This window comes from Cricetulus griseus, chromosome 7 (genome assembly GCF_003668045.3).
Source record: "Cricetulus griseus strain 17A/GY chromosome 7, alternate assembly CriGri-PICRH-1.0, whole genome shotgun sequence".
NCBI classification, from domain to species: Eukaryota; Metazoa; Chordata; class Mammalia; order Rodentia; family Cricetidae; genus Cricetulus; species Cricetulus griseus.
Genome location: NC_048600.1, coordinates 45376287 through 45441298, shown reverse-complemented (window position 1 = coordinate 45441298; position 65012 = coordinate 45376287). Strand labels below are relative to the sequence as shown.

Here is a 65012-nt window from a genome sequence, read left to right as displayed (position 1 = left end):
GCTTGTTTCGGGATGGCCGCCCTAGGTTCCATGTAACCACCACACCATTGGTGGCTGCTGTGGCCAGCAGATTCTCATCCATCTGGTGCCAGACCACATCAGCACAGCTCAGGTTGAGTGAAGGCTTCCGGCCCACACGCAGATTCAGCTTCTCTACAAACTGCTCTTCTTCAATGGCGTAAATCTTGAAAATGCTCCGGCCTGCCACAACAACCTGGGCGGCATCACGGCACACACTGATGGCATTAGCCGGTGCATCCAGGTGGCAGTGCATGGTACGGCCTGTCAGTGCGCTGCCACTCAGGGCTGTGGTAACTCGGGACATCTTTTCCATGGCTACACAGGGATCAGGGGCAAGAGGTCAGTGAAATATGCTGGTCTGGTCAGTCATGGTGTCCTAACAGTTCAGGTTTGTCCTCTCGAACATTCGGCCTGAGATGGTCCATCAGCCAATCACCATTACAGGAAGATTTAAATTCCCTGGAGTTGTCTAAAAGGCTCCATAGTTAACCTGAGGCTAGTTAGTCCCGTATCTGACCTCCCCAGATTCCATGTAGTTAATCATCCATTAACGAGATCCTGGATGCTACTAGACCCTTAGTAGGTCGATCCCAGTGAGGAGAAAAGTGGCTGCTGCCTTCACAGTTAGCCCCGTGCCTCCAAGGATTGCGGGGCTTCCAAGAGGAACGAACAAACGAGAGGAAAGGGTAGAGGAACTGGAGGGGTCCGGAGGGCTGAGTTTAAAGACCTTGGGAGGCAGAGGAGAGGCCACAGCACTAAGTACAGGTTTCTGGTTGCACCGGGCAGCGGAAACTGCAGGACCAGAACCAGGTGCTGGGAAAGCTTCTGCCTCGGGCGCACGCCAGACATTTACCGAAAGCACAGAGTTCCTCGGCTACCGTACCGGAAAAGACTCACCTTTTCCCCGCCCATTACCGGAAGTAGTCCTTTTTTTAGTCTTGCCTCACCGGAAATGGGCACAAACTCTTATCCCATACCATAAAGGTTCCGTGTTTGCGTGCCGCGCTTTGGCCAAGCGAATTAACGGAAACTGGGGTCATTGGGCTCCCTGGTTCTTCCTTGGTGATATATCTGCGTTTGTTTGGTTAGGGTTTTCTGTTTTTGTTTTGTGATGCCGGAGATCGAGCCCGGACAGGGCCTAATGCATACAAGACAGATTCTCTGTCAACTGGGCTATTTTGCCGGTCCCAGTTTGTTTTAATCTCAATATCTTAATACCAGAACTTAAACGTCTCCTCCAGTCTTGCAGCAGGTCATTTTTTCCTTACTCTGGCTTGCATTTTTAAAATTAATTTTTATTTAAATGAAAAAGAATCTTATTTTACATACCAATCCCAGGTCCCTCTCCCTTCCGTCCTTCCATTCTCCCCCGTCCCCTATCCCATCTCCCACCCCCACCTCCCCGCAGCAAGTTATTTTCTAAGTAGATTCTGAGTTCCTCCACTCTGCCTCAGTGCCATATTCTACTCCCACACACACACTTTCCCGACGGAACTCAGGTGCCGCTTCCTGACCGGTCCTGGGTACATCATTTCCTGCTTTGAACCCCCGCACAAGAGACCTGGTAACTTTTCTACTCAAGGTCTTTACTACACTGTTAATAAATCCCAGACCCCTGGCCCTGACGGTCCTGGTGCATCAGCAGCTGTTTCTTGGCTTCCCTTTTCTCAGCATGCTTCCTTCCCACTGAGCAGTTTCCTTCCTCTTCCGGTTTTGTAAGCTATGTAACTATGCCTTCTACCTATGCTTGCTACCCTTGCAGAATGTGTCTCCTTTCCAGCCTTCAGCACTTAGCTCAAATGCCTGCCATCTTAAGACCATCCCTCCTGCCCGAATCTAATGTGGCCTCCTTTTTCTATTGCAAATTTTTGTTTTGTTGCTGTTTTGTTTTTTTCCCCCCTGAGACCATGTTTCTCTATGTAACAGCCTGGATCTCAATCTGCAGACCTGACTAGCCTCAAACCCACAGATATCCACCTGCCTCTGCCTTCTGAGTGCTGGGATTAAAGGCGTGGGTCACCACTGCCGGGTTCTATTGTGGATTTTATGTCTATTTACACCTGTTTTGGTATTTTCAGGGCCTGACAGCTAGTTCTATCAGTGGCTAGGTTTAGTCCCAGTTGCCCCTTTCTTTTGGGGTGGGCTCAGTAGTCTTGGCCTTCTGGCACATGGTGATCTTTTATTTGTTTAGTGTGTGTGTGTGTGTGTGTGTGTGTGTGTGTGTGTGTGTGGTGGGTTTTTTGTTTGTTTTTGTTTTTCAAGACAGGGCTTCGTGTAACAGCCTTGGCTGTCCTGGAACTCACTTTGTAGTCCAGACTGGCCTCAAACTCACAGGTCGGACTGCCTCTGCCTCCCAAGTACTGTCTCTGTGTGAGTTTTTATGTGCACCATTGTGCATTCTAGATCTATGGGATCCAGACATCTTTTTTTCTTCCTTTTGGTTTTTCAAGACAGGGTTTCTCTGTGGCTTTGGAGGCTCTTGTAGACCAGGCTGGTCTCGAACTCATAGATATCTGCCTGCCTCTGCCTCTCAAGTGCTGGGACTAAAGGTATGCGCCACCAATGCCCAGCATGAGTTACAAGCATCTTAAAGCCATCTGATGTGGGTGCTGGGAACTGAACCTAGGTCTTCTGCAAGAATAGTAAATGCTATTTAGTTAACCATGTCAGTGCCATTGTAATCTTTTAGAAAATCACAATCCCTCATTTAGTGACCCTGTGCAACAGACAAGGCTTATTTCTGCTCTTCTTAAAGGATGGTAGACTAAAGCCTAGATCCTTTTGAAGGAATATACATATCGACATCAGCCTCTTTGCTCCCTTTTGTGCATCCAGGGCATGAAAAAAAAAAAACTCTTGGTCAGTTGCTAAGCCTCTACATGTTTATGGAAGGAATGAGTAACTTTGATGAGTTGAGAGAGGCAGAAGAACCCAGAAACCTGGGTCATCGAGGGCAGATTTAGTCCTTACAACTTGGTCTAGTGACAATAAAACAACCCAGACTCGTGTTTTTACAACTTTTTTAATATATATTTTTATAAACAGGTCACGTGATAAAATAGCACAAGAAACACTTACCAAATATAAGGTTATATCTTCCGCATATACAGGAGAATGAGGTCGTTATGTACAATAAGAAAATGACTTTAGGGGTTGGTTGATTTTGTTTGTGTTCCTCTCTCCCCTTAAATTTTCCTCCTACAGTCATTGGAAATATCACAGCTTCAGTTGCATTAATACTTTGGGCAAATGGACAACTTCTCCCTCCCTGTTGGGGGACTGCGGGAAGAAGGGCTGAAGAATCTGGCTCCTGACCACTTCAGCCTGGAGCCTCCCTGGCCAACACTTCAGGGGCAGGGAACTCTTTGGGCTGTTGAACTCTTTTTTGTCAACAGCGTCTCTCTCTCTCTCTCTCTCTCTCTCTCTCTCTCTCTCTCTCTCTCTCTCTCTCTCTCTCTTCCTCTCTCTCTCCCTCTGGCTCTCTGGGAATTAATTACTCTCTTCCAACCAGATAGGGATGTCCCAAGATTGATTGTGGGTGCTGTGTCTCCTGGGTCTCAAGGTTGGGAGGGAAGGGGTTCCCAGTCCCTTCCTCAGCACTGACACACATATGCCAGGATCCCCTAGGACTTCCAAATGTCTTGGGACCTGACAAAACATGGTCACAGCCCATTTGGACAGGCAAATTTGGAAGTTGGGAAAGGCCAAGGAGGACTAGAAAGGAGCCCTCCTTCCTTGGGGTGTGAAGGGTGTGCTGGCCCCTGGAAGATCAGAATTACTGATCAGTGCTGACCCTGACCCTTGGCCAGGCCCTCTGCAGATTCCACCTGAGGAGACCTATCCAGGGTGAAGCATAGTGCTGAGAGGCCTGAGCTCAGCTGGGGTAGAGGCTGAAGTGGGTGGGCTGCTCCCAAGGCCTGACAGCCTTTCGGGTGGCTCCAGATTGGGGTCTGTCAGGTGCCTATTCCACCTTTGCACTTGGGTGGATGGGCACCAGTTAGGGTTATGTTGATTATTCCAAGGTCTGCATTCTCCTAAAGCTGTCCCAGCCTGGCCAGGGCCCAAGGATCTGAGGGCCAGGGGGAAAGAAGGAGATGGGGGCACAGAGGACAAGAACTGACCCATATGGCCACAAGGAAGAAGGGAAGCCACTGGGTCAGGTGGGCATGGGGTAGTTGGGCTCCTCAGGGGGCCATGGCTTTGGCAGTGGCCTGTAACGCCTTATACCCCTTGGAGGGCACCAGGCGAGGTGCAGTGGAAGATGTGGGAGGCCCTTGGGGCTCTTCCAGGCCCCTGAGTCCTTGGGGGCCAATCCCTCCATCCCCTTGGGCCCTGCCCGGGATGGGGGACAGCGGGGGAGGCAGAGAGCAGAATGAAATGGGGAAGGCAGTGAGGGCTTCTGCACTCAAAGCATCCCCAAAGGACCTAGCCCCTCCTCAGAAGGCGGGCGAGAGATGGCGGCGGCTGTGGCATGGTGGAGGGCGGACGTGCAGTGCGGGCACGAGGGGCATGCACAAAGTCCCCGAGTGTGCGTGCGTGCGTGGGGCTGGCCCCTCTGCCTCTTGCCCCAGCGGGGATGGAGCAGTGGAGCAGAGGAGCAAAGGAGGCACGGGGCGGGGTTTCCCTCAGCTTGCCCCGCCTCCAGCGCAGGGCTGAGGAGTGGTGCTCCGGCAGGGATGGAAGAGGGGCTACTGCCCAGGGCTTGGTTCCCGCGTCCGGTGGGGAAGCCTGCGCTATTCAATGACGAGGCAACGCGGCAGATGCTGCGAGAAGTACTTGAAGAGCTCCGGTGTGGCTCCAGGGCAGTTGGTCAGCTCCAGCTCCTCCAGCTCTTGCAGCTGCACGAGGCCCGATAGCCCCGTGGTAGTCAGGAGCGGGCAGCCTGCAAGCGCGAGGAGGCATCGGGACTGCCGCTCAGCAGCTCAGCTCTGCCCGGCAGAAGGGCTGGACTGGGTTGGGCAGGAGGGCAAGGCTGGAGAGGGCAGTGGCCTGCTGGGAGTGGGTACTACAATAGGCCAATGAGGCGGGACCTGTACTGGGCGTGGGAGGGTGGGAATCTGACAGGATGGGCCGGATCTGCACCAGGGAGTGAACTACAGGACCGGTAGGATTGCCTAGAGCTCGCCCTTCCTCCCACCTGCAGCCTAGGACGTGATTTGCCGAAGTCTGAAGTGACTCTATGTGCGTAAGGGACCCCAGGAGAGTCACACTGAGTAGGCGCCACAGCCAACGAGGCACGCAGGGGTCTCACCTGCTAGAGACAAGAGGCGCAAACTCCTCATGGCTAACAGGTGCTTCAACCCGAAGTCCTGCACCTGGGAGGAAATGAGAGGCGGTCGTGTTAACTATTTTCACTTGCCTGGGACCTGGAGCCACTAGAAGGGCAAAAAATGGGGGTTGAAAGCACCCACGAGGGCCTTAGGGAATCCGAAGATTCTGCTTCGTTTGGCTGCCAGGCCAAACTAAGGGATCTGAATGGGGCCCACTGAAGTTCAAGAATTGTTTGGACTGGCGCTACCCAACCCCACCCTCCGTGCCACCCACGGCATTCTAAATTCCAGATCCCTGGGGGCATGGAGGTACCTGGCAGCACCATCGCAGGTAGAGGCTGCGGAGGGACGACATGGTGGACAAATAGCTGAGGCCAGTGTCCGTGATGCGTACACACCTGTGGTTGCACCAGAGGGGGGACTGCCCACCTTTAAATCATTTCACCCAGTCCCCACCTGGGTCCCTCCCTCCTTTTCAGAAGCGTTCCTACAGCAAGTCCCTGCCCGCCCACTACTGCCCTACCCTGGTCCCACCACTGCACCTGCCCTCCCGGTGACTTCCCCTTTTGGAATATGGCTTTCCCTCCAGGCTATGCTGAAGTTGGGCACTCTATTCTCTGTGGCCTCCCCCATCCCAGGAGCCCATGGAATGGCACCACCCACTCTGGGTTTCCAGTTCCTGGAGTTCCCACCAGTACCGGCCTGGAGTGTAGGGATGTGTGCACCTGTCCAGCACGAGTTCCTCCAGGCGGTGCAAGTCGCAGGCCACATATTCTAGTGCCATGTCAGTGATCCGGGGGCACCAAGAGAGGTCAAGGCTGCGCAACTTTCTCAGGTTCTCAGCTACAAGCTCCACTCCATCGTCAGTGACCTTAGAGCAGCCTGAGAGGCTGAGTGAGGTGAGGTTGGGCAAACTGTGCACCACATTGACCACCCCATGATTGGTTATCTCCCAGCAAGAGAGCAGGCGCAGTGTGTGGGTGCTGTGGCCCTGGCGTGCTGTGAAGTAGGCCAGTGCAGTGTCAGTCACGTGGTAGGCCTGAAGGCTTAGCTCTGCCAGGTTGGGTAGAAGTTGGGAGATGGCAGCAATGGCATCGTCCGCCACGTTGATGCAGTCACTGACACTCAGTGAAGTGATTCGTGCACTGAGGCTGGACCACAGGCCAGCCTCAGTAAAATCGTTACAGCCTGACAGCTCCAGGCGCACCACTCCCTGCATCTGCTCCAACATCACCTATAGGCAGGTACAGATCAGAGGCCAGACTAAGTCAGCTCCCCCACTCACACCTGGTACCCATCCTGCTGGGGGTAAACACAGTTGCCTAGGCAGAGTGGAAGAAGCTTCTGGGAATCTGGAAGCAGTGGTCTCTTAGGTGTGGACTTGCACAAGCATGCATCAAGCTGAACTTCAAGCAGTGCACTTAATCTGCCTGTTATTCTTTGCCAGTATTCCAAAAGAAAGGCAGGGCATAGGGGACCACGAGCCAGGGCCTGGCCAATGTGGGTGTTTGGAAGAGATGATTTGAATATTAAAATTACAATCCAGGTCCTGGGGGAGGGGGGAAACAGGGCAGAGTGCCCAGATGCTCCTTCAACCCTTGCTCTTAGGAGACTCTCCGCTGTCCACTCCCTCCCCTCCCTCTGACATCCCACTCACCGAGGCCAGCTTCACTAGCAAGCAAGAACCCACATGCAACTGACTACTCTCCTGCCCCAACCTTAAAATTTTAATCATTTTTTATCAAGCCCATATTTTCACTTTGTATTAGGCCCTGACAATGCTATCCTTGCTACTTTTTGTTCTATGTACACCTGAGCATCCCCTTGGCCCCTCATCCTCCCATGTCCATAGGGGTGCTGCTGTCTATGCCTGCCCCTCCAGCTCTGTCCACTTCTAGCCAATTTTCGGACACACCTCTAAGCCAGCGTCAGTGATGGTGGAACGTTTGAGGCTCATGGCCTTGACTCCCTTCTTAGAGAGCGCGTAGTTGTCGATGAACTCACAGATGTCTAAGTCAGAAACACCAACTAGGCAGAAGCCCTCAAAGCCTCTAGCAGCGAAGCCCTGTAGGTTCACAAACTCCTTCTCGCCTCCAGGCAGCACGTTGTACAGCTCCTTAGCATGCAGCACAGGTGTGAGGCCTGCCCAGAACTTGGGCTGGTAGAGCACACGCCGCCAAGCCTTGCACACCTGGGCTAGTATGCACTTCTCACATGCTGAGAAATACCAGAAGAGCCCATTAAGGATCTTCTCATCTGTGGCCAGTGGTGGCCGCTCCACTGGGGGTCCAGGCACTGGGCCTGAGGCTGGTCCACTGGCTGGGGGGCATGGCCCCCCTGCCAGAGCAACCCGGGACAGTGGTGTAGCCAGGCTGGGAGGTGGAAGGGTGGGTGGGGGTGGTGGCTGGCAAGGGCGGTTCTTGGCAGCAGGTGTGCCCTTGGTGATGCTGGCTGCACCCAGGCCGTTGGGCTGGCCAGGCAGCTTCACCAGACCATTTCGAGGCAAGCATGGAGGCTTGGGGTCACCATCGATACCTGGGCTCGACATTTTCCTTGCACGTTCTGTGGGTGAGACAAGAGGAACAAATGAGTCTGCTGTATCTGGAGGAGCTGGAGAACTAGCCCTGTTCTCATCTTTGAGCATCCTCTGCCACAGTACTTCCACGACCACTCAACAGAAAGGATCCTAGCACATGCCTTTTTCTGACTGAACAAGAGGCAGGCTGACCATATTCACAGCTAGCCCAAGTGTCCACATCCTCTCTCATATTCACTGGCTCGGCCTGCACCGCTCACAGGTACTTCTGATGCTTTGATTCCCATTCAAGGTTAGGGAGAGATGGAGTCCTTAATTGCTCCCTCTACCTCTGCTCTCTTGATGCCCACTATTGGGACCTGCCTTGCTCAGCAGGATCGGGAAAATTGAAGAAAAGTGATTGAGCAGTTTCTGACTCCTTCTTCATGGAGTGCCAGCAGTCCACAGAGTCACAGATCATCTCTCAAGAATCTGTGCGCCTATAGTGAGCTCTGGCACTCAGGCATCTTCCCACAGTTGACTGAAGTACCAGTAGAGTAATACCTGAACACATGCTTTTTCATATTTAAACAATTAACATTTTCTGTGTATAAGTGTTTGTATGTATGTGTATATCATGAGTGCTTTGCATCTGTGGAAGTCAGAAGAGGGCATCAGATCTCCTGGAATTGGAGTTACAGGCCCCCAGGTCTTCCATAAAAGCAGCAAGTGCTCTTTACAAGTGAGCCACCTCTCTAGCCCTGCTGGACACATGCTATTTAACCCTCTAACCAACCCAATGAGGATGGTGTTGTGATATCTGTTGTCCAAACAAGGAAGTGGAGGTCAAGTCCAAGTGGACTGCTTGTTTGAAATCATGGCCAGTAGTTAAGTAATAGAGCTAAAGTTTGGATCAGAGCTGGAGGAGGAAGGCCATGGGGAAGGCCAGGGTCAACTGACCATAAAACAGGTCTGAATCACTATTCATCTCAGGTCCTCAGACTCCCTGGACTGCAACTGGGTGGCAGAGGTCACTGTGAATGGAAACCATGGAGGGAAAGGGCAGTGAGACTCTCATAATGTCAGGACCATCTGCTTTGCATTCCAGATATAAATATCATGTCCACCACTGCCCAACATACAGAAACAAGGTGGTTTTTTCCCACGGGTTTCACTTGCAGATCCAAATGCAACACTCTGGAGTCCAAATGGCCCCTACTTTGCTTTCCTTCCTTCCTTCCTTCCTTCCTTCCTTCCTTCCTTCCTTCCGACAGGGTTTCTCTATGTAGCTTTGGAGCCAGTCCTGGAACTCACTCTGTAGACCAGGCTTGTCTCAAACTCACAGAGATCCACCTGTCTCTGCCTCCGTACTACTGGGATTAAAGGCGTGCGCCACCACCTGGCCCCTACTTTGAATGCGTGGTCTTGTCTAGCCACTGGTGATTCCATTTCCTCAACATGAAATCTGGGAGGTAACACTACAGACTCTCCTGTGGGAGGGATTTATAGCGTATGGTAGAGTAAGGATTGAATTTTTTTTCTAAGTCCCAGAGCTGACACAAGGGTAAGGCATGTATAGGTGATCCCAGAACTGAACCGGATCCACATGTGAGTTACCTTCCTGCCCTACAATCTTAGGAAAGTTAGCAAAAGTTTCTCCCAGTTCCTCTGTTATACACTCATACCTGGTCCTCTGTCTTCCTAGAACAAGGTCTTCATGACCAACAACCCAGCTCTGTGTCTAAGGATGGCCATTGGCAGTTCACCCCAGGCCCTCATTACTCTCTCCCTATCATTCCCCTCCTCAATATGCCTCTGGGACCTGGGTAGTGGGCCAGTTTTCCCCTGAGGGAGGTTTTCAGCCTTTGGATGCTCTTTTGTGCTCAAGAACAGGCAATAGCAGTCACACAAAATCCAGCAGTAATGTAGCCAACACTCCCCAAATGCACAATGGGACAATCACATATTTCAGTTTCACAACAGACATCCTTCTGTAGGGGAAACCACTATTGCTACCCCAGTCTTTATACAATGAACCTGAGGCTCTGAGGAGTTACAGCTGCATGCCATGGCAAGAGAAGTCTAAAGTGAGGTTACTCCAGTTCCCTGAGAGCAATACAGGGAAGGGAGCCTGTTGTAGGATGGCAGCATCCATGATGGGAAAGGATGAGGTTTTTCCTTGATTGCTCCAATTCTTGTCCAGCACCACCCACATTTCTGGGAACTGTGCTGAAGATGGAGAGAGCCTCAGCCAGAATACCCGCCGTATCTCCGATTCGCAGTCTATGTATGCCTAGACCGCCCATCTAGCCTCAGCCACTAGGCGTAGACCCAACGCTTTCGGAGCCCCGGGAACAGTACCATGGACAGCGCCCGCGCTCGTTGGGGTCAGCTGGGCTTTCTGCACCACAGTGGAGCGGAGGAGGGATGATCCGTGGCTCCGGCAAACCCAGCTCCACAGGAAGAGACAGGGGGAGAAGCCGCCCGCTTGGCTAGGATCCGGAGGAGGCTGCGGAGGCGGTGCCAGGGGAGAAATAATCCAAGAGCTGTGCCGATTTAGGCTGAAAATGCTCCCAGCCGCGGGTGTGCACGTGGAGCGCCTGAGTTGCTGGGGGCGTGTGGGGGGAGATGCACGTGGATGCCCCGGGCATCTGCAGGGCTCCTTCCTGGCCCTCGCTGCAGCTCTGGAACTCACGTTTGCAGAAGTACACGATCCACTACCTACCTCCCAGACTTAGGTCAAGTAGGTGAAACCAGGCCAGACTAAATCCCCCATCCAGGCCCCTGCCTTTGGTGGAAGGCACATCTCCACAGAGGCAATTCTGCTGCTACCCAGCTTTGTGCTAGGGCGGGGGTTCTCATTGCTTCTCTCACTTGTGGCATAATTAACCAAGCCCAAGAACCCCCTGTACTGTATTTCAAAAATGGAAACAGTTACACCTGGGCCTAAGGAAGGGCTGAGGCTTTCAGGGAAAGCTGAGCTCAGAGTGGAAGACTGGAACTTTCCTACCAGGTAAGCAAGAAGTTATTGACTGGCTCCAGCAAGGATCCCTCTACCTGGCCCTCCTTTTAGCCAGATGGGAACCTAGGGCCTGCTCCGAGGTGTTGTAGAAACAGACTCTCATGTAGCTGAGGTTGGCCTTGTATTTGCAGCAATACCACTGCTACCTCATATACCGGGGTTACAGATATGCACTACCATGTTCAGCTAGAGCTCCTTCTTGATGCTGCAACTCCTCTCTCCACCCAGGGTGGCTCCTGTAGCCTGTTTGGAGTTGCCTGCTAGGAGGTGGAAGGATCAGTGGCAAGGTCATTCAGGCTGCCTCTCCCTTCACAGAGGAGTACCTTAGGAGCTAATACTGGGGAGAGACCTTCTGAAATGATGGCTGATCTGGCACAACACTCAGTCTCAGGCCTGGTATGTTTGGTGCTCAGTTTGGAGTGGAATTCTGGGTCAGCTCTAGGCTGCAGACGAGCTTGAGGTCCCTGAACCCATCCCAGACTAGGAGACAGTGGCAACTCCCTCAGCTACCATGTCTCCATCAGCACAAGCCACATCAAGGTACTCTCATGGAAGAGCTGACTGTGGTCTTCCATCTCTCTAGAGGACTTACTGTGGACATAAGAAATGTGGGCACAACAGAGCTCCTGGGAAAGCTCCAGTATTTGATGGTTTCCAGGTTGACAGTCTACAGATCCTGGTGCTGAGCCACAAGGACTTGCCTCTTTTATGTATCCAGTCATTGGACCCTGAGACCTGAGTAGCTTCACAGTCTAACCTCCAGCCCTGACTCCTTGCCCAACCAGACCTCTGTCCTTTCCTCTTCTCCTATTCCCCACTCATCTGGCCAAATAATGCCCCCTGCTCGTTTCATACATAGGCTTTCTCAGCTGCAGATGAGTGCTGCCTGTCTCAATAGCTAGGATCTCTTGTACTTTGGAAAAGGCACCTTCAGAGTGCCACCCATCACAGTGGTTGTCATCGCTATCTGTCTCTTCCCTTGGCCTAGTAACTCCTTGAGGACAAATGGCATCATGATTGTATAGCTTCTGGGTACTTATGAAGGAATGGACAAGAACTGGTCACCCAAACTTCCAGGGGTATAGCTGCCTGAGCCTTAGAGGGTTGGCTGGTCCGTGAGGCAGGAGCAGCTCAAGAATTCAACCCCAGGTACAACTGTGGTCAGCATTTCTAGAGAAGGAACCAGATTGGTGTTTGACTCCCAGTTCCAGTGAACTTGAGGTGCAGATACTGGGGGAGAGAAGCTCTTGTATCTCTTTTTTGGCTAAGCCCCCTCTGGAGTTTCATGGCTAAAGATTATGGGTGTGTGCCCCCTAAATCTGGCCTGATCCCAAAGAAACAGGAACCACTGAGATGATGGGAAGAAGGCCATGTCCTCCCAGCACCCTAAGCTTCACTACTGTCTGGAGCACCACTGAGGAAAACAAGGCTCAGAGAGGGATCTTCTTGAAGCCAAATACAATTGCAACTTGTCCCAAGACTCCAGGGCTTTCTGATTCCCAAACCCTCAGACCAGGAATACATATGTTGCATTTTACTTCTCTTTCTTCTGCCTCACTGGGTCCTGTGTCTTCCTGCAATCTGGTTAGTGGCCTCTAAACACAGTTCTCATCCAGCAAGGTCTCTACTATAACCCTGAAGTCTTGAAGACTGCCAACTACTCGCCCACCAATGTCCCACTCCTCACAGCTATCACTCTAGGGGCTTTTCCCCTGTCTCTGACATAGTCATTTCTGTGAGCACCAGGTCAGGATGGAAGCCACCTTGGATGCTGGTTCCTGGCCTGTATGGGGCCTGATCAGCTCATGCTTGGAAAAAAATAATCCAAATACTCATATCAAACTCAATCTGTGGTAATAGTCCCGGGGACTGGGGTGACAAGCAGGGTAGCGGGGACAGGGGGCACAGTGCAAGCAACATGTTCTGTGACAGTGCTGTGACTCAGGCACATTCGCATCCTTGCCACATCAAACGCGTCAACAGCAGCACTTTCCTTCCACGCCCTGCTGAAGCAGCCTCTGGGGGTGTACCAGGGATCTCAGGATGGGGAGACCCTTGGCCCAGGAGGTACAAAGATAGGCCTTGAGAAGAGCCCACATTGATGCTCCAGCAGACTGAGGCTCTGCGACCAAGCTATGGGCAAATGGCCATGAGGCAGTGTGGAATAGATGCCCAGCCTTAGCTTATCAAGTCTCTCCTGTTCTGGATAATATAAGACCTCCAAGAAGTAGGCCCAAGGCTCCTTTAGACACCTGCCAAATGCAGCCCAGCTACACTCTCTACGACCAGTTTGGCCATTGGACCACTAGCAGGGAAGGTTCAGGGCCACTCACTGGCCTCCCAGACCTTACTTTGCTGCTATCCCCACCCTTCCCTGTGCCAGTGCTGGAAGGTACATCAGTTACTCCCACAGGTGAGGACAGTTGAGCAGTGCCAGCCAGAAGCCTTTTCTTCTGTTTCTGGAATCCACTTGCCTCAATCTCTCAGGACTTCCTGGGTCTAGATTAGTTATACCCAGAAGCACTTGTTTTAACCTCAACAATGGGAGCGAGGACCCTTTCAGGTGTCAGAAAGTGAGTATTTGGGAAAAGGGGTGAGTGCATATGTATCCAGGACTCAGGGGAAGGGTGGCTGGAGAATGCAGGAAATGGGGCAACTAGATCCTCGGGAATTTCAGTACCACCCATGTTTTCAGCCTTGAATCTCCCAGCCCAGTCCTCAGACCACTTCTAGACAGCCCCCAATCATTCCAGGCTCCCTTCTCAACCCCCACCTTCTGCTCTGAGGCTGCTGTCCAGCATCACATTAAAGTGACAGGCTGGAAGAGAGGGGCACCAGGGAGGCCTGAACAGACCCTGGTCAGTGGGCCATGGTACAAGATGCCAGTGGAAGTCAGCCCTCAAGGAGGGAGCAGGTGAAGTGGCATCTGCCATCTGCTCCTGCGAGGTCAGCTGCTGGCTCAGGCTGGGAGGGGCTAGCAGGAGGGCTGCTAGGCCATATCCAGGCCTCAACAGTGCAGCCTTCTCTCCTGGGATGAAGGGTGGGGAGGATCCCCCACTGACCTAACATCCCAGAAGGACACAGAAGGCCTGTTCAGCAATCTCAGGGTGTCCATACCCCATTTTGAAGCCTTCCAACCTTGGCCAAGGCCCATTCCCTTCTCTAGAACCAAAGACTGCTAGCCCACTCCCTCTGCCTCCCTGTGGGCGGCAGTTCTATACCAGCTCATGTCCAGAAGGTGTCCAAGGCCCTTAGGCCACATAGCCACATGGCTCCTCCCGTTTAATTGTATCAACACCTGTCACATCCTTCCAGTCACAGGCTCATAGAGCTGGAGTCCGGAGAGCCCAGAGCCAAGCCAGAAGGAGTGGGGGCTGACTGCCTGCAATTTCGCGTCCTCGCAGCCACCGTGCTTCCTCTCAAGCGGTTGCATGGTACCGACCCACAGCCTGAGCGCCTTGTCTATGGCGAGCGTGGTGTGATGAGGCCGGCTGTTGGGAGTAGGGACTGTGGAGCGACCCGCTGGGCCAGCGGCCCGATGGTGAGGTGGGGAAGGGGCTGCGATTACGTAAGCCCTGCTCAGGCGGCGGCGGCCGCGGCGCAGTCCCAAGTCCCCACCCCGCCCCCTCCTCATTGTAGCCTCCGCGGAGGCAGTGGCTCGACCTGGACCCTCCCCTCCCCGCAGCCTGGCCGCGCGCGCACACACCTTACCTCGGCCAGGGCTTCTGGCTCATGCCACGCTGTCCGCCGGGCGACCTCGCGTCATGGGGAGCCCAGCACCAGAGCCGCCAAACGCGGAGGCGGACGAGGTGCTGGACTGGCTAGTAGGGCCCGACTGTGCCCGGCGCCCGGCGCTCCGCGCCAGGGCCCTCTCGGCAGAGCCCAGAGCGGAGCTCCCCGGTGGGAGAGGATCTGCCGCCCTGAGCCTCCCACCGGGGAGGCTGAGGCTGTGCCCAGATAAATAAGGCCGCTTTGCAGGGAGCCCGGCGGGCGCCTCCTCCCTCCCCTTGCCCTCCTCCCTGCGCTCCTCCTCCGCGCTCCTCCCCGCGCTCCTCGGCGGCCGCCGCCGGCGCCGCGCGTGCCCCCCGCCCGGCCCTAAGAGCCGCGCCCTCGCGCGCTCCCGGCGTCCGGACCAATCCCGGCTCTCGGGCCAGGCAGAGGTGTCGAGAATCCCGAGCCCCGCCCCGCTCCGCGCAGCGCGCTCCCGGTGCGGTACCGGCGACGGGCACGCGCCAAGCACCCCCACCCGCTCAGCGGCCGGTGCTCGCACAATAACAAACCCCGCAGGCCGCGCGTCCGGGAGGACATTCGAGGGGAAAGCAGAGCGCGCGGCAGAAGAGCAACTTCAAGTGCCCCATCTGCACGAAGCGGTGACAACCCAGAATCCTGCCTGCTGAAGAGAGCTGGTGTCCTTGGCGCGAGCGGTTGGCAGTAGAGTTCCGAATTTTACGCAGATGCGGCCGGTCCTATGGGCTCTTGCTGGGATTGCCACCTGCGAGGGCGAGGAAAGGGAGACATCAGCACGATCGTAACTCCACAACACCCCTTCCGCATGGCAGAGGGCAAGCCTCTGGGATCTCATATCTCTTCCGTTCCTGCTGCTGAAGAATCCCCCTTCGTGGCGACATAGTCCCGCACCTGCAGAAACCTGCAAGCAAATGACTAAAGCGAGTGTCAATGAAAACACAAGACAGTGCAGTGATAGTGGGAAGGGGTTACTTCTGAGAATGTGATACATGATTCGAGACAATCCCCTTCCCTCCCGGGGAGGGGGGGCCGTGAGAGACAGGGGACAGGAATGGTTCAAGAAGGGGTATGCAAAGATCCTAAGGCCTTAAGGAGTTCCACAGGTTCCCCCTGGAATGAAGTGAAGGTCAGGTGATAGCCCATATGGCCCAGGGCAGGTGGTTTGTATGGAGGACCCTGTAGGGGCTGCTGGATAGCCCGGCTTCCCAGAAGGCTAATGGAACCCCAGTCTGGGGTCTCTTGGGAGCAGGGATAACGACGTTGGGAACAGCAGAGCAGCGTCTTGGAGAGGAGGAGCTGTAGGGTAAAGTGGTCTCAAATGAGACCAACTGGCATTGGGAAACATGGCCTTGTGGGACTATGAGAGGGGAAGAAGCCAGAGCCTTGCTGGTGTGTGTGTGTGTGTGTGTGTGTGTGTGTGTGTGTGTGTGTGTACATGGAGGTGAGAAGTTGACATTAGAACCCCCCTCTTCCATTCTTTTTTTTTTTTTTTCTGGTTTTCGAGACAGGGTTTCTCTGTGTGGCTTTGGAGCCTATCCTGGCACTCGCTCTGGAGACCAGGCTGGCCTCGAACTCACAGAGATCTGCCTGCCTCTGCCTCCCAAGTGCTGGGATTAAAGGCGTGGGCCACCAACGCTGGACTCCATTCTTTTAACTTTTGTTGTTGTTGTTGTTGTTGTTAGACAGGGTTTCTCTGTGTAAACCTGGCTGTCCTGGAACTTGCTCTGGAGACCAGGCTGGCCTGGAACTCACAGAAACCCATCTGCCTCTGCCTCCTGAGTGCTGGAACTAAAGATGTGTGCCACCACTGCCCAGCTTTTACCCTGTTTTTTTGAGACAGAATCTCTCACTGAACTTGGGGTTCACCATTTATATCAGCCTGGCTGACCTGCCAGTCCTCAGGATCCTGCTGTTTTCCTTCAATGCTGGGAGTACAAGCAGGCACTTCACCTACAGAGCTTTTCCTAGCCCATCACTCCCCCCTCTCTCTCTTTTTTCTTTCTTGGGGTGTGTGGGAAAGGGCAAGTAGGTTATCTCACTGGCTTGGAACTAACTGACAAGTAAGCTAGGCTGGCTGGTCACTGAGCCTCAAGGATATGCCATGTTGTCCTTTCCAGCACTGAAGTTACAACCACATGTCACAAAATTCAGCTTTTAATTGTCTTTTTAATTAAAAAAATTTTGAACCAGCAACCAAACTCAGGACCTGGTACTTGCAAGACACTTTACCAATTGATTTCTTTTCTTTTCTCTTCCTCTCTCTCTCTCTCTCTCTCTCTCTCTCTCTCTCTCTCTCTCTTTCTTCCTTTTTTATTTTATTTTATTTTTCTTGAGACAGAGTTTCTCTGTGTAGCTTTGGCGCCTGTCCTGGAACTCGCTTTGTAGACCAGGCTGGCCTTGAACTCACAGACATCTGCTTGCCTCTGCCTCCCAAGTACTGGAATTAACAGCTTGCACCACCATCATCCGGCTTACAGATGATTTCTTTCTAAGGCTTTCTTTTTTTTAAAGATTTATTATGTTTACAATGTTCTGCTTGCATGTACACATGCTTACCAGAAGAGGGCACATATCTCATTACAGATGGTAGTGAGCCACCATGTGATTGCTGGGAATTGAACTCAGAAACTCTAGAAGAACAGTCAGTGTTCTTAACCTCCGAGCCATCTCTCCAGCCCAACTTTTTTTTTTTTTTTTTCGATGAAGCACTGGGGTCTTTGACTCCAGCTTGCCATATCCAGGATCAAGACCGGCATCTGTGTGGCTGGAACTGGAGTGTCACTATCTTGCCTGGATAAGGCTCAGACAAGGTGGATTGGTATGGGACAGAGACTAGTGTAGATATTGAACCATCAGAGGGTGTCCTTCACACTTATCTAGCTATTGTCCTTGGACAGGTAGCCAGCCAATGGGTGGTAAGAGGGGACCTTGGGCAGAGGGTACTGTGCTGGGATATGTGTGCCTTGGCCTGGCCTTATGGTGAACACACCCAAGTGTGAAGGGCATGAGGGAGAAGGCCTAGGCATACAGTGGCCCTGGAACAGGTCCCAGAAAGTGGTCCTGTTTTTGAGAAAACAGCAATGAGGACACTTAGAAAATTATTGAGCACTGATCTGAGGGGTGGCCTCTCCTGCCTCCTCACATCAAGGGACCCACCAACTTTCCTATACCTCTGCCATACTCCCCAGATCAGGTACCTGTTTTCTCCTTCATGACATCAATAGCTTCCTCCTCACTGGACTCACACCCTCCTCCCTGCCCCTGTTTCCCTCAGAGTTCCCAGGGGTCAGTTGGTATGCAGTAATGGTCCTTCTGTCCTAGTTGGCTAACTTCTCTACCGTAGTCTGTAAGACCCTGGTTTCTAAGGCTCTGTGCGAGCCAGGAGTGTACTACATCCCTTATCTGCAGTGCCTCTCTCACCTGGCTCCTCACCTGGAGCAGCCTCTTGTCACCTGCCCCTGAATGAATCTATTTAGCTCTCAGGTTTGCCTGTCCTTCCTAGGAGGAGCTTTCACTTCCATGTCCACCCACAACACTGAAAACCTCCTCAGCCCGGGCCTGCTGGCTTTCAGTGGGCTGTTGGCTGACAGAATCCAGAACCCCTAGAGGGTCAAGATGGGGTTCCCTGGGCAGCAAGCAGAGCACAGGGGAAGTGCACAGACACACATGTTGTCCTGGGGACAGGGAAACTGGCTTTTGAAGACCCTTCCATCATTAATACCTGATTGCTTTTGGAGAACAGCTTACATCCTGAGAGAAGTATGTCAGGCAAGGTCCAACTGGCTGTACAGGCGACTTTTCGTCTTTGCAGAATAGGAGGTAGCGTATAGGACCAGTTCAACCACGATGCTCTCTTCCTGGGTTAGTCTCAAGGGACTAGTATGGGAGCATCTATGAACTTGGTTCCTAAGGATACATGTCTCTCAGTGGAGCACCCCTCAAGTGAAGCACCCTCACCTGGAGCACCCTCACCTGGCAGACTTCTCACTTGAAGCACTCTCAGTTGGATCATCTTTTAATTGAAATACAGTTAACTAGAGCAACCCTCATGTGGAGCATGCTCAAGTGAAGCAGCCTCACCCGGAGGACCCCTTGTTTGGAACACCCTTAACTGGAGCATCTTTGAACTAAAACATAGTTAACTGGAGAACCTTTTGCGGGGAGCACTCTCAGTGGGAGCACTCATTACCTGGAACACTTCTCACTTGGAGCACCCCTCTCTGGAGACAGCCCTCATTTAAAACTACTCCCACAATCATCACCCTTATCTTGATGTCAGAGCACAGAGGACTGTCTCCTGTCCAGGCTGCTGGGGTCCAGCTCTACAGTGATGGGGACTCTGCATGCATGGGGCTGCTGGCACATTTGGCTTAGAGGGCTGAGGGACCATCAGGGGACCACTCCCTGGGTCTAGAATGGCAACTGCACAGGCTCCCTAAATCTAATCACAGGAGATCCTCAGGCATGTCCTTATGAAGTTCTAGTGTGGAGAGGGAGACACATGGCTGGGTCTAATCCTTCCCTGAACCCTTTCTTGGAAATGTGGCTGGGATCTAAGGAAGGAGCCCTGAATACTTTTTAGCACATTATTGGTGGTGAGCAACCCCTCAAGGACAAAGTGAGTCATCTTGGGGCTAGATAGGTACTCTCTGTCTCTGGGCCTCTCTACCCTCTTTTCCTACATCTCTCTCCTTTACTTACCCTGTGTTCCTTTCCATTCTTCTTCCTTTCCCCATCTATACCCCTGGGCCCTCCTGTTCCTCCACTCTATCCCAGCCCAGAGTCAGAGGCTCAAGAACACTGGAGAGATGCAGGTGGACAGCTGCCATCTAACTGTCCAGATGACAGGGTGGGGGCACCAAGGTTCTCTGGTGGCCTCTGCTCTGGCCTGGCCCGCCCCCTGTCAAGGCTGAGGATGACTCAGGGCCCAGCTGTCACCTCAGCAGCACGCATCGTCGTCGCCTAGTGATGGCGGTCTCCCAGCAACGGTTGTCTCCTAGCAATGGGATATTTTCCCCTGGCCCTGGCTGGAGCCGGTGGCTATTTTTAGCTCAGCTTCAAATCAATCAGCAGCTGCATTTTGGACTCCTCAGGAGATACAAGGTGTTACAGGGTGGGCTTCTCAACAAAAAATGAAAAAAATAAACAGATAGAAATCTTAATGCCAGACCCTTGAAGTGCTGGGCTGGCAGCTATGATTATGTCCTGGATGAGGTCTCTGTGTTCAAGGGGCTGATGGCTGAATCACCCTGAAGCTGCTAATGTCCAGCTGGGTACAGTAACCAAAGGCAGTGCTCACACTGGGTGCCACTGGTGCATTTTACAGGGTCCCCGGTATCCCCTGCCCATCAGTTGTAGGAACTGTCTCCTTTGTTCACACCCAGCAGCCCCACCCATGCTCAGTCCTGGCTGTAAGGGTCCTGGTGTCACAGGTGTAGTAGCTAGGGACAAAGAAGGGTCTCTGGTCAGCTGCATCTAGTGCCCATCTGGCTCCAAGTGAAATTTGAGATCTGTGAAGAGAGGAGTCTTGGGCAGGCAGGAGACTTGTTATCCTTTTTTGGTTTTCTCACAAGATCAGGGAGAAACCTAAATTCACCCACTGCCATAAGCCTAGGGAGATGACCCTGCTATCTTTCCCATTTATATATTTTGTGGTTGTGTTTGTTCAAAGCTCTATGGTCCTGGGGCCATCATGTCTCTAACCCCTGTCAACCCTCCTACTTGTATCTCTTTCCCAAATCGCCTCATTAGATGGCCTGTTCGTTGTGAGTCAGCGGCATGTCTGCCATCAACTCTCCTGCTGCATGTTGGGGCTGCCTATCCTCTGCTCTCAGGGTCTGGCACACTGTGGGCATGGCATCAATGTCCTGAACCTGCAAAGGCCTGTATTACAGGGGACAGCCATGACTGGAGATGGGCAGCCTGAGTGGTGACACTTGAAATAACAACTGAGGCCTCCCTCTGCTGCTGCCCACCACATCCTATGAAGTGCAGTACAAGGCCCCGGGGAAGCCAGGACAGGAAACAGGTGTCAGGATGGTTTCCAGCTTGGATAATCCTTGTGATGGCTTATCTTGGTTGTCAACTTAATACACTTGGGAAGAGAGAAACTCAATTGAGGAATTTCCTCCATCAGATTGGCCTGTGGGACATGTTTTTGAGGCATTTCCCTACCTCAGAGCACCTCTCTCTCAATCCTCAATCTCTCTCTCTCTCTATATATATATATATTCAATAATAAAATAATAATAATAATAATAATAATAATAATAATAATAATAATAATAAAAGAAAAAGAGGCTTCTTAAGACAGGGTTTCTCTGTGTGTAACCTTGACTGTCCTGGAACTCACTCAATAGAGCAGGCTGGCCTCGAACTCAGAGATTCACCTGAATTGGCATTTTCTTATTTCATTTTTTTAAAGATTTATTATGTGTACAACATTCTACCTGCATGTATGCCCACATGCCAGAAGAGGGCATCAAATCTCATCATAGATGGTTGTGAGCCACTATGTGGTTGCTGGGAACTGAAGTCAAGACCTATGGAAGAGTAGAGCTCTTAGCCTTATAGGAGGACTCAGCCTACTGTGGGAGATGCTATTCTTGGGTAGGTGGACAAGCCAGAGAGAGCAGGCCAATAAGCAGCATTCCTCAATGGTCTCTTCTTCAGTTCCTGCCCTGACTTCCTTCAATAATGGACTGTGATATGGAAGTATAAAAATAAACTTTTTACTCCCCAATTTTGTTTTGATCAGTGTTTTGCCATAGCAACAGAAAGTAACTAGAAAACCCTCTTTGGGTCAAAGGTCTTGAGATTCTGTGGCTGTTGGCTAAAGCCAGGCAAATTAGCAGTTTGGAGCAATCATTCTGGTCTCTAGTCTTCTACAGGAGGCCACAAGCTTCCATGTACCATTTCCCAACTTCTTGAAGTACACCTGTGTTTGATCTGAGTTCCTTTTGTGGTTTTTGTTCTGACTTATGTAGGATTAATAACCCATCCCTTAAGGTAAGGGCACTAAATTTTGAGACACTCAAGGAAACTCCCAACCAGAGCATAAATAGGTTAAGAGTTACCCAGGATTTGGGGTGCCCTCATTTGCTCCCTTTCCTCTGGGTTTCTATCTAAAGCACCTATACCAGGTATGCTGGATCCTGGGGCTAGTCATGGTTTTCTGGGACCTATGCCCATGGACAGCAGTGTTCTGACAGCTAATGATGCTCAAATGTCCTTTCCCTGACAATTGTAGGAGAGGCATCTGCCCTGCTCTTCTCCCAGGGTAATAGAATCATTGTTATGTCGTTTAAAGATGAAGATGGGGAGGGAAAAGTCTAATATAGAGATTCAGGTCAGATGAGAGCTTCTCTCAGGCCAGGTTACCTCTTGGAGTCCCTCTATTGCTAGGCTTCTAGTCATTTCTCCTGGAGAAGGCTAGGGTGGGGAGTTAACTCCCTGAAACTGGCCAGCTCATGTTCCATGTCACCATTAGAGGGCGCCTGCAGACTACTGTCTGCCTCAGAGGCCTGGGCTGAGGAGACCGCCAAATAACCAAAGTGCCCTGCAACCTCTTAGGCCTGGACAGCTGCAGTTGACCCCTGGACATCCAAAGTTGTCCCAGGTGTCCTGTGTCCGTCTGTAAATGCCTTGGCATCTGCTACGATTTCATCATGTTGTGTGACGTCTTTTTTTTTTTTTTTCTTTCGAGACAGGGTTTCTCTGTATAGCTTTGGAGCCTATCCTGGCACTTGCTCTGGAGACCACGAGATCCGCTTGCCTCTGCCTCCCAAGTGCTGGAATTAAAGGAATGCACCACCAACGCCCGGCATGTCTTTTAATTGAAAATATTTTATTTATGATTTATTTTTCATTTATATTTTAACTTTGTGTGTGTGTGTGTGTCCCCGTGTGTGCCCATGTGTGCATGCATGTGAGTACATGTGCCTGTGGAGATAAGAGTCATTTAATCTCCTGAAGCTGGAGTTATATGCTGTTGTGGTCCTCTTGATATGGATGCTGGGAACACATGCCCTGTTTCCTCTGTAAGCTAAGTAACATGTTCTTAACTGCTGAGCCATCTGTCCAGTCTATTTTATTTTATTATTATTCGTTTGTTTTTTCCAGACAGGGTTTCTTTGTGTAGCATTGGAGCCTATCCTGGAACTCACTCAGTAGCCCAGACTGGCCTGGAACTCACAGAGATCCACCTGCTTCTGCCTCCCAAGTGCTGGGATTAAAGGCGTGCACCACCACCACCCGGCTTGTTTTTTCTTTTAAGAGGGTCTCATGTAGCCCACCTAGACTGGCTTTGAACTCACTACGTAGCCAAGGATGACCTTGAACATCTGCTCTCCTTCCTCTACCTCCTGAGTGCTGGGATTACAGGCATGACCCACTACAATCAGTTCAACATTATTTAGAAGATCAAACCCAGGGCTTCATGCCTGACTAGCAGGCACTGAATAACCTAGTCACATTCCGCAGACCTCCCAAAATTCTGTTTCAGTTGATCTTGCAGGATCTGCACTGTGGCATCGACAAGTACTTCCAGAGTTTGTTTCCAGGCTGTGCATCCCCAGGCAGGTATTCAGAGTGCCTCGTTTTTCATATTCATTTAACACTCACAAAGTGTGCAGGTGGGTTTGAAAAAGTATGGTGCAGAAGAAGACCCACCCTGGCCATGCTGCGCCTTGCACTTCTTCCCCAAACCCAAGGCTTGGCTTAGCTCCATGACCCAGAGCCTAGGCTAATCAGGACCCTCTGTACCCTCCCTTGTGGGACGCAGGGACACATGCGTTCTAATCCCTCTTCCCCGGAGTACCAGCAACAGGGAACCAGAATTCAGATGTTGGCTGCAGACGCCATTCCGTCTCTCAGGAAGGGACAGTCCTACTGCCTACTGACGTCCATTGATTGAAGGCCAAGTGAAGTGAGCAGCCTTCCAGATTCCAGTCGACAGCGACAACCCCCCCACCCCCCGCCACCCACCAAAGGTCCCAGGGTACTGGAGATCGCCAAATGGGGAGAGAAGACCGCTACATACTCCAACCCAGTCCTGGACCGCGCTCCCGCCTTCAGCCTGCCCCGCCCCCACGAGGGCGCTGCAATTGGCGGAAAGTTCTGGGGCTTGTGGCAATTGGTCGGAGAGCAAAGGCCCCGCCCCCACCGCCCCGGAGCTCAGAGAGAGCTGCGTTGGGGGGTCGCCGGTTGTGGGGACGCGCCGGGCCGGGCGGCCGCGCCGCGGGCTGCTACCGCTGCGGCCCCGACCTCCCGGGGCAGCAGCCCCAGGTCCCGGCGCGTCCCCGAGCCATGTCGGTAGCCGCGCTTCTCTGCGCGCTGTGCTTCGGCCTCCTGGCCACGTCTTCTCGTGCCGGCTACTCCAAGGACCGCTGCAGCTGGAGGGGCAGGTACGATCCCTAGGAGGGACTATGGGGAGGGCTTTTTTCATCTTGTGTTGGGGAACCAGTGGAAACTGAGGAAGCACAGACCTCAATGTCCTGTTCCACAGAGTGGACGCAGGTGTTGGTGGCTGCGGGAAAGGGGGTGACCCGGCTAGGGGAACAAGGGCCACCGCCTGAGAACCACCGTCCTGTCCCCAGCGGCTTGACCCAGGAGCCCGGCAGCGTGGGGCAGCTGACCCTGTATTGTACTGAGGGCGCTATCGAATGGCTATATCCAGCCGGGGCGCTGCGCCTGACCCTGGGCAGCCCCGATCCGGGCACACAGCCCAGCATCGTCTGTCTGCGCCCCTCGCGGCCCTTCGCCGGTGCCCAGGTCTTCGCTGAACGGATGGGCGGCAACCTAGAGTTGCTACTGGCCGAGGGCCCAGACCTGGCTGGGGGCCGCTGCATACGATGGGGTCCCCGCGAGCGCCGGGCCCTTTTCCTGCAGGCCACACCACACCGCGACATCAGCCGCAGAGTTGCTGCCTTCCGTTTTGAGCTGCATAAGGACCAGCATGCAGAAATGCCTCCCCAGGCCCAAGGTCTTGGTGTGGATGGTGAGTGACTAGACTGGCTGAGGAGGAGGAGGAGGAGGAGGAGGTTGATGCCAGGAAGTGGCTCTCTAACCAGGTCTTGACACCTCACTGCACAAAGGGACCATCTGTAACTTGTTGGAGAGTGGCTTCTAGGTCATAGGGAGGTGGGTTGGGAGTGCTCCTCCTTTCCCTCCTCCTCTTCAGGGTTTTTGGGAAAGAGCAGGAGGGAGCAAATGCAGGAGAGGCCAGCCCTGTGCCTCTGGTTTCTGGAGGGTTGGGGGAAGGGGTGGGCTGGGGCAAAATCAAAGCCTGTGGCCAAAGCTGTCCAGGGCTCCCTGGCCTGGTGGTGACCTCCCTCCCCTCCCCCAGCCCAGCCAACAAAAGTCCAGTGTGCCTCTTCGTCACCATGGAGACGCCTGCCCTGCCTCCCTGCAGGGCACCAGGCCCAGTGCTTTGCTCTTCTGGAACTTGCAGCCTGACCCTGCAGGGGATGGCTCTCTGACTGTTCTGCCCTAGCTGGGGACCCCAGAACCAGAGTCCACCAGAATGTCCTGCCACCCTAGCTGGGCCTGTGAGGCAGCTCTGAGAGGTCACAGAATGTTCTTCGGCGTTGGTATGAGTTTATGAGATGGGTGTGCAAGAATGTGTATGAGGCAGTGAGATGTCCATCGGTAGGCATGTGCCTGCGGGCTGCACCTCGACTGCTGGTGTCTTCAGGCCGTATGATTGTTGGGAGAAGGGTTTAACCACCAGCTCTGAGGCCTTTTCCTGCTGGGAGGAGCTGTGGGCTTGTGCTGAGAGAGCACAGCCTGGCTGATGACTTGCCTTGCATGCTAGGTGCCTGCAGGCCCTGCAGTGATGCTGAGCTCCTTCTGGCTGCATGTACCAGTGACTTTGGTGAGTATTCCTGGTGTGGGACAGCTTAGGGTCTGCCCCACACTCTCACGTGCCCACCACTGGCCACCATGTCTCTTCATAGTGATCCATGGGACCATCCATAGGGTTGCCCACGACATGGAGCTGCAAGAATCAGTCATCACTGTGGTGGCCACCCGTGTCATCCGCCAGACATTGCCACTGTTCCAGGAAGAGGGCTCAGAGGGCCAGGGCCAGGGCCAGGCCTCCATTCGTACCCCGTTGCGCTGTGGTGTGCGTCCTGGCCCAGGCTCTTTCCTTTTCATGGGCTGGAGCCGATTTGGTGAAGCCTGGCTGGGCTGTGCTCCCCGCTTTCAAGAGTTCAGCCGTGTCTATTCAGCTGCCCTTAAAGCCCACCTCAACCCATGTGAGGTGGCACTGGACTGAGAGACCTGGGAGCAAGCCCCCATCGGAGCTTCTTCTGGGAATGGGGTACTGGGAGGGGTGGTAGGAGGGTGGGTGGGAAGGGTGTGGCTCAGACTGCATCCTGGTACCCAGAGTGAGGTGATAGAATACTAAATTACCTGGATCACACCAGCCACTATAGACTTGGTCGTCTGTTGACACACCCAGCTCTGCTCCTGCCTCACTTTACTTGCTCTTTTCTCTGCTGCACTCCTAACCCTTCTTAGCCTGCCTGCCCTGTTGAGCCAGCTGACTAGTGAGCCCCTGTTTTCCTTTAACTTCAGCATACTCTTGGGGCTAAGAGCAGCAGTGCCGAAATTCTCAAGACTTGGGCTAATTGGGGTCCTTTAGGTGGCCGGGGAGGAGGGGGAGGTGGGGGCAAGCAGATGGACACCACTTCACCACTGAACTAGGTCTATTGGGGGGGTGCTGAAGTCTGGCAGTGTGCCATTCCCTTCCATGGTCATTGTGAGCCATACAGTCATCCTTGGCCTGGTCCCGCCCTTGGGGAAGAATGGGCCCCTCTGTCCGGAGGCCCCCGAGACGTGCTGAGCATCCAGACATGGCAAAGCGCCTGCAGGGTGTGGGGTCTCCAATGCAGGATCCTGCTTGTTCGTTTCCGGCGGGAGAAGTGCACAATGGGGTCTCTAAGGACTGTTTCCCGCCACTGGCCCCATTGTTGCTGTCCCTGCCTTCCTCCTCGGCCTCTTTATTTCATAAAGGGCTAGTGAGACCCTGGACAGAAAAAGCCAGTGGCCTGAAAGCCCTTAAGTGAGGTGTGCACTAGTTTTCTCAGGCGCCAACCAAGCACATTCCTGCCACCTCTCCCTCATGGCTTCTGAGAAACTGCTTCAGCTCCAGTGCTGAGTGGAGTGGAAGGGAGTTCCAGAAGTGGCTTTCTGTCCTTGTGTGCCCTCCCTTTAAGGCTTTCATCCGTGATCACCTCAGTGGATTATTCATTCTTTGGTAAGAAACAGGCTGGGCGTGGGACACAGATGGGCAGGGACCAGACATGGTTCCTTACTCCAGACTTTGCCAATGAAGGTACCTGGTTAAACCACACCCTACATAGGCCCTGGAATAGCTACCTTGGAATGTTTATAGGCAGATAGCTTAAATAACACCTGTGCATATTCTGGGGTTGGGCAGAGAGCATGGAAGTGAGGGGAAGAGAGCACTCCTGAAGAGCAGGTGACACCATTTTCTTCTGCCATCTATCTGACTCTGAGCTGGCTCCCTGCTACTTACTGCTTTTTCCCCAGATTCTATGAAGTGCTAAGGGCTTAGACCAGCTCCTTTCCACCTAGGTGTAGGGGAAGACTGACCAATGGCTTCATGTTTGCTCTAGGGAACAAGTGATGAAGGCCCCCAAAGTGGAAGCAGAGACAGCAAAGGGAATGGTGGTGTGTGAGCAGGTAGACTGAAACCATAGGAACTAGGCTGGGAAAACCTGTGTGGACCAGAGACACCTCCAAGTAGAGCCCTGGCAGCTGAGGAACAGAGTGCTTTGTGTGGGTGCCAGTGTCAGGTAAAGTTGCTAGGGCTTTCTGGGTGCTCTAGGCCTGTGAATGCTGCCAGGAGCAGCAGACAAGAATAGCTGTGCCCAAGCAATCCTGTCTAGAATTTTGTGTGGGAGGGCCCGGTTACAGTTTTCCCGGTGACCAGATTCTGAGCTGGGTGCAGCAGAGCCTCTCTCCTCAGAATACACATACTCCTGCTACCTCAGGGACACCCGACCTACAGACTGTTTTGGAGGAAAACATTCTGCACCTGGGACACAGGGTGGTGGTCTTGGGCATGCTCTATTTGTGAGTCATCACTGTCTCTGCTAGAGATAGCCGAGGAGGATCAGGCCAGGACTGCATAGACAAGGAGGACCTGGCGTTTACTGCCATTTAGCAGTGATTGACTCAAGGCTTTATCTGTTTCCATGCTGGGCCTTACTAGGAGTCACTCAACCCTTTATTTTTGAAGGAGGGAGATCTTCCGGGCTCCTGAGCTGTCTTTCACCCCAGGCTGGGCCAGCTGCCAGCACCCAGCCTCTCACATCCGGCCCCCTCCCACCCCACTCACTAGAGAGCCAACATCTGTCTGTATCTGCCCGCCCCTCTCCTTCGACCCCAGAACACGCTCTATTTCCCTCCTAATTGTCGTCGCTGTCGCAGAGACTGGAAGGACGTCCTTTCGTGGGTTGCTTCTGGGTGTTTGGTAGGCTTCTGGAAGTCTTGGTCAGCAGAATCCACATGAGAATGACTTCCAATTATAATGGCCCCTGTTTGAACTCGGGGCTGCGGGGCAGGAGCAGTATGGCGTTAGGGAGACCTAGAGCTGAGATTCCGTATGGTGTCTGCAGGGTGGACCCTGAGGCTGGCCTCTGCAGATCTTGGACCAAAGACCTACAAGGGGCAAACCCTGTAAGGCTCACCTATTGCCTGTGTCATTGGGATCCAATACGGAACACACGGGCGGGGCCAAGTCCGGCTGGGCGGAGAAAAATGAGTGACAGAGGGCTCCACGGGCCCTTTCCACTTCCGGCATCTCATCGCCACCTCTCCTAGACTTACACTGTCGCTGCCACGGCTAGGGTAGGTTCCGGGCACAGAGAGTACGGCTCAGGCCGGCGGTAGCCGGGAGGGCAGCCGCCTCCAGCTCCCGGCTGGGGGCCTTGGAAAGGACCGCTCTGAACTGTCTCTCAACCATGGATCACGACGACCCTGCCGAGGCTTTGACTGCGCTGCGCGAGAGGCGGCCGGGCTTGGTGGAAATATTGCAAGCGGCGGCAGGCTCCGGGTTGGCCGCCTACGCTGTGTGGGCGCTGCTTCTGCAACCCGGGTTCCGCCGCGTGCCTCTGAGGCTGCAGGTGCGACGTGGGGCCTTAGAAGGAGCGGGGACCAAAACTGGTGCGAGACGAGGATCAATGGGCGGGATCAAGGCTACCGTAGGTGGCTGGAAAAGATGGGCGGGACCAATTACGGTTCCGGGACCTAATCAGCGGACCAAATGTACGGGAGGTGGAACTAATATGTTGCAGGGCCTGGGCCTACCATCATGACCAAGGGGATATAAATGAAGCTAGGATTGAATTACTGAGGCGGGGGGGGGGGGCGGGGTAAGGGCAGTGGTGTGCCTGGATGGTGGGCGGGGCTGTCACTGGGTATGGCAGATACCTAAGGAAGGAAAGCTAGTAGGCACACAACGATCCTCGACCTGGTGCTTTGGTCTGTGTGACTCTAGCCTCAGCCCACCAAATTCCTTATTCAGGTACCCTACGTTGGCGCGAGTGCCCGGCAGGTTGAGCACGTGCTATCGTTGTTGCGAGGCCGCCCTGGAAAAATGGTGGATCTAGGCTCTGGTGATGGCAGGATCGTAAGGCCCGAGTGTCTATTCGTTGTCCCTCCCGTGGTGGTCCCTTCACTACATCCAGGTCCCACACTCTTGGCTCTCATAGGTGCTGGCGGCCCACCAATGTGGTCTCCGTCCAGCTGTGGGTTATGAGCTGAACCCGTGGCTTGTGGGACTTGCACGACTGCATGCCTGGAGGGCTGGTTGTTCTGGGAGTGTCTGCTACCATCGAAAGGATCTCTGGAAGGTAACCTATCAAACTTCATTTTCTTTATCTTTTTTTTTTTGGGGGGGGCTTGGTCTCTAGTCCAGGACTATCTCATACTCACTATGTAGCCTAGAATAACATTGAACTCCTGCCTCTACCTCATGAGGGCTAGGATTACAGGCATGTGCCATCAGACCTAGTTTATGCAGAACTTAAGATCAAACCCAGGACTTTGTGTATGCTAGGCAAGCACTCTACCGACTGAGTCACATCTCCAGCTCCTGATACCTTTATCTCCCAGGTTTCATGCTCTGCGTGCTACCATGCTGACACCTGGGTGGGCTGGAGGCTAGAACTTAGTGACCCCATGCCCTCCACGCTTTATCTTTGTTTTTATCTTTATCTTTGTTTCCCACAGGTGAACCTCAGAGACTGTCACAATGTGTCTGTGTTCCTGGCCCCCAGTGTGGTAGGTCTTGGGTCTGCTGTCCTGCTGGAAGGTTAGGGCCACACTCTTGGTTGTTCTGAGGCCTGGAATAGGTTCTGGGCCTAGCTGGACGGGGCAGATTTTTCTTACCTGCTCCTGTGCCCTCCTCCCTCCTGTTCTTTTCTACAGCTCCCACTACTGGAGGACAAGCTGCAAGTAGAACTACCTGCAGGGGCCCGTGTGGTGTCTGGACGTTTCCCCCTTCCCACCTGGCAGCCTGTAGCAGTGGTGGGTGAAGGCCTGGACAGAGTCTGGGCCTATGATGTCCATGGTACTGGGCCTGGCAGCCTGTAGCTGCGGTGGGTGAAGGCCTGGACAGAGTCTGAGCCTATGATGTCCATGGTACTGGGCCAGCCGTGCCTTCTTGTGGGGTGCCCATCAAGGCCATCCCAAAGTCCACTTCTACCTCCATCCCTAGGACTGTTGTTTGACAGGCTGGCTGACTGATATAATAAAGACTCTGTGGGTTCAATTCTGACTCTTGTTTGTTCCAGGAATCCTCCATGGGGTGGGTTGTGCAGTGGGTTTCATGGTGGCTGTGAAGAGGTTTGATTTGTGCTGTCTCTGGGAGACAAGCTAGCTAATGACTCTGGGTCCTTGGGCGCTGGGGTCTGGTGGAAGCCATAGCTTCTACTCCCTGGGGATCTCTTGTATTCATCAGCTTCCTCAGTCTCTGGATTTCCTGCTTGTACCTGATTGGGATGATCAGACAAATCAACTGTCTGGCCTTGGGTTCTTTCCCTTTCTCCTAGATTAGAGCCTTGGGATCATACCCGGCCTACCTGCCCAAATGCTGGTCCACATACTCTTGGAGCTCAGAAAGCTGCTGCTCTGCCATGGTGGCCCGAACCATCAGCTGTGCCCGCTCTCGTTCTAGCTCTGCCTGGTGGAGGCATGAGCCATGAGCCAAGGCAGTGTGTAGGGAGGAGTTCCCACCATACTTATCCAGTACCTGAGTGTCCTGGGAGAAGTCCTGCAGCTTCTGTTGGATTTGGGTCCAGGATGCAGTGTCCAGGGCTCTGTGAGGGGAGGAGGGCAGGAGGGCAGGAGGGACAGTCTCCAAGGCAGGCATAATACCTGCTGTGTCCTAGAGACCCTCTGGCCTGCTCAGTGACTCCTGGTATACTAGGTGTCTTCTTCCCCAATCCCTGGGAAGTGCTGCCTCAAGAGCCTGCCTGCTATACAGCAGGTGTAGAGGCCCAAAGCTAGGGCTGGCCATGCCACCAGACTGTCAGCTCCCACCAAACCAAGTTTCACGTATCAGAAGCAGCCATCCATTTTTTCTATGGTTACCAGTGTCCCCTATATAAACTGAGATAGCCCAGAGCAGGGACAAGAGAATCCCAGCCAGCAGCAAGGGATGCCAGAATGGAGGAAAGCTGTGCAGCTTTCTGCCTGACTCCTAGACCTCCCTATACCAACAGGAGGGGACTCACAGAGGCTGTGGCTGGCCCTCCTTGGAAGCTTCACCAGGTGCCTTTTCTGGGCACAGTAGCAGTGTCCTATGTCCGCCATCCTGTAAAAGCACATGGTGGGTTCCCTTGATTGACTGAACAAGGCCAACTGCTCAAAGGCTCTGAGCTTGGGATGAGGTCTAGGGTGAGTGCTAGGGCTCTTGGCTTCAAGGCAGTTTCAGGCAGCAGGGATGGGGCACCTGGGCCCCAGCATTACCTCATCCTCCCTTCGGTGGCTGAGTTCAGTGGCCCACTGCATGGGTAATGGTTCCAGGTTGATGGCTGTTGCAAAAGTAGCCCTGGGAGTACCATGTGCCCTGTTGGGATCTATTTGTGTCTAGGACTGCTCCTGCAGCATGATAAGCCACAGTGCAGGTCATGTGGGGCCACCCCACCCCAGGTGCCTGGGTCAGGGTAGAGCCCACCTCCATGTTGTTAGCAGCAACTCCTGCCTCCAGCTCAGATCTGCCAGGCGCTTGCGGTAGGTCCGGGCAGCTTGGGCCAATTGTTGCTCTCTGCTTCGGTGTGCAGCCCGAATGTCCTGCAGAGTGGCCTCCAGGAATGTTTGAAGGGCTGCCTGATCTGTGCTATTGGCAGTCTCCTGGAGGAGGGTGGATAGGATAGAGCCAGGGCTGGGGCTGGTTTTGGACTAGGTTAGGCAGCCAAGCTGAAGGAGCTGGGCTTGGGTCGGGCAGGGTAGCACTGATTGAGCCCAACCTCACCTCCTACCCCAGCTGGCTGTGCAGGGGCCTGGAACCACAAAGTTTCCCCATAATTGTCTAGCATGCCCAGGCCAGACTTGCCCCCCTCAAGACTCAGAGGCCACTTCTGACCACCACAGAACCTAAGTGCTCACCACTGTCTCTTTGGCATAACGCTGCAGCCGGACAGCATACTCTTCATTTAGCTTCTTCAACTGCAACTGCAGCTCAGCATTTTCAGCTTCTGCCTGCCGGAGCTGACCCTGACAGGTAGACAGCACCTGGGAGTGCACAAGGGGCTCTTGTTCCGTTTGTAGGACTCCCTCCTGCTAGATCTTGAGGCTCACAGGGTGGCTAAGCCCTCACCGTGGCTTGGGCAGCCAGTCGCTGACCAGCTACCCTGGCTTCCTCTTGGGCTCCTTGCAGCTGCTGGCCTAGGACTGCCCTGTGAACACAGCATAGGCCCAGCTAGGCCAGGGTGAGGTACTCACTCCCTCATCCCCCGAAGAAGGATCTTTCTGGGCACTGGGATCTGCTGGTTCTAGGTAAGGTAAAACTCACACTCGTGTCTCCAGCGCCTGCTGCCTGACTCTGTGATGCTCCAGGACCCATTTTAGTTCTTCCTGCAGCTTCTGCTGGCCTCCTGATGGCTGTAGGGTGAGAAAAAGCTGGCTATGTGAGAGACATCAAACTCTGGAATCCCCACAGCCCCAAGCAGGTAGACCCCCGTGTTAGGAGGCTGTGTACTCACATTGCTCAGGCTCTCAGCCTCAGAGAATCTGTCTTTCTTGAGCTGCACCTTCATGGTCGGAAGGGAAGTGAGGGGAGGGGAGGGAAGGGAACAGTAGACACCCATTTCACTGCCCCCGTGGAGGTGCCCAGCCGGGCTCTCTAAGAGCTCCTGATAACCTGGAGTCTGTGGTAGGTGACATTCAGGCCTGGGCTTCTCCACTAACCTCTTGTGGTGGCACCTGGTAGTGCCCAGGATTGGCTGATGGTTGTACTCTATGTCCCTGGTAGTCACCGTTTCCATGCAGCTCTAGTTCTAGCACCCGACTTTCCAGTCGAAGAACCTGTGGACATCAAGGGTGAGCAGGGCTATCTGCTGGACCACCTGGAGCAAGTAGGTATTCACCTGGGCACATGCAGGGGCACATATATAGGGACCAGGGAAAAGCCTACAGACACAAAGTACATACTTATTCCGAGGCACCTGAACCCCAAGATGGCACTTGTCCTCGGTATGCACTCTGTTCCTGAATGCACTCAGGCTGACACACATAGCTTGTTTGGCTACTCACTTCCCTCTTCAGCTCGAAGACTTCAGCTTCATGCTGTTGATGAAGGTGATGGGTTGCAATCTGAAGATCAACTAGCTCCTTGGAAATCTGTGTGTAACCAGGGTAAGAGATGCTGCCAATGGCATCGTGGGCTCTCTGCTCCTACCAGAACCCCACAGCCCCACACCCACCTGCAACTGCTGCTTCTCACTCAGCTCTGGATCTGTTTTATTCTCTGCTTCCAGGCTGGTAGCCCAGGCTGGGTGTCCAGAAACTCTTGGCAGCCAGTCCTCAGCTCCTGGAACAACCTGGGAAGGTACCACCACCCCACATTTAGGTAGGTCTCCAACATGGCCTGTGGATCCCACTCTTATAGAGGCATTTCAGTCCTCCTGAACAACGCCTGCTCCTTTTCTGGACAGGAACAGACACAGGATCCAGGGACTTCATCCCTTCTGGTCTATGAAGGAAAGGAAGGACCCCAAAGCAACATCAGTGTCCTAGGAAGACTCACATTCTCTGTGACTTGAAGTGGGGCCCCTGGCCTGGGGCCTGGGGCTGCCACATAATCCATAGGGGACAGGAACTCTAGCCCAGAACCTGTCTGATGGAGGTTTGCTTCCTGACTGTTGCTGTAGTGTTGCCAGTGTTGCTAAGGCTTGTGTTGATCTTAGAGACTGATCATCCTGCCTACAAGGAAGGGCAAGGCCGTCCAGTGCTTAGGGAAGAGAGGAGAGTGCTCAGCTCCTTCCACATTCCATTCCTTCATGGGCCCTGTGTCATCTGGGAAATACAGACAGGCATCCCGTTTATTTCAGGCCACTGGATCCAGGAGTGCATGGCAACACCAAACCTGTACCTGTAGCTGTGGGCACTAGTTTTCTTTATATTGAATGTCCTACGCCGTCCCCCACCCCCACCCCGTAGGGATTTGTAACTCTAGACCCTTGCATATCTTTCTGTATCAGCCAAACTCAACACCAGCAGGTAAACAAGCGGGACAAACCCCACTACCACCCTCTGTCTGAGAGAAGTGGGCATAATCAGGAGCAGTGGGACCTGGCGAACTAGCTCAGCCTGGGCACCAGGAAGGATAACTTGAGGAGGTGCCCTTGTCTGATGCTGAGTTGGAGCATGCTCACTCCGCCACACTGCTCCCTATCGGTGCGCGTATTCCCTTTTGCGCAGGCGCAATACCTACGGTTGCCCGTCAGGTCTCGGCAGCATTCAGGATCGCGCCTGGGGAGTGGCGGAGCGTGGTGGGCAGCGGCTACACTCTGTCAGGGACGCTAGGCTGGCGGCTCTTGTGTGGGTGAGAAGGACAGCAAGGAACGAGGACATCCCAGGCCTTGAGGGTCTCACTGTAGTTGAGAGAGGCGGGGTCTGTGGAGGAAGGCGGGGCCTACCGGAATCATGGGGCGGGGCTAGAAGAAAACCGCATTGCTGTGTAGCTTTTGGGGGAAGGTGAAGCTGGAACAAGGGGCGGGGTCTAAGGTGAGCAGGGCCGCCGGTCCCCTAGTCTTGCTTGGAGTTTGGAGCTGAAACGGTCCTCTGAGAAGCTCCTGGGCAGCGGACCAACTCTTTCTTTGTACCCCCAGTGTGTGTGTGGCTGACCTGCCTCGTGCAGCTCAGGAGAAGAGATTCACTAGACTGGGGCACCTCTTTTGGAGGTTCGGACTGGCTGAGGTCTGCGACTATGAAGGTCAAAGTCATCCCGGTACTTGAAGACAACTACATGTACCTGATCATTGAGGAGCACACACGGGAGGCAGTGGCTGTGGACGTGGCTGTGCCCAAGAGGGTGAGGACGGACAAAGGAGGCCATCAAGGGACTCCCTACCTCCTGGCTGGAGCAGACCCGAACCTCTATATTTTTACAGCATTTGATGTAGTGTCTTTGGGCTCCCCTGAAATTATAGCTACCTTTGGTGTTTGTGGTGCCCTAGTACTTGTAATTGACTGTCTGATGTCTCCCCTAACCCTTGCTGCCCTGAGTCCTGGGCCTGCCTGGAGAACTAAGCTCTGAACCTAGTGCCCCATCAGTATGGGATGGGTGGCCCACAGCACTACAACTCTTGTCTTTCAGCTGCTGGAGATTACAGCCCGCGAGGAAGTGTCTCTGACCACGGTGCTGACCACCCATCACCACTGGTAAGTAAAGAGGGTGTTCTCCGAGGCCTAAGACAGACTCCTCCACCCCTGACTTGACCAGGTTCCTGCATTTCCACAGGGACCACACGCGTGGAAATGCGGAGCTGGCGCACCTGCGGCCAGGACTGGAGGTCATGGGAGCTGATGAGCGCATCTGCGCACTAACCCGCAGGCTGTCACATGGGGAGGAGCTTCGGGTGAGCATGTCCCCAGGGGTGGGGAGGGGCATGGCCCGGGCCTGCCCACCAGCTCTCACAGGTCCAATGCCTCACCGTCGCAGTTTGGGGCCATCCACGTGCGATGCCTCTTGACGCCGGGCCACACCACTGGCCACATGAGCTACTTCCTGTGGGAGGATGAATGCCCGGACCCACCAGCCCTCTTCTCTGGTACCTTGCAACCTGGATTCATCCACTTATGCAATTCCACTGTGCCCTCCCTACCCCCTTCTGACCCTTTTTCCTCTCTAGGGGATGCTCTGTCAGTGGCAGGCTGTGGCTGGCATCTGGAGGACACTGCCCAGCAGATGTACCAGAGCTTGGCCAAGATCCTGGGTACCCTGCCACCCCAGACGGTGAGAGCCTTCTGTAGGGTCCACATGCTTGGTACTGGATTTCTTTCTGGAATAACCTGTGCTTCTATACCTGTTCTGCTTTGGTAAAGGCAGTATGGACCTGGGTGGGTTAGATGCTAGGTTAGGGATGAGGGCCTGCCCCTTCCTTGGCTTGGGGCAATGTGTGTTCACTGAGCTCCCTCTTCTTGCAGAAGGTGTTCTGTGGTCACGAGCATACACTGAGCAATCTTGAGTTTGCACAGAAAGTGGAGCCCTGCAACAACCATGTGCAAGCTAAGCTGTCCTGGGCCCAGGTACATCCATTTCTGGCTCACAACAGGGGTGGGGGCTAGAGTAGTCTTCCTCAAGTTTGGGGGAAGTACAGAAAGGGAGCCACTGGAGAGTCAGAATGGTGCTTCTGCAGGTTACAGCTGGCTAAACCAGGTTTTGTCCTGCTGCAGACTTTCTGTCACCTACCTTAATCTCCTCTGTGGAGCCCAGTTGTGATCAGGGGCCTGTGTTCTTTGCAGAAGAGGGATGACGATGATATACCTACTGTGCCCTCTACACTGGGCGAGGAGCTGTTGTACAACCCTTTCTTGAGGGTGACGTAAGTATGGCTGTGTCCTGGGCCTTCCTGTGGTGGGGCCTGAGCCATACCAGTGGGTGGGGGCAGCCTCAAGAGGCTGTGTGCACTGCCAGCTAGTCTCCCCATGGAGCAGTCTCAGGACTAGCCTGGCATCCTTGGGGCCTCTTTGGCAGTCATTTGGGTAGTTAGGAGGGTATCTAGGGATTATTTATTGAGCTGAATGTCCCTGGCACCAGGGAAGGGCATTTGTTAAGGGCCCTCCTCCTTCCATCCACTGCCCTGCTGGGCCCCACCCTCATGGGCAGCTGGCCAGCCCCACAATTCCCCAGCATACTCTTCCCTGTAGAGAGGATCCAGTTCGTGAGTTCACAGGCCAAGTGGCACCTGCCCAGGTCCTGGAGGTACTCTGCAGGGAGCGAGCACGCTTCCAACTTGCTTTGGAGCCACTGCAGCCCCAGGTCCGGGCACTCCTGGCCTTGCAGTGGGGACTTCTGAGTACGCCCCAGGAAAAATGAGCCTGCTTGTCTTCACACCCCTTCTCCGGACAGCAACTGACTTCAGTTCAGTTCCAGCCTGAACTTCAGGCTGACTGGAACCCTGGCCCCCAGAACATCCCTCTGAGGCCTTCCACCCTGCTTTGTAGAACCAGCAAACGGTGCTGTCCTTGTCTCTACTGCTCATGGTACCACTCTTGTGGACCTTGAGACATATGTGTCCTGGGGACTGAGAAGGGGAATGAATAAAATTTTGAAAGGCTCAGTGTGGTGTCAGACATGCAGCAGATGCTTCCAGAAGTGCAGACCTGTTTATTAGTGGTGAGGCTGGGTGAGTGACAAGCTCAGTGAGACTCAGCTATGGACTTCTCACAGCCATACAGGCTTGGTGCTGACAGACTGCCCAAACGGCAAGGCCCCAGCAAGCAGCCAGTTTTTAAGAGGATCAGGTGCCCCACTAGACTCAGGCTTGATACCTGCCCTATACATTTTAGCTTCAGGAGTTAGCCACAGAAATGAAACTGTGCTCATAACCCAGAGGGCTGGGCAGGGAAGATGCCCATGGCCCTAGGCCAGTAGAAGAGATTCTGGAACCTCATTGAACCTTTGGCCCCCTTGGCTACCCGGACCCTGCTTGCACTTCTACCCTGCAGAGCTCAGTGTGGAATCTGGAGGTGCATGGGCCATGGCAACATTACCAACCAGAGGCACGCAGGTCATGTACTGCCAAGGACCCACATGCAGCTAGTGCCCCACTTTAGCACACAATCCAACACATCCTTGTAGCTCTCCTTGAATTTTGAAGGTCTCCAGTGTGTTCTCTGTGTGGAATCCGTTGCTGATACACACATGGTCTTCCTGGGAGTGTTGGTGCTGGCCCCTGGGGCTCTCACAGCCTCTCAAGGCCTCCTACCACCTGATGCTGATGCCCGAGTTGGTCTTCTCCACGGCATGGTATTGTGTGTGCAACAGGCGGCTGGCCTGCTCGGAGCCCTCACCTTGCAGCCAGTGCTGGTACAGCTCCTGGACCCCAGGTGCGTCTTCGGGTGCCTCATTCCTCACCATGCTGTACAGTTTTTCCACTTGCTGGAGGAGCTCCCTGCCTTGCATATCTGGGGCCTTGAGCTGGCCCCCTCCATTCAAGCAGCCTGTAGCAGAGCACAGGCATGGTGGTGGGAAGTCAGGGTTTAGCCCTCTAACCCTTGGGTGTGTGTGGGGAGGGGACCTGCCCCCCCCTCCTGTCCAACCCCTTCCTCCTTCCACTGGTGGCAGGCTGCTGTGCTAGACTAGGAGGAACTACCTGAAGGGCAGGCCATGACTTCCACATAATGGTAGGGACAGCGACCTCGCTTCAGCTTCTGCACAAGGTTCTGGATGTTGCGGAAACCATAGGCCACAGCAAAGCGCAACAGCACCTGGCCTTCCCTCTCCAGTGTCACTTCCTGGAAGTCCTTGTTCCTGAAAGCGTAGAAATAGGCTCGTGAAACTGCACATTGCATGCAAACCTGTCCCTGCCCAGGTGCAGACGCCTCCTGGGGTTTAGCACACCACCATCTGACTCTGTCCCTTTCCGATTGCAGGCAGGGCAGGGATGATGGAGAGGGGGACACAGTTTGCATCCATGGGCCCAGGTAACCTCACCCCAACCTTGACCTCCTTAGCTAACAGGATTGTTTTTCCCAAGGGCAGCCATGAAGCCCAGCAAAGTGTGACACCCCAGCCCCAGGTGCTATACCCATGCCAGGCACCTGCTAGTCCTTGTGTGTGTTGCCCTGGCTCAGGGTCCCTGCTGAAACTGAGGACAGTACACTGGCCTGTTTGCTCATGCCTCATGCTTGTAAGAGGGGACCCAAGAGTTCCAGGGGTCTTTCCCCCAAGTTCACTTCAGTGCTTGCCCCACTAACCTCATGGGTTGGTAGGTAACGTCGGCCACATGGATTCCAAAGAGCTCTTGGGCTGCGTGCCGGAACACATGCTCCAGGTAGCCTCCTGAGCCTCCACCCCGATGGCTGGTGGGCTCCTCAGCAGACACACTACAGGTTCTGGGAGAGGGGCGGGTCAGTGCAGGAGGCTGGGGCTCAATACAGCTCTTGTAGTCAGACCTTAAGAACTGTTCTTATGGTGGCCCTGGGAAGCTCAGATGGCTTCTAGAGCAGGCTCTGCTTTGACACTGTAACTCAGCCACTCTTGGGCCCCAGCCAGGCTGTGGGGAGGTCTGGAGTCAGCCAGAAGGCAGCCTGGGTAGAAAGGAGGGGACAAGACACTGCCCCACCCCACAGGCAGCATCTAATCCCAAATAAAGGTTCTCAGTCCCCACCACCAACTCACAAGCCATCCAGGGGCACAGGCTCCAGCTCCAAGAGTGACACTCCTTCTTCCTCCAGCATCCTAAAGACTTCTCCTACAGAGAACACATCACATGCTCTAGCTGGCCTCAGAATGCTGAGCTGTATGTGTTGTCCCCAGAGGGACACTCACTCCCATTTGTGGTGGGATGGTTGAGTCTAGCCAGCCTCTGCAGACCTACTGGAAGGTGTTCCTTCCTGGAGCATTGTAAAGGCAGGGCCACTCTGCCAGTCCAGGGGCAGGCTGTTTAGTCTTCTAAACAGTTTATTTTCCTGACTCTTCAGTAGGACAGGCTACTCTACTCAGAAGTGGGGTGAAGGTATGAACCACAGGGACTAGACTTGAGACCTTGTTTGCCCTCAAGACTCATTTTTAAACCAGCAAGAATATATTACAGGGGCTCCATTGGTCACAGGATCCTGGGAGGCACTGTGGGAAGGCCCGGCTATCTGCTGGACTCTAGTGCTTGGCTCTAGGGGAGCCCTAAAGACAGCAGAGGGTAGAGTTATGCATAGTGCCTGCACCTGTTGTAAGGACACAGTCCACGTCACGGGTCTGGTACTTCTGGTTGAAGAAGTCAGGTCTAGATGCTTCTAGCTTTTTGTCATAGCAGGGCATCACTGTCACATGGTAGATCTTGTCTGGAGTCAGATGCTACAGAGAGGGTATAGAAAGCGTCAGTTCCATCTAAGCCAAGCTCAGAAGTGGCCTCAACGAAAGGTGAGGCAGAGTGACTGCCAGGCATGACTCGAGCAGTTACTCACGCCCACTAGCCATCATATGACCACAGTCACACATTACCTCTCCTGCTTCTGTCCCTGACAGCCAGTGGCAACAGAGGAGATAAGCTCTCACTGCCTTTGAAAGAAAGAACACGTCGCAGTGGAAAAAGCACAGACTCGAGGGAAGTGTGGCCATGCACATGTAGAGGGAAGGCAAACGATTGATGCCAGTGCTCGTGGTTTCAGGTACAATAGAAGCCAGCTCCCTTCCTCATCCTCTAGCAGTGGCTGACTGCAGGCTGGGTTCAGTGGATCACTGGAAATGACCTCAGATGAGATCTGATTTGTTCACCCAGCAGCCGGTGGACTGTGCTTCTAGACCTTGGTCTCCTGCTCCCTAAATGTGGAGTCTAGCCACCTCTAGATCCGAGCAGTGCCTTTATATCAGAACTGGGCCCCCTGGTACCTGACAAAAGACAGCCCAGGTAGTGGCAGGCTAGCTGGGCAAGATTGATACTGAGGCCAAGCTTATTCCACTGGCAGCTGCCATTAGGTTCCAGTCACCCAGACACCTCCAGAAGGTGCATGGTAACAGGCAAGGCATCAGTGGCCAATCAGTGGGCCATCTCTTACTCCTGTGTCACAGCTAACCACTCCTCATTATGTTGTCTGGAGATGCCCAGTCCTCTTTCTTACCTGTTGCTGGGCAAAGAAGTCTTTGACCAGGGAGCCCATAACCTGCTGTGGGGACCGGGCTGTGCTGATGTAGGGGAGGATGAAATTGCCATGTGTCTTCTCAGCATAGCAGATCCAGCCTGAGCCAAAAAGAACAAAAAGGTCTGGGATGTGCATAGGGCAGGCCTGGGGGTGGTTCACAAACAGCTGTTCTCCTCTTGGCAGTGACATGACATTCTGGGGGTGGACCGAGTCATACAAGAAATTACTGTGGCATTAAAATATTTCTCTTGTCATCACTGTCACAAGGAAGGCTGGCATCTAGGTGATCACCAATGGGAACTGGTGACTACAGGTGATGTCTTAGGCCTTACGTACCTCCTAGGTATTGACTTTCTACCCTTCTGTCAAGATACCCCCCCACCCTCATCATTCCCATTTTTCTTGTCAAGATGTCAGTATATCATCAAATCCTAACTTCAATTGAACAGCCATTCAGCCATGGACATACCTGGGCAGGCAGAAGCCAACATGGGCAAGGCCTCTTTAGAGTTGCTTTGCCCTCGGAATCGCTGCACAAACTCTTTCTGGCTTTCCAAAAGGCTGAAGTTCCTTGCGAAGGTAGTATCAAAAACAAAGTGTACCCCTGGAAGGTGATGGAAGGTGAGCATGTGCCTTAGCCTTAGCCATGGCAAAAACCAGCATCTGACCACCTCTGTCCTGAGCAGAGCAGCACTATGGACCACAGGCCAAGAGTAGGGCTCTGCCCGAGTGGTACCACAGCATGTCATTTCTATGGGAGTTCTGGGAAGCATTGTTTTACCAGGTACAGCACATACAGTGTAGATGCCCCAAGAGCTGTTCAGTGGCCCCACCATTGGCCCCCATAGTGAATTCCTAAAGAACATACTCTCCTTGGCACCATCCTAAATGTGTTTAAATCTTTCATGCCAGTAGGGTTTGGCCCCTGGATGCTTTGGCCTCCTCCAGTCCAACCTGTGGTGCATACAGAGGTCTCTGCCTTATTCAATGGCCTCCTGATGACTGCATCTCTGAGGGCTAGGGCCACCTGTGTGGCCACACTGCTGCACCCCTGCATGAACTATGCAGATGTATCTCGGTGGTCTTTTGGCCACAGTGAAATGTTGTAGACTTCTGCCTGCCTGCCCCAAGCCAGAAGCTGGAGCTCCTGCAGGGCTCCAGTGGAAGACTGTGCTCCTGGTTCTTCAGTCCTCCCTAGGACTGGGAATAGTCCTGAGGTGATGTGGGACTGAGTGTTCTTCTCTTCTCAGAACTACCTGCTAGTTTTTCCTAGGACCCTGGGGACTTAGGATGGCTCCTAATATCACAGCAAGGGTTAGGCCTCATGATACACATGTGTCACACAAGAGCATGGGGTGCCTGCCTATCAGTAGTTGTCCTTTTCGAGACTCCTGGTCATGCTGCACAATAAGTTGCCAGGTCATCTAACAGACAGGAGCAGAATTTTGTGAGGTGGGACCATCAGTGCCCATGCCCAGTCCCTCCACTTCCCAGGATGAGCTGCTGGTCACTCTGGTGCTGGGACCCTGACTTAGCAGGGAGCTTTCAAAATACCCAGGTCCTCCTCCACCACAATTCCTGGCACAGAGTTCAGCCAAAGATGACCCAAGGCAGAACACAACAGATGTGACAACATGACTGAAAAACAGTTAACTAGATCCAGGGAGATGGTTCAGCAAGGAGACATCCTTGGCTGTCAAGCCTGATGACCTCAGTTTGATGCCTGCTCCCCATGTGGTGGAAGGAGAGAACCAAGTCCTGAAAATGGTCCTGTGACCCACACATACATTCACACACCCAAAACAAATATGCAAATAACATGTAAAAAATAGTGGGGCTGGAGAGATGGCTCAGAGGTTAAGAGCACTGGCTGCTCTTCCAGAGGTCCTGAGTTCAATTCCCAGCAACCACATGATGGCTCACAACCATCTGAAGTGAGATCTGGTGCCCTCTTCTGGCCTGCGGGGACAGATGCAGACAGAACACTGTATAAATAAATCTTTTCTTTTTTTCTTTTTTTTTTCCCCTTTCACCAGACAGGGTTTCTTTGTGTAGCTTTGGAACCTGTCCTGGAACTTGCTCTGTAGACCAGGCTGACCTCGAACTCAGAGATCCACCTGCCTCTGCCTCCCGAGTGCTAGGATTAAAGGCGTGGGCCACCAACTCCCGGCCATAATAAATAAATCTTTAAAAAAAAACAAAACAAATAGTATCTGAAGACGGGTACAGTAGCACATATCTGTAATCCAAGTACTAAGGAAGCTGAGGCAGGAGGCATGTAATCCCAGCACTTGCTAGGTGAAGGTAGGGAACCAGGTCCAAGCCAGTGTCATCTGAGACCTAGTTTCCAAAAACCAAACACTAATAACAAAACCCAAAAGACTCAAGTAAATGCAAACACCCAGGGAATGGTGAACAGTCAACGAAAGTACAAGCCAGAACTCAGGTGACTTCTCTCCTAAGATCCTGATCTCAACCATCAGAGTGAAACTTCAAGCTCAAGTCAAACTAGGGAGAGCACCTATGTTTAGTTCAGAGTGAGTGATGTGTGCCTTGGGGGCGGGAGGAGTCCTGATACCAGCCGCCCTCGCTTACCCAGGGTTCTGCACCTACCTATTTTTTTGAAGAATGAAGTTAATTTCCTGGCAGTGTTTGAGGAATCCAGCTGAAACCGGGCAGCCAGTGATGCTCTGGACTGGGGTGAGACAGAAACGACCACCAGCCGCTGCTGACTGGGTGCTGCTACCTGGAATGCAAAAGTCTCTGGCTGTGCAGGCTTTGTACAGATGGCCAGAAGCCAGCCTCTGTAGTCAGATGCCATCAGTCACACGGCAGTCGACCATGTTGACATTGAGAACTCAACCCAAAGCCCCAGACCTAACACTTAGTGTCAGAGAACACTGACACTGGAGCCAAGAAACCTAAAGATGCAGGAGTTACTGGAAGCCAGATGGGTGGACCAGGTGAATTTCTCCTGCGGAAGTATGCTATAGGCTGCCAGGGATCCTCACTGCTTACCTTATTAGCATCTAGAACCCTTTTCAGCTCCTCATGACTCTGCTGGGTGATGAGCACCGTCTCTGCTGAAGTGACACACCCACTGCATGCTAGGCAGTCATTCAGGGAGACCTTGGCTTTCTCCAGCTTCTGGGTTCTTCCATCCTGCAGGGGAGCAGAATCTGGAGCAGAGGGTCTTGTGGGGGATGGGCCGGGCATTCATTCCACATAGTTTTTTTTGTTGTTGTTGTTTGTTTATTTTTAGAGACCTGTCTCTAAAACAGGGTTTTTCTGTCTCTGGCTGTCCTGGAACCTGCCCTATAGACCAGACTGGCCTCCAACTCACAGAGATCCACCTGATTCTGCCTCCTGAGTGCTGGGAATAAAGCACCACCTGGCTCCACTCACACCAACAGCCAGCGTGAGAGCCAACTGGGGGTTTATTTGCCATCCACTCTTCATTTTTATTTACTTTCCTTTTTTCATGACAGTAGACTGAACCCAGCCTGAGCCCCTCAACCCTCCTACAGATGCAGGAATGGTCTGAGCTAGGGCCAGTTGAGCTACAGGGGTCCAAACTGACCGGAGGAGTAAGCCTAGAGGCTTAGAAGTCCCTTGAACTGTTCTCTGAACTACTCTACACCAGAGCCCCAACCTGAGGTTAATCCACACCAAGAGACCCATGGCCCATAGGCCTGGGCTGCAGCAGCATCACAAAGATGAAGCCACTTGTCCTTAAAGCACAGCCCAATGGCGACAGGCACCTCCCTCTGTCCCTCCATCCATGGGACCCCCTAATGAGAACCAGGGCCTCCTGGTGCACTGGGGTCTAGCTGGTGATATGGTTTTACAAGGTCACTGTTGTAGACAGACAGCTGGCCTTCTCTGTTATAGCTTGATCCTGCTGCTCTTCACTGTTCACAGGGATCTGCACACCCATTCCCTGAACATACCCAAGGTCCCTCCCATGTTCCATGGCTGGGCATCACTTTCAATACAGTGGTACATGGGATTTTTTTTAAAGATTTATTTATTTATTACATATACAGTGTTCTGTCTGCATGTATGCCTGCAGGCCAGAAGAGGGTACCAGATCTCATAATGGATGGTTGCAAGCTATCATGTTGTTGCTGGGAATTGAACTCAGGACCTCTGGAAGAGCAGCCAGTGCTCTTAACTGCTGAGTCATCTCTCCTGGTGCATGGGAGTTTGAAGGCATTCTTCAGAATACATAGGGCAGCTAGTCAGGGTTAATTTTCATTTAAACAGGACAGAGGGGCTTGAGGGGCCAAAACCAGAAAATCTTATGCTACTAGAAGTAGGGGCAAGGGGTGGTGGGAAGAATTCTCCATCTCCACAAAAGGTCCCCATGCAGAACAGAACAGGCTGGCTGCTCAACCTGAGCATCCCTACCCACCCTCCTAGCTCCCCAAGGTCCCCAGTGACTGTGACCAGTGAGACAGAACTGGTGAGATTCAGGGAGTTCCAGGGTGGCCACATCTGTGACTGGATGAGGCAGAGAAGGTATGTTTCAGATCTGCACCCCAGCACCCCGCCCCCACCTGCCACCAGCCCCCATCAGGGACGAGGTGAGACCTCTGGCTTCTTACTGGGTTCACTTGGAGGTAACTCCCATCATCTTCGATGTGGATCTTGGCTATGCCACTTCCCGGCTTCTTATCCACCTTCACAGGCTTGATACAATTCTACACCAGGAAGAGACCCCAAAGCAGGCTCTATTAGGGGAAGGTAACTGGGCCTCAGGGATAGCTGGCTGCTGGCCACAGAGTGAAGCACACCACATTCTTGCCACTGAAGCCACGCTGAGCTCTGGTTGCCCTTTTTCTGTAAAAGGTGAGACTATCACCAAGGTCACTCACTCTCTGGGTCCAGATCTGCATGAAGACTGGTGGTAACGATATGCTAGCTAATGTTGCAGAAATCCTGACAAGCCCATCCTTCCTAAGTGCAGACAGCAGCACATCACCAGAGGCCATGTGTCAAGAAGCCACGGCCTGACTGGAATGCTTTCCTTGGAAGCTCTGGAGGTCACCTCTAAACCTACTGCTGCAGATGGAACATCATGTTTCTCCCCTTCCCCTTAACATCTCCTGTTATTGCCTCCAGAACCTTGGTGGCCTTCTAGGAGATGGCCTTCCAGATGTCCAGTCCCAGGCAAGATGCCCCAGTTCATCCTGCCTGAGTGGCTGCTCAACCTCTCTTCTATGGATCATGGGACTTGGCTACAGAACTACTAGCTCTGGGGACAAAGAAAAACCAAGGCAAGGGCACCCGCTCCTGTTTTTAGGTGTGACTGTCTGGAGTCCCTTGTATCTTCCTCAAGGGAAGGTCAAGAACATTAGCTATGGTTGTGGCCCAAGTGGGCATTTCACGTGTCCCTTCAGCATGGCCCTTCCATTGAGATGAACAAACTGGCTCTGACAGAAGGGCGGGAAGGGACGTCTCACAAGTGTGTGGAGGCTGTGCGGCCCCAATCATGTCTCTGCATGACCAGTTGGGTGACACTACTAGGAACCCCCATTTTTGTAACATTAAGCCTTCATGTCACCCCTAAATACTCCCATAGCTTCTGGAAATCCCTCCTGGACATCTTGGGGTCCAGTAGCTGGCTGCCCAGCCCTCCCAGGCCTCAGTTGTCTGTGTTGGTAAGAAGGGAACCAGACTGACTGAGGCCCTGGGGCCTGGGCCCTGGGCCCTGGGTCGGTTCTCGTGCTCAGGAAAAGACACCAGTGGGAGAGGTTTCCCGCTGCGCACGGCCAGGCCCGGCCCCTCCTCCTGCGCACTTGCCCTTGGCCGGCCCACCTGAGACGGCCCGATGAAGTCATCCAGGTCGGTCAGCTGTAGTACCCCACTGAAGGGCGACGCCATGACAGCCTCACTGCCGCTGAGCGTCTCACCGAGGTGTCGCAAAATGACACCAAATGATAGGACTGTTCCGCCACTCTGCCGGAAAACGCAAATTCCGGAGCATGCTCATTTCTCCCCACTGGCAAGCTTTGGAAAGAGTGCGCGCCCTCTGCTGGCGGTCTTGAGCACTCAGACCAGCGGACTCAAAGTACCAAGTTCCACCGCGTTCAGCCTTCCGCACCTCCCTTGGGTTGTGGTGGTCAACAGCGGTAGTGTAGACAAAGAACGCAAAGAATGAAACTCCAGATTCAGAATCTTTCCCTCATCATGTAGGGGTGGAGATCCGGGTTTCACTCATCATCTTGGTGCAGTACCCGAGCACGGACCCAAATACAGTTAGTGCCTGCATCAGGAGAACACACTATTTGCAGTAGAACACAAAATTAACTTTGATTCACTGGAATGCTTTGGAATGGGCTTACCTAAAATGATCGACAAGTGCTGTTGAGATTTTAAGACAGCAGTGTGGGAGAACATTAACAGAAGCAGTTTCTTGGGCAGGACCAGGGCCAGAGAATAGTTTCTGTTTGGGGGGGGGCGGAGTTCTAATGTCGGAAAGAGAGGGACGCAATCTCCCCTTGTCCCCAAACCTTTAAGAACAAACAGAGTGGGGGGCTGACAAAAAGTGAGGATTATCCAAGGCCCACAGCAGATATACAGAGGAACAGCCTGGGACAATAGAAAGAGTGAGTCCTGACATTCATTTTAAGGTTGGTGACCCTGAAGACATTACAGTCAGTGGATGTGGATGAAGCCAGTTACAAAAGACCATGTGTGTGACATCATTTAGCAGAATGTTCAGAACAGACAAACTCATACACTGAAAGCTGACCTTAGATGTTGGGGAGAAGGCTTCTGACCAAGTGGTAAAAGTCTTTAGAAATTGATGCTGCACATTGTGGTGACCTTTTTTGTTTTGTTTTGTTGTTTTGTGACAGGGTTTCTCTATGCAACAGTCCTGGCTGTCCTGCTTCTGCCTCTACCTTCCAAGTGTTGGGATTAAAGGCGTGTGATACCACACCTAGCCTGTGATATCATTAGTGCCACCAAAATGACTATTAGAATGGTTACAATCAAGCTGAGGAGATGACAGTTGATAAAGTACTTGCTGTGTAAAAGCTGGGCACAGTGGCATGTGCCTACAATCCCAGCACTGAGAAGGTAGAGACGGGGATTCCTGGGGCTTGCTGGCCAGCCAGTGAGTAAGGCTCTTGCTAGCAACCCTGATAGCTGAGTTCAATCCCCAGGAGCCATAAGGTGGAACTAGAGAACCAACCCTGACCACCACAGGAACAGCATAGCACGAATATATCCATACACATAGATATGCATACACAGATAAATGCAATTTTACAAAAGAACCATGCTACTAAAACCAATTAAACCCTATACTTTTCTTTTGGCTTTGTTTTCCTCCCCCCAAACAGAGACTGCCTCTGAGTAATGCAGCCTGGGCTTCAAACTCTTGATCCTCCTACTTAGCTTTCTGAACACTGTGGTTACAGGGGAATGCCACCACTCATAGTGAATTGTACTATTTAAATGGGGCAATTGTACAGCATGTGAGTTTGTATCTTAATAAAGCTGCCATTAGAGACAGGACAGAGCTGTAGCCAGGTACAGCGACTTATGCCTATAATCCTATCACTTAGGAACTGGAGACAGGAGGATTGCTTCAATTTTTAAGACATTATTTATGAGCCAGGAGGTGGTGGCACACACCTTTAATCCCAGCACTTGGTAAGTAGAGGCAGGCAGATCTCTGAGTCCAAATCCAGCCTTGTCTACAGATTGATTTCCAGGACATCCAGAGCTAAACAGAGAAATCCTGTCTCAAAAACCAAACAAACAAAACAAAATGATTATTTATGGGGCAGGAGAGAGGAATGAACTGTTAGGAGTACTGGCTGCTCTTACAGAGGACCTGGGCTGGGTTCCCATCACTCACATGTCAGCTCACAACTATCTGTAACTCCAGTTCTTGGGGAGCCACTGGCCTCTTCTGACCTCTGTGGACACTAGGTATACACATGGTTCACATACATATATAAAGGCAAAACACTCATGCACATAAAATAAATATAAATGAATCTTAGAAAAAGTATTACTGCATGCATGTAAACGTGTGTGTGTGTGTGTGTGTGTGTGTGTGTGTGTGTGTGTGTGTGTGTGTAGACAGGTGTTTGCCATTATGAAGAGTGTGAGCACGTGGATGTCAAACAGCAACTTTGTAGCATTGCTTCTCTTCTTCCCACTTCATGTGACTTCCAGGAATTGAACCAGGTTGAGCCTGCTGAGCCATCTTGCCATTCAAATTGCTTCAAATTTGAGGTCAGCTTGTGTTATGTAGTGAACACAGGCTAGCTAGCACTATACTTTAAGACTCTTAAGCAATAAACAAACAACAAATGGGTGGAGATTGAAGGCTCAGTGACCCAGCTTCTGGAATGACCTTGAATCCAGGACATTCAGTCTTAAGCCATAGTCTATCACCGACAAGAGACCGACAGAGTAAGCTGAGTTTTGTTTTATTTCAATACCTGAAGACGAGAACTCAGCTTCCTACATGTTGGGCAAGTGATCTCATTAGTGTCAGGGCTAGTTTCTGGTTCATAAAATAGGACCACAGTTTCTGATTTTTCCTCTCTCTGTCTTACACATGCAGGTGCGCGTGCGAGGAGCGTGCACGCGCGCGCACACACACACACACACACACACACACACACACACACTCACACACACACACACACACACTCTGATGGGGGCTTGCCATCCCTCAGACATCTTTCATTAACTCATTTCCCTCTGGGCACTCGCTCTGTGCAGATGTCAGGCCTCTGGGTCCCCAAGCTCCTATTTTGCAAATTGTTTCATCATCACCATTAGCTGGTATTTACCATGTGCTTCCCCTGTGCAGGTCCCTAAGCTAGACTCTGGGAACTGTAGGTTTCACAGACGTCAGGGAGGGGAAAGGAGGACACAGGGGCCAGCCAGGGACACTGGAAGAAACCAGCTGGGTCTCGGCTGCTGTGACACTGTGCCCCAATGTGACATTCCTTTCCTTGGACATCCCTGGCTCCCTTGGATACTCTTTTGTCCACAGGTACCAACTTGCCACAAGTTGGGGGGAGCAGCCATTTCCTGCTGCCCATGTGGTGTGCACTGAGGCTTGCCTATAGTCCAGTCTCTTCCCTTGACTGTGCCAGTTTCACCATGTGTAAGGATGTGCCATGTGCTAGTACCCCGGGGCTGCTGTGACAGATGACCACAACTGGGTGCTTAGTAATGGCAATTTATTTGTACAGCTCTGGACACAAAAAGTCTGACATCCCCGGCTGTGCAGCGCTTCACACCCTCCCAGACTGTGGGGTAGACATTTTCCTGCCTTGTGCCTCTTCCAGGGGTTCCAGGTGGCCTGAGCGTGTGAGCACACAGTTCCAGCCTTTGTTTTCACACGATCACCTCTACGTGTCTCTGAACTTCTCTTGTCAAACTCCTGTCACTAGACTTAGGGTCCATCTTAGTCAATGATCACCTCGAGACCTTCGATGTCAGCCTACCTTGTGGGAACAGTAGAGGGACCAGTTAGTTTTCCTCAATTTGACACAAACCAGACTTATCTGGGAAGAGGGTTCCCCATTTAAGGGTTGCCTTCATCAGATTGGCCTGTGGGTATATCTGTGGGGCTATTTTCTTTATTAATGATTGATGTGGGAGGGCCCAGTCAACTGTGGGCATTTCCACCCCTGGGCAGTTGGTCCCTGGTTGTATATGAACATAGGCTGAGGAAGCCTTGGAAAGAGAGCCAGTCAGCAGCTTCTCCATGGTCCCTGCTCCAGTTTCTGCCTCTAGGCTTCTGCCTGTGTGTGTGTGTGTGTGTGTGTGTGTGTGTGTGTGTGTGTGTGTGTGTGTGTTGTGTGTGTGTGTGTCCTTGGAGACCAGAAGATGGGCTTTGATCCTCTGGAGCTGGAGTACAGGCAGTTATGAACAGCCTGATGTAGGTGCTGGGAACTGAACTCAGGTCCTCTGGAAGAACAGCCAGCTCCTTTAACCACTGAGCCATCTCTTCAGTCCCTCTTTTATTTTTTTCTTTTCTCTTTGTCTTCTCCTCCTCCTTCCTCTTCTTCTTGAGTATTTCAGGATTTTGTTACAGTGACAAAGCTGATTGTTACAGTGGCCAGCTGAGAGCTCTTGTTCTGACTCCCTAGGCGATGGACTCTAACCTGTAAGATGAAATAAACCCTTTTCTCCCAAGGTGCTTTTGGTCATGGTGGTGTTTTGTTTGTTTGGTTTGGTTTTTTGAGACAGGGTTTCTCTGTGTAACAACCCCTAGCTGTCCTGGAACTAGCTCTGTAGATCAGGCTGACCTCAAACTCACAGCACCCTCCTGAGATTTGGGATTAAAGGTGTGCATCACCACTACCCGGTCGTGGTGTTTTATCACAGTTACAGAAAAGCAAACTAATACCGATGGGAAGTGAGAGAGAGCCTAGAGCTGGCCAGTGTCAGTGTGATTGGCTCTGTGATATGGGTATAAAAGGACCCTGGGGTGGGGCAGGGATGGGTAACCTTAGCACTCTGGTGGCTGAGAAAGGTTTAGTCTTAAAAAAAAAAATGGGTTAGATAATAGCTCAGTTGACAGTGCTTGTCCACCTGGCACACAATCTGGGTTCAATCCCTAGTGCTGCCTAAACCAGACATGGGATGCACACCTGTTATCTTAGCACTTGGGAGGTGGAAGCAGGGAGGTCAGAAGTTCAAGGCTATGCTCAGCTACACAGCACAATTGAGGCCAGACAGGGCCACAGTACATAAGACCCTGCTTCAAAATAAGTAAGTAAATGAAGGGCCTGTGGGAGGGTGCTGCCAGGAGGGAGACACAAAGAGCCGGTAGAAGGGGGTATGTCTGATTTCAGCCCTGTATTCTCCAGCAGTCCCTCCCATGCTGTGTTTGAAGATACTTTGTTAAAAAAAAGTCAGAAAGGAGACGTGGCGTCTGTGTGGTGCCCCTCTCCACTGCTTCAAGTTGCACTTGCCTGTGGTCTCCAAAGCCCAAAGGATACACATGCTGTTGTCACCCTGAGGCCCTGCAGGGGTGGGAGGAGGCCTATGCCCGTGGAGCCTCCGCAATCAGATTCTCCCTCCCACCTGTCAGAAGTATCATCTAGCAATGAGTTCATGTCCCGAGAGCTGCTAGACACACTGGTGGGAGGGGGGAGGGCAGCACATCCCACCTGTGTCAAATGCTGAACTGGAGGGTTCCTGCACCTGGGTCAGACAAATCCAAGTTCAGGGCAGGTGATGTGGCCCTAGACAGCCTTGTGCCCCTGTGCCTCTCATCTGCTCACCCTCCAGATGGTCTGTGAGCGGGCATTCACTATTTTCGTTTATCAGTGTGTGCGTGGCTGATATGGTTTGGGTCTTAAATGTGCCTTTAAGTTGGTGTGTAAAGACCTGGCTCCATGGGTCTGTGAGAGGCACCTTCAGGGACTGTTGTCCACTCTGTAGGGGAAGGGTATGTGGAAAGTTGGTTGCTCTTGAGGGCCCCTCTTTCTGCTTCCCAGATGCTATGAGGTGCACAGCCACCATGTGATCACACACACAGTAGACCTGAAGGTAACAGGGCTAAATGATGGCGAACCAAAACCTCCATATTCAACATCTCCCTTCCTCCCTCCCTCCCTCCCTCCCTCCCTCCCTCCGAGACAAGATTTTGTGTAGCACAGACTAGCCTCAAACTCACTGTAGTTGAGGCTAGCCTTGAACTTGTGACACTATTGCCTTTACCTCTGAGTGCTTAGATTACAGACACACACCACCACACCCAGCTTATACAATCTAGAGACTAAACACATGCATCTAATGGTCTTTCTTTTTCTCTACCGTGTGTGTGTGTGTGTGTGTGTGTGTGTGTGTGTGTGTGTGTGTGTGTGTGTGTGTGTTGTGTGTGTGTGTGTCCTTGGAGACCAGAAGATGGGCTTTGATCCTCTGGAGCTGGAGTACAGGCAGTTATGAACAGCCTGATGTAGGTGCTGGGAACTGAACTCAGGTCCTCTGGAAGAACAGCCAGCTCCTTTAACCACTGAGCCATCTCTTCAGTCCCTCTTTTATTTTTTTCTTTTCTCTTTGTCTTCTCCTCCTCCTTCCTCTTCTTCTTGAGTATTTCAGGATTTTGTTACAGTGACAAAGCTGATTGTTACAGTGGCCAGCTGAGATCTCTCCTCACCAATCAGTAAGTTGTGGGTGAATCAGCCTAGGTCCCTGATGGTTATGGAATCACCACCACTCTTGTGTGGGTGGATGTAAGTCCAATTTGTTTCAACCTATCCCTTCCTTATGACTTGACGTGTAGGAACTTCCCCATGGGAAAGGCCCCATTGGGGTTCTGGGCTCCTTGCAAAGGGTGGGCTTCCCACCACAAGTGGCATCTCTCTCAATATAAAGTAGCTTGTTGTAGGAAGATTTTGCAGTGGTGCTGGTGACAAGGAGCCTGGACCCCCATTGGCTTGTATTTATCCTACTGGAACACTACCTACCTCATTAAAGCCTAGTGTGAAGTAAGACTCAAGATAGAGTTATTTGTTGAAGGCAACTACTGCTGGCAATGAGCACATCATTAGTGGCATAATCAACACATGGTTTTGTCCTTCTGGGGCCTCTACATCTTGTCAACAGGTGGGATCCCAGCAACAGCCCCAGGGGGAGCCTGTGCAGGCAGCAATTAGTAGCTAATGAGAGGCCTGAGTGGCTGTTCAACCAGAGCAGTGGTCTGAATGGGACGTGAGCTGGGCTGTCACTGTGGTTTGTGTACCCTGACAGTTGAGGTGTTTGGGACAATGGTGACTTATTCATGCATAAGCTTCTTTTATTGTTATTTTTACATTTATCTTTTCTATTTAAAAAGTCTGTTTACTTGTTTTCTTATTATTTGTTTATTTTTATGTGTGAGCAAAGATGTGGAGGTCAGAAGATGATTTTTGGGAGTTGGTTCTCTCTCCACAATGTTGAGTTCCAAGGATTAAACTCAAGCCATTGGGTTGAGCACTGAGCGTCTCGCTGGTTCCTATTATTTATTTTTAGTAAAGTATTTTCCTTATTTTATTCTATCTTTTTAATTGAAAATAGATTTTTTTCATACACTATATTCTGATTATGGTTTTCCCCTCCCCTACTCTTCCCAGTCCCTCCCCAACTTCTCTCCCATTTGGATCCAAACCCTTTCTGTCTCTTGTTAGAAAACAATCATCTAGATAGGTGGTGGTGGCTCATGCCTTAAACCCAGCACCCGGGAGGCAGAGGCAGGTGGATCTCTGAGTTCAAGTTCAGCTTGGTCTACAGAGTGAGTTTCAAGACAGCCAGGATTACACACACAGAAAAACCTGGTTTTACAAAACAAAAACAAAACAAAAACATACCCCCCCATAGAACAAAAACAAATGAATCAGAATAAACCACAAACAAGAAAAGGAGGCAAAGAAAAAGCACAAGAAACACATATAGACACATGCATTTGCACACACAAAATCCCATAAAAACACAAATCTGGAAGCTATAATATATATGCAAAGGACCTATAAGGTAAGAAAAAAAAAAGCCCCAATTTAATGCTATGAGGCAAAGAACCTCCAAAGATGAGGTTGGGTTTTTGTGTCTGCCATCTATCGCTGGGCATAGGACCTACTCTTTTTGTTTGTTTGTTTGTTTTTGTTTTGTTTTGTTTTTTGAGACAGGGTTTCTCTGTGGCTTTGGAGGCTGCCCTGAAACTAGCTCTTGTAGATCAGGCTGGTCTCAGACTCTCAGAGACCCGCCTACCTCTGCCTCCTGAGTGCTGGGATTAAAGGCGTACACCTCCACCGCTCGGTAATAGGGCCTACTCTTAAGGGTGGTTTGTTTCCCAGCGAGACTCCCTTGTAGAAAGCTAATTTTTTTATTTGAAAGAAGCTATCAATTGGAGCTAGCTTCTGGGTCAGGGATGGGGTCATGTGTCCACTTCTTTCAGCTCTAGAACTCATCTGGTGAAGACCTGTGGGGGCTGTGTGCATGCTGCCACAGTCTATGTGACTTTACATTATTTAATTTTCAAAATTACTTATATTCATTTATTTATTGTGTGTATGTATGTATGTAAACACTGGCATGCCGAAGTGCACATGGAGAGTTCAGAGGACTGGGCCCTGTATTCACCACTTAACTCTAAGTTTTTCTTTGCTGGGACTCAAGGAACTTCAGTGTCATCAGGGCAGGAAAGTGGAGGGAGGGGGTAAGGGGAGCCCCACTCTTCTTGTTAGTTAAGACAGCCCACCTTGGTCCACTTCTCTACTCTTGGACCCTGAGAGTATTGAAGAGGGAAGACAATGGAGGTCATATTCTGTATATAATAACCAGATGGGAAGCATTCCTTGTGACCCCAAAAGTCAACACAACAATTCATCCTTGAAAGAAGGGGTTGGCTACTGTGGGGCTAGCACTGTTCCAGAAACTCCTCAGTAGAAAAGAAGACCCCTGAGTGTTTCTCAACCTAGATGCCACCTGAAGACGACTGCAGGTCAGTAGGACATTCCTGTCATTTTTGGGGGGACAATATTGAGATACCAAAGCAGAAATCCAAACTCAGAATGTGTTCTGCCACTACACACCTGCTGCTGACTGAAGTCTCCCGTGAGCCTCTGTAGGATCCTCAGATTAGCTCAGATGCATCCAAACCAGCAAAGCAGAGCCATCGGCTCGCCTACATTCTCAGATGGGCCTAGAGATCACCTGCGGAGAAGGAGGTCTGACCACGTGAAAAACCAACAAGCAAAATAAATGACCTCAAACTCATTTTATGTCATCAAAGAGAGAAGGGCACTTGTGCCAAGCCTGGCAGCACATATGCTTGGCAGGAAGCCTTCCGTGTCTGTGGGCAGCACTTATGGATCCCCAACCAGAGGGTGAGAGTGAACAACACCCCACTGTGGGCAGGAGCTGGGAAGCTGCGTTGTGTGCCCCTTCTATGTGTCAAAACATCCCACCATGCTTTGTACTTGTATGTGAAATTATTATTATTATTATTATTATTATTATTATTATTATTAGTTTTTAGAGAGAGGGTTTCTTTGTGTAACCCTGGCTGTCCTGGAATTTACTCTGTAGACCAGGCTAGCCTCGAAAGAACTCACAGAGATCTGCCTGCCTCTGCCTTCTGATTAAAGGCCTGTGTCACTACCTCCTGCTTGTATATATGCAAATTTTTATTTGAAGTTCTACGTCTAGCAAGGCAAATCCCTGCCCATAAACCCACCAGCTGTTCAGTCTTCTTCGAAGTGCTGCCTGGTGCCTTTGGCTCTGTTGCATCTCTTGCTCAGGTCCTGTTATATACTGGGCTTTTAACCCATTCAGATGGTGCGAACATCTTTCTCCTATTTGGCATCTCCCACTATTGCCAATTTGTCCACTGAATAACCACACTTCTGTTATTTCAACAGGTTTCTTCTGGGGGATTTCTGTTCTTTCTCTATTCCTTCTCTCCTTTTAATTCCTGAGCTTTATCATACATGCCTTATGTACCTGCACTGTGCTGAGGTTTGAACCTGGGACCTTGTGTATGGTAGGCATGAGTTCTCCCAATAAGGCACCTGCTTTCAATGCAATTGGTACCTGCTTTGCTTATAATGTGAGTCAGTGCCTTGCTTTATTTTTCTTTTCATAGTTCATCAGATTCTACACCATTTGCCCAATAGGACTATGCCTCCACAGCGTTGGAGAGCCTCCTTTCTCCTGGATGTTGTTTCCACATTGTGCGTGTGTGTGTGTGTGTGTGTGTGTGTGTGTGTGTGTGTGTGTGTGTGTGTGTGATGTCTATGGTCCCATCATCTGTTGCTGACTTAGTCACTGGGGCATTGCCTTTTAATATCTGGTAGCTTGTGTCTTCTTTTTAGAACATGAGTATTATTTATTTATTGTGTGTGTGTGTGTGTGTAACTGTGCACTAGTGTAACTGCACATGCCTGGGGAGGCCAGAGATGGTGTTGGATCTCCTGGAGCTAGCAAAGTTACAGGTGGTTGTGAGCCACCCTATGTGGGTGCTGGGAACCGAACTCAGGTCCTCTGGAAGAGCAGTAAATGCTCTTAACCACTGAGCCCCAGGCATGCTTTTTATTGTGGTAAAATATATTTATCATAAAACCAACTGGTTTTCTTTTCCAGACAGGGTTTCTCTGGGGCTTTGGAGGCTGTCCTGGAACTGGCTCTTGTAGACCAGGCTGGTTTCAAACTCAGAGATCCGCCTGCCTCTGCCTCCTGAGTGCTGGGATTAAAGGCGTGCACCACCACCGCCTGGCTAAAACCAAATGTTTTGATCATATTTTGGTGCACTGTTTGGTTGTGTTAAGTACTTTCATTATGTCATGTGACCACCCCCACCATCTATTTCCAGAAAATTGTTGTTATCCCACACAGAAACTCTGGACCCAATAAACAACAATTCCCCCACCCCCTCATTGTTCTCCAGCCTCTAGTGACTTCTGTGTTTGTTGTCTCCATACTTTCCATTTTATTTAAATAGGATCTTGTGATATTTGTGCTTCTGTGAGACCACAATGTTTCTAAGGCTATCTACACTGTAGCAGGTATAAGAATGTGGTCCTTGAGCTGGGATTAAAGGCGTGTGCTTACCAATGCCTGGCTTGAATAATATTTTTGTTTTTTGTTTTGTTTTGTTTTGTTTTGTTTTTCGAGATAGGGTTTCTCTGTGTAGCTTTGGAGCCTATCCTGGCACTTACTCTGGAGACCAGTCTGTACTCCAACTCACAGAGATCCACGTGCCTCTGCCTTCTGAGTGCTGGGATTAAAGGCGTGTGTCACCAGCTTTGAATAATATTTTTAAGATTAATTTTAAATTATGTGTATGTTCTTGTAGTGTTTGTGGAGGCCAGGGATGTTGAATCACCCTGGGGCTAGAGTTGCAGATGATTGAGAAGCACCTGACCTGAAGGCTGAGATCTGAACTCAGGTTCTGTACAAGAGAAAGCAGTATTTGCTCCTAACCACTGAGCCATCTCTCTAGCCCCCTGAATAAATAGTTTAAAAATATAATTAGTTAATTTATTTCGTATGTATGAGTGTTTTGCTCACATATGTGCCATGTGCATGCCAGGTGAGGTCAGAAGAGGCTGGAACTGGAGTTACAGATGGTTGTGAGCCACCATGTGGGTGCTGGGTATTGAACCCAGAACTTTTGCAAGAGCAACCAGTTCTCTAAGCTGCCGAGCCATCTCTCCAGCCCCCATAAATATTTTTTTTCAGGATTTATTTATTATGTATACAGTGTTCTGCCTGTATGCTTGCAGGCCAGAGGAGGGCACCAGATCTCATTATGGATGGCTGTGAGCCACCATGTGGTTGCTGGGAATTGAACTCAGGACTTTTTGGAAGAGCAGCCAGTGCTCTTAACCTCTGAGCCATCTCTCTAGCCCCTAAATTTTGTTGTTGTTGTTGTTGTTTTTCGAGACAGGGTTTCTTTATGTAGCTTTGGAACCTGTCCTTGAACTCACTCTGTAGACCAGGCTGGCCTTGAACTCACAGAGATCCACCTGCCTCTACCTCCCAAGAACTGGCATTAAAGATGTTCATCACCAACACCCATGCATATTTTTAACATATATATTTTAATGGATGTCTATCTGGCTAGGGAGAGGGCTCAACGGGTAGAGCACTTGGTGTGCAAGTATGGGGACCCTAGTTCATGTGAAAGCCAGATGCAATAATATGACTGTGTAATCCCAGTTCTCCTATAACAGGGTGGGAGGTGGAGACAGGAGGAAGTATTTTTGGGCCAACTGGTCTGGTTTACGAAGCTGCAAACAACAAAGAGACCCTGTTTCAAACAAAGTGGAGGGCAGAGACCAATACCTGAGATTGTTTTCTGGTGTTCACACCTGTGCACACACATCAGATACAAGATAAAGATAAACTAGGCAACGCATAGTACGTGTAGCTATTTCTGGGGCCAGTGTAGCATTTCAATTCCAGTCTACAGTGTGCATGGGCCCTATCACCTCAGACACTGATCTTTTTTTTTCTGGAGAGCAGTTGCAGACTTCTCTGGCTGTTTTGAAATGTATAGTTAACTGTTGTCTATCATAGTTACTGCAGGGTGCTGTAGACTCTTCCGGGTCATTCCTCCTGCTGCCATCCTCTTCTCTAGCCCTCCCCTCCCCTTTCTCCCCCCTTCCTAGTCTTACTGCTTCAGCTAGAGAAAACAACTTGTATTTGTTGAGATGAAATCTAATCTCCCTCTCCTCCTTCCTCCTTCCCTCCCCCAGTATGTACATGGGTCTGAAACTCCAGGACTCAAGTAATCTCAGGTAATCCTCAAGTCTCAGTCTCTCAAGTGGCATGGATTATATATAATAAGTACACAGTATCAATTTACATCAAACAACTTAAAAATTTTTAGGCTGTTATTTTTAACTATGTGTATGTGTTTGTGGGCAGGTATTTACACATGAATTCAGGTTCTTGATGAGGCCAGAGACACCGGATGCCCTGTAGTGGGAGTTATAGGTGATTGTGGGCCCTCCAATGTGGGTGCTAGGAGCCAAACTTGGGTTCTCTAGAAGAGCAGTATGGCTCTTAGCTACTGAGCCACCTCTCCAGCCTTCTAAAATATTTCTTCTTCCTCTTCCTTCTCCTCCTCTTCTTCTTCTCTGTTGTTGTTTTGTTATGTTTTTCAAGACAGGGTTTCTTTGTATCCCTGGAATTTGCTCAGTAGACCCAACTCAGAGATCTACCTGCTTCTGCCTCCTGAGTGCTGGGATTAAAGGCATGTGCCACCATTGCCTGTTCCTCTAACAACTTTCTACAGGTTATGGTTGTTTGCTTATTTTTATATGATTCTGGGGATAGAACTCTGGGCCTCACTCATGCTAGGTAAATGCTCTACCACTGAGCCCCATGCCTAACCCAAGCCAGATTTAATGACATAATTTACAAGTAAGAAAACTCACCACTCTCACTTCAGTGAGGATGCGTCTCATTGTCATTCAAAGAGAAATATCATATTTCCTATGTAACTTTTTTTTGAGACACTGTAGCCCAGGCTGGTTTAGAACTCACAACAATCTGTTATGCCAGCTTCCTAAGTGCTGAGATTACAGGCCTGCATCATAACTCTCTGTGGTAACTTCTCTAATCTTTGGATCACTAAATTGGTATTTTTCTAGCTGGTTACTGATGTCTAATCCTGTTGTAGTCAGAGAACATTCTCTATAATTTCTTTTCTTTTTCTTCCTTTCATTATTTTCTTCTCTCTCTCTCTCTTTTTTTAGTCTTTTTTTTTTTTTTTGGTTTTTCGAGACAGGTTTTCTCTGTGTAGCTTTGGAGGTTGTCCTGGCACTCGCTCTGTAGACCAGGCTGGCCTCAAACTCTCAGAGATCCACCTGCCTCTGCCTCCCAAGTGCTGGGATTAAAGGCGTGCGCCACCAATGCCCAGCTCTTTTTTGGTCTTTTGAGTCATGGTTTCTCTTTGTAGCCATAGCTGTTCTGGACCTTGCTTTGTAGACCAGGCTGGCCTCGAACTCACGGAGATACAAGTGCTGGGATTAAGGCGTGCACCACCACTGCTGGGCCACACTCTACATTTCAATCCTTTCAAAGTGGAGACTTGTGTAGAGTTCCCCATGTGGTCTGTGTTGGTGAATCCAAGTGTGTGTGTGCTGTGCTCAGAGCAGTGTGCTTTGCCTTAGTCAGCTGTGCCCTTCTGCACATCCTGAGAAAGGTCATCCCATGTTTTTATTTGAGGCAAGGTCTCCTTATGTAGCCCAGGCTAGCCTCAGACTCCCAGTCCTCCGGCCTCTGCTTCCTGAGTCCCGAGATTACAGGAGCGGACTTCTGCCCCCAGTCTTCTTTTATCTTTAAGCCCCTGTCCTTATATTTAAACTCTGTCTATTATTGACAGTGCTTAGTTAAGCTTCACCCCTTCCTTCCCCCATATTTCTGCCAGTTAATGTGTGGGTTAACATTTTTTTCTTTTGGTACTTTTTAAGACAGTATATTTTTATGTGGCCCAGGCTGGCCTCCAATTTGTGATCCTTCGGCTTCAGTTTCTTAACTGATATATCAATTTTGTTTTTTAGATTTTGGTGGTGAGGACCCAACCCACGTGCTTGAGCATGCTAAGCATACCCTTTACTACTGAATAGCATCCCCAGACCCCAAATGTGCATGGTGTTTGGCCTATAGATATGCTTGATGTACATTGTGTATGCCTGCCTGTGTGTAAGCAGGGTACAGAAAAGCATGTTGGATTCCCTAGAACTAGGGATATGGACAGCTGTAAGCTGTCATATGCATGCTTAGATTTGAACCCAGGTCCTTTGCAAGAACAGCAAGCACTGTTAAACACTGTGCTGTCTCTTCAGTCCCCTCACCCTGCGCTATGCCTCTACATTTTTAAAAAGTTAAAAACCCAAAAGAGGATAATGTTGGTGATACATGAAAACTGTCCCTGAATATAATTTAATTGGCACACAGTTGTGTTACTGGTAAGGTTTCATGACTCTGCTCCCACAACCATGGAATAGCGCCGAAGGGGTGGGCTCTTTGTTTTGCTTGGCTGCCTGAGGTCTCTCTGGGGATCACAGCAGCTGCAGAAATCCAGCATGCTGAGGCCACATGTTCTCCATTGTAACATCTATGTTCTTTTATTACTGGGGCTCATTGTGTGTGAAGGGAACCTGGCTTTTTGGTGGACTGGACTGGCAGTGTCGGTCAGAAGTGAATGCTTGCCCAGCATGCAGCAGGCCCACCAGTTTTATCCGTATCGACACAAAACAAACAAAAATCAGATGGCACTGCATTTAGGGTGTAATGACACCACAGCTGCTATCATCACAGGAAATGTTCCCACTCCACCGGAAAACTAGTCAGAAAATTTAGAAAATTTAAAAATAGAACATATTACCATAGCAGAACAGCTTCACAGAAATAAAAATTAAAAAGAAAGAAAGAAAATGAGGCTACAACCCAATGACATTCATTTGTAAATCAAGCAAGAAAAGTTAGATTGCAACATTCGAGGAGGTAAATTCTAAAGAAATACTTTTGTTTACGGATATTTGTACAAGAGCAGCTGTTCTGAGAGAGAATGATGTTCATTGTGGGAAGCTGGGAGGCTGACTTGGGGAAGGTTCTCACAAGCATGTGGCCCTGAGTTTGATCCCCAGAATCCATGTAATCCCAGCACTGGGGAGGCAGAGACAGCCAGCTGAAACAGTGAGCTCCAGTCAGTGAGAAAACATGTCTCAAAACAAAACAACAGAAACAAAAACAAAAACAGTGCGGTAGGCAAGATGGCTCAGCAGGTAAAGGAGTGCACCAAGCCTGATGACCTGAATGCAGTCCCTGGGAACTCACGGAAGAAGGAGAAAGCTACCACACAAGTTGTCTTCTCTCACACATGTGCTGCAGACACACACACACACACACACACACACACACACACACACACACACAGGCGTGGGCATGCACTCATTTATAAAATAAGCAAGTCAGGTGTAGAGTCCAGTCCATGATCCCAGATCTCAGGAGGCTAAGGTGAGGGTCACAAGTTCAAGGCCAGGGTGTGGGCTACATAATCAATCAGTTACTGTTTCCAGAAACAAAGAGACACAAAGTAAACTCAAGCGTGTGATGTTAAGTGATTTTTCTTGGCTCATAGGAATCCATAGAATCCATAGTCACTGACCATGCAGCCTATTTACTGAAGGAATCATTCATTATCTTTTGGCTGAGTTGTGAGGTGAGTGATTCCACAGGCCTAACCAGTGATCCCACAGGCAAGAACATCCCCAGGGCTGTAAACAGTGGAATCTGAGCTGGGGGGTCTGCTGCGTTTCAGCTGATGTTGGAAAAAGTGTGTAGGAAGAGAAAAGACTGAGGGGGCCTGGTCTGCCGAGCTGGGAGCTGGGAGCTGGGAAGTGTATACAGGTGCTCCTTTATTTCTCACTGTGTTATTTTTCAGCACACTTCCTATGGGAAGTGTTTGGGTGCTTCTGAATTGTTGAAGTCAACTGTGCATTTTGCCATCACCAGTTCTGAAACTTTTTATCAGAAGTGGATACTGAATAACAGCCTTGAAAGGTTCAGGCAGATACCTAAGCAGCTTAAAGTGCCCTGCATTACACGACCACGTCATGGCTACATCTCTCATTATGGGGCTGCATAGGAACTCAGTGCGCATGCACGAGCTCCCCCTTTTAAACCCCCAGCGTTATTTTCCTCTCTCTCTTCCTCCCTTCTCTTCACTTGCTCTCTCTCTCTCTTCTCTCTTACTCTCTGCCCTTCTCTGTTCTTCCATTTCTCTCTCTCCCTCTTCTGTCCTATAATGAACTGGTTAATGTGCTCTCTATAGTCCGAGTCCATCTCTCGAATTTCTAATTTAAGCAAAAGAATAACAAGCCTGACTTGCCCTCCCAGGGTGGGCCAGGTATGCTATGGTTCTGCCACCAAGAGCAGGGGACTCTCACAAACAGGAAAGATCTTCTTAGTTGTGTTGGCCAACACTGAATGACCTTGGGTATGGACAGCTTCAAAATCAATGTTTCTTTTCTTTCTTGGCTTACTATGTGGTTCAGGCTGGTGTTAAACTCAATGGCAATTCTCCTGCCTTCCTGCTTCCTGGTGCTGGGATATCAAGTGTGAGCCACCACACCCAGCTTACAACGTTCCTTAATGAATTCAACATAAAATTGCAAGGGAAAGTTGTCCTTCTGTGAGAAGCATGTACTAATTGCGAGCATTCCTTCTTTAGGAAGATGTAAAAAATATTTACTTCTTCCTGATAGTGCCTGAAGGGACTCTGTCCAGCCTGGGCATAGCGAAATTGGCTCTGGCAGGCCTTGCCCTTCTCCTCATTCCCTCTGCTTTGCTAAAAACCATTAGATTACGTTCCTAAAGCTAGCCACCATGATCTAGTCCCTTATTTGGTCACTTCCTCTTCCTGAGACTGACTACCAAGGTCCAGCTATCAAACTATTGATGTCTAGCAATCAAAAGCCCTCTTTGGCCCAATTAGAATAAATACCTCATGCTAGCATGGGGTTTCCCTTGTACTTTTATAAACTTCTATTTGCCTATGTGCCACATCTGTCTGCTCTCCATCTAGAGGCAGTCCAGAGGATAATACCTCTTTCCCTTTTCCCTTGTTCTCTGTCTCCTGTCTTTGTCTCTTATTACCTGCCCTGTATCCCTCTGGAATAAATAAATCTCCTTTGTGCCGAGAACTTGGCCTTGGGGGTCCCAATCACAAACCAAAGTACCACTCTACCATGAACCATGAGTCAGTCTCTCTCTCTCTCTCTCTCTCTCTCCCTCCCTTCCTCTTTCTTTCTTTCTTTTGATAGGGTTTCTCTGTGTAGCCCGAGCTGTCCTGGCACTCTCTCTGTAGACCAGGCTGGCCTCGAACTCTCAGAGATCCACCTGCCTCTGCCTCCTGAGTGCTGGGATTAAAGGTGCAGGCTGCCACCAAGCTTTTTAAAAGAGTATGGATGAGAGGTTGGGGAAGGAGTGTGGGTGGTTGGGTGGTTCTAGAGTAGCTGCACTGGAGGGTCTACACCCAGCATAGGTGACAGCACCTTCATGGCCAGAGAGAGAGAGAGAGAGAGAGAGAGAGAGAGAGAGAGAGAGAGAGAGAGAAAGAAAGAGTCCATTAACCCATATTATTTGAGGCCACATGCAGTTGGAGCAGAATTGCTTGTTAGTGGAGGAGCAGCTGGATATTCAGGTGAGGCTGCAATGACACTTCTCATGCTCTCCTTCTATGAGGGAATGCCAGCAGTACATAAGCCCAATTATGATTGCTGTTTGCAAGCAGGCACAGCTAATTTGATGTTTGTTACCTAGAGGGCTCTACAACATTGTGGAAGCATGTAGCATGGACATATGTAGTGTGGGAGCATGTGCCTTGGAAACATGGACTGTGGAAGCATATGATGTGGTTGCCATCATTTCAGCAACCAACACTATTGGAATTACAAAGAACATGCTTCATGTCTGTCCTGTGTGGTCAAGGTTGAAACAAGTAGTGACTTCCATTCCCATGCACGCTTGTGGCAGGCATTTCATTTATGTTCCTCAAAGCAAAGGAAAAAGGGCATTTTCACATTGCAAAGCTCATTCACCAACATGAACCTGG

At 51.3% G+C, this 65012-nt stretch overlaps 7 protein-coding genes across 17 annotated transcripts in view; 3 read left to right on the top strand and 4 right to left on the bottom strand.

The window, feature by feature from the left end:
* Wdr24 (WD repeat domain 24) overlaps window positions 1-1332 on the bottom strand; it is a 5707-nt gene extending 4375 nt beyond the window's left edge. Inside the window, exon 1 of the mRNA XM_027425087.2 lies at window positions 1-1332. This exon is cut by the window's left edge and continues 147 nt beyond it. Within this exon, the coding sequence (XP_027280888.1) occupies window positions 1-334 (334 nt within the window). The 5' untranslated portion in view covers window positions 335-1332.
* A 1692-nt stretch (window positions 1333-3024) lies between these two features.
* On the bottom strand, window positions 3025-14871 carry Fbxl16 (F-box and leucine rich repeat protein 16). 6 transcript variants are annotated; one of them, XM_027425086.2, is made up of 7 exons: window positions 14540-14871; window positions 10168-10315; window positions 7207-7853; window positions 5990-6525; window positions 5605-5689; window positions 5273-5336; window positions 3025-4903 (listed from the first exon to the last, which is right to left on the bottom strand). In XM_027425086.2, the coding sequence occupies exons 3-7, from the start codon at window positions 7837-7839 to the stop codon at window positions 4755-4757; spliced, it is 1467 nt and encodes a 488-aa protein (XP_027280887.1). In that variant the 5' UTR covers window positions 7840-7853; window positions 10168-10315; window positions 14540-14871; the 3' UTR covers window positions 3025-4754. The 6 variants fall into 6 exon arrangements, with proteins under 6 accessions (XP_027280887.1, XP_027280883.1, XP_027280884.1 ...); XM_027425082.2 differs by lacking the exon at window positions 10168-10315 and adding an exon at window positions 8767-8840; XM_027425083.2 differs by lacking the exon at window positions 10168-10315 and adding an exon at window positions 8767-8840 and having other exon boundaries at window positions 6017-6525; window positions 14540-14869.
* An 8873-nt stretch (window positions 14872-23744) lies between these two features.
* Window positions 23745-28018, top strand: Metrn (meteorin, glial cell differentiation regulator). Of its 2 annotated transcripts, none has more exons than XM_035447403.1 (5): window positions 23745-23979; window positions 24172-24572; window positions 25389-25448; window positions 25553-25898; window positions 27220-28018. In XM_035447403.1, exons 1-5 carry the CDS (start codon window positions 23882-23884, stop codon window positions 27293-27295), a joined length of 981 nt encoding a protein of 326 aa, XP_035303294.1. In that variant the 5' UTR covers window positions 23745-23881; the 3' UTR covers window positions 27296-28018. The 2 variants fall into 2 exon arrangements, with proteins under 2 accessions (XP_035303294.1, XP_027280878.1); XM_027425077.2 differs by having other exon boundaries at window positions 23750-23979; window positions 25531-25898.
* Window positions 28019-28534: 516 nt separating this feature from the next.
* Window positions 28535-30386, top strand: Antkmt (adenine nucleotide translocase lysine methyltransferase). Of its 2 annotated transcripts, XM_027425081.2 has the most exons (6): window positions 28535-28731; window positions 29133-29237; window positions 29320-29460; window positions 29840-29890; window positions 30038-30191; window positions 30263-30386. In XM_027425081.2, the coding sequence occupies exons 1-6, from the start codon at window positions 28570-28572 to the stop codon at window positions 30337-30339; spliced, it is 690 nt and encodes a 229-aa protein (XP_027280882.1). In that variant the 5' UTR covers window positions 28535-28569; the 3' UTR covers window positions 30340-30386. The 2 variants fall into 2 exon arrangements, with proteins under 2 accessions (XP_027280882.1, XP_027280881.1); XM_027425080.2 differs by having other exon boundaries at window positions 29840-29921; window positions 30038-30386.
* Ccdc78 (coiled-coil domain containing 78) lies at window positions 30376-33991 on the bottom strand. Its single transcript, XM_035447402.1, has 14 exons — window positions 33858-33991; window positions 33535-33651; window positions 33365-33451; window positions 33020-33136; window positions 32815-32862; window positions 32625-32713; window positions 32430-32508; window positions 32219-32344; window positions 31788-31963; window positions 31580-31661; window positions 31345-31424; window positions 30861-30927; window positions 30691-30791; window positions 30376-30600 (listed from the first exon to the last, which is right to left on the bottom strand). The coding sequence occupies exons 1-14, from the start codon at window positions 33915-33917 to the stop codon at window positions 30489-30491; spliced, it is 1341 nt and encodes a 446-aa protein (XP_035303293.1). The 5' UTR covers window positions 33918-33991; the 3' UTR covers window positions 30376-30488.
* A 132-nt stretch (window positions 33992-34123) lies between these two features.
* Window positions 34124-37395, top strand: Haghl (hydroxyacylglutathione hydrolase like). 4 transcript variants are annotated; one of them, XM_027425078.2, is made up of 9 exons: window positions 34404-34655; window positions 34942-35144; window positions 35430-35494; window positions 35574-35691; window positions 35775-35883; window positions 35965-36068; window positions 36260-36361; window positions 36578-36657; window positions 36983-37395. In XM_027425078.2, the coding sequence occupies exons 2-9, from the start codon at window positions 35040-35042 to the stop codon at window positions 37149-37151; spliced, it is 852 nt and encodes a 283-aa protein (XP_027280879.1). In that variant the 5' UTR covers window positions 34404-34655; window positions 34942-35039; the 3' UTR covers window positions 37152-37395. The 4 variants fall into 4 exon arrangements, with proteins under 4 accessions (XP_035303297.1, XP_035303295.1, XP_027280879.1 ...); XM_035447406.1 differs by having other exon boundaries at window positions 34124-34651; window positions 35775-36068; XM_035447404.1 differs by having other exon boundaries at window positions 34124-34655; window positions 35775-36068.
* Window positions 37396-37422: 27 nt separating this feature from the next.
* Window positions 37423-46889, bottom strand: Ciao3 (cytosolic iron-sulfur assembly component 3). The gene is made up of 11 exons (XM_027425073.2): window positions 46736-46889; window positions 45523-45618; window positions 43934-44077; window positions 43529-43661; window positions 41385-41519; window positions 40895-41013; window positions 40001-40130; window positions 39459-39531; window positions 39035-39172; window positions 38431-38588; window positions 37423-38278 (listed from the first exon to the last, which is right to left on the bottom strand). Exons 1-11 carry the CDS (start codon window positions 46799-46801, stop codon window positions 38040-38042), a joined length of 1431 nt encoding a protein of 476 aa, XP_027280874.1. The 5' UTR covers window positions 46802-46889; the 3' UTR covers window positions 37423-38039.
* Between the last annotated feature and the right edge of the window lie 18123 nt (window positions 46890-65012).

What these genes read in the sequence shown, in the direction of transcription:
- Fbxl16 (XM_027425082.2), bottom strand. Translation starts at nt 8,794, where the DNA reads ATGAATAGTGATTCAGACCTGTTTTATG. An exon ending in TGATTCAGACCTGTTTTATG is followed by an intron (nt 7,854 to 8,766) that starts GTCAGTTGACCC and finishes TCTCACCCACAG; the next exon opens with AACGTGCAAGGAAAATGTCG. An exon ending in TCACTGACGCTGGCTTAGAG is followed by an intron (nt 6,526 to 7,206) that starts GTGTGTCCGAAA and finishes ACCTGCCTATAG; the next exon opens with GTGATGTTGGAGCAGATGCA.
- Haghl (XM_035447406.1), top strand. Translation starts at nt 35,040, where the DNA reads ATGAAGGTCAAAGTCATCCCGGTACTTGAAGACAACTACATGTACCTG. An exon ending in ACGTGGCTGTGCCCAAGAGG is followed by an intron (nt 35,145 to 35,429) that starts GTGAGGACGGAC and finishes CTTGTCTTTCAG; the next exon opens with CTGCTGGAGATTACAGCCCG. An exon ending in CTGACCACCCATCACCACTG is followed by an intron (nt 35,495 to 35,573) that starts GTAAGTAAAGAG and finishes GCATTTCCACAG; the next exon opens with GGACCACACGCGTGGAAATG.
- Ciao3 (XM_027425073.2), bottom strand. Translation starts at nt 46,801, where the DNA reads ATGGCGTCGCCCTTCAGTGGGGTACTACAGCTGACCGACCTGGATGAC. An exon ending in GTTACCTCCAAGTGAACCCA is followed by an intron (nt 44,078 to 45,522) that starts GTAAGAAGCCAG and finishes GCTCCCCTGCAG; the next exon opens with GATGGAAGAACCCAGAAGCT. An exon ending in ACTTCTTTGCCCAGCAACAG is followed by an intron (nt 40,131 to 40,894) that starts GTAAGAAAGAGG and finishes CCCTCTCTGTAG; the next exon opens with CATCTGACTCCAGACAAGAT.
- Metrn (XM_035447403.1), top strand. Translation starts at nt 23,882, where the DNA reads ATGTCGGTAGCCGCGCTTCTCTGCGCGCTGTGCTTCGGCCTCCTGGCC. An exon ending in CGCTGCAGCTGGAGGGGCAG is followed by an intron (nt 23,980 to 24,171) that starts GTACGATCCCTA and finishes TCCTGTCCCCAG; the next exon opens with CGGCTTGACCCAGGAGCCCG. An exon ending in CCAAGGTCTTGGTGTGGATG is followed by an intron (nt 24,573 to 25,388) that starts GTGAGTGACTAG and finishes CTTGCATGCTAG; the next exon opens with GTGCCTGCAGGCCCTGCAGT.
- Antkmt (XM_027425081.2), top strand. Translation starts at nt 28,570, where the DNA reads ATGGATCACGACGACCCTGCCGAGGCTTTGACTGCGCTGCGCGAGAGG. An exon ending in GCGTGCCTCTGAGGCTGCAG is followed by an intron (nt 28,732 to 29,132) that starts GTGCGACGTGGG and finishes TTCCTTATTCAG; the next exon opens with GTACCCTACGTTGGCGCGAG. An exon ending in TGTCCATGGTACTGGGCCTG is followed by an intron (nt 30,192 to 30,262) that starts GCAGCCTGTAGC and finishes GTACTGGGCCAG; the next exon opens with CCGTGCCTTCTTGTGGGGTG.
- Ccdc78 (XM_035447402.1), bottom strand. Translation starts at nt 33,917, where the DNA reads ATGGATTATGTGGCAGCCCCAGGCCCCAGGCCAGGGGCCCCACTTCAA. An exon ending in GTTATGCCAAAGAGACAGTG is followed by an intron (nt 31,964 to 32,218) that starts GTGAGCACTTAG and finishes ACCCTCCTCCAG; the next exon opens with GAGACTGCCAATAGCACAGA. An exon ending in GTGGACCAGCATTTGGGCAG is followed by an intron (nt 30,601 to 30,690) that starts GTAGGCCGGGTA and finishes CATCCCAATCAG; the next exon opens with GTACAAGCAGGAAATCCAGA.